General features: G+C 52.2%; 1 protein-coding gene across 4 annotated transcripts; it reads right to left on the minus strand.

Moving 5' to 3' along the window:
• Positions 1–17,481: 17,481 nt before the first annotated feature.
• Positions 17,482–36,244, minus strand: steap4 (STEAP family member 4). 4 transcript variants are annotated; one of them, XM_070881326.1, is made up of 5 exons: positions 36,092–36,238; positions 23,046–23,495; positions 22,330–22,857; positions 20,878–21,042; positions 17,482–20,434 (listed from the first exon to the last, which is right to left on the minus strand). In XM_070881326.1, the coding sequence occupies exons 2-5, from the start codon at positions 23,493–23,495 to the stop codon at positions 20,165–20,167; spliced, it is 1,413 nt and encodes a 470-aa protein (XP_070737427.1). In that variant the 5' UTR covers positions 36,092–36,238; the 3' UTR covers positions 17,482–20,164. The 4 variants fall into 4 exon arrangements, with proteins under 4 accessions (XP_070737427.1, XP_070737426.1, XP_070737428.1 ...); XM_070881325.1 differs by having other exon boundaries at positions 36,062–36,238; XM_070881327.1 differs by lacking the exon at positions 36,092–36,238 and adding an exon at positions 35,289–36,054.
• Positions 36,245–71,027: the final 34,783 nt, after the last annotated feature.

A 71,027-nucleotide genomic window follows, 5' to 3' on the forward strand; every position in this document is an offset into this window, starting at 1 on the left:
CCGACCGACGGTGACCCCCTTTCTGAAATTGCCCTGTCCAACCCGCCCTCAGTTCCGCCCCTCTCCTCACCCAACACCGCTCCGACCGGAAACAGAAACAAAAGAGCTGCAAATCGCCGGAATGTCCACCCCATGCATTGGGACGGACGGAGCACCTAAAAAGTGATAGGTGCGCCTCGTTTCGGGCGGAGGGCAATTTTATCCTGGCGTCCATCACGTGCCAAATTAATTTAAACCCTTCCCCACAGTACTGGCTAACCGATCTGTGAGGATATTGATTCCAGCTATGCTGAGGTGCAAACCTTCAATTTTGAACAGACGCCTCCTGCCCCAGAACTGGTCCCAATGCCACATGCGTTATCCTGTCTTATCCTACTCATCATCATAGGCAGTCCCTCGAAACGAGGATGACCTGCTTCCATGCCAAAAAAGGATAAATTCACAGGTGTTCCAATGAAGGACCTAAAATTCCAGGTCCTGAACTATATCCTGCGTAGTTTTTTTAACATGGGGTGGCCATTGCACACGGGCTTGACAGAGCTAGCTCTTGGTCCAGTGGCAAGGGTTAACCAAGACGACTGGAGACCTGCTCTGCTGCACGGACCCTAGTGCGCACACATATTACAGTGTAGGCTGGCCCGTGCTGCCCCTGGGCACCTGGCCCCGAACTCACGCCGCTCCTGGGCCCTCCACAATCTCTCGCTGCTCCTTCGCCCCGACCTTGCCATTCCTGCTATATCTGCCCATGCTCCAATCACCGACCTGCACCTTGATGAGGTCACTCTTCGCTGCAGTCGCAGCTCGTGCTGCTCCTTGAGGTGGTATGCCTCCACGTTACTCCCAGGCCGCTGCTCCCCGCTCCTTTTATGGCCCTGACCTGCCGCTGGTGTTCTCAATCAGGTCGGGGCCTACTATTCCTATACTCATTATCGCATGGCACTGTGAGTAATCCAGAGATCACTACCTTTGAGAACCTGCTTTTTCACTTCCTCCCTAGCTCTTGAAACTCTAACTGCAGGACCTCAAATTCTTTTTCTTCCTATATCATTGGTTCCCATGTCGACCATGACTTCTGGCTATTCCCCTTGCACCTCGCCCCCCGCCTCCCCACCTACCCCGCCCCCCGACCACCAACACCACAAAATGTTTTTCATCTTTTATGCCATTTTTTGAGGATTTTCATCGATCTTCCACTAATGTTATTATGTCTGTAGTGTGCTTATGAATGACTCCATGAGGCAATGTGTTGTACTCAAACTGTAGTGACCTTGGTCCTTTACTCATAACTCCAGAGTGAGGCAGCTGCATGGTGGCTTTTATACAGCCCCTGCCACCAGAGCAGGAAACCCCGGTCTCCACCAGTTGCACCCTCTAGTGGTGCCAGCATGTATATACACAGTGTAAACCTTCTTGACAGTACATCAAGTAAACAAGCCTCCATCTTATGCAACTATACAGTGACTACACAGAGAGTATATCTATAGTCTGCATATATAACATCACTCTCCCCCAAGTCCTTTGTGCCAATTATCTTTGCACTATGTGCTCTGGCTTAGCTCTCCCCAGACTTAAGTGCCAATAGCCCTTGCACCTTGGCTGTACTTTGGCTTGGCTCTCTCCCTGTTAACCCCCAAGTCCTTTTGCCACAACGTTGGGTAGTGGTTACCAGTTTGGATGGTTCGATAATGCAGTGGAGGTTCCAGTGGGTTCTGGGTGTGATCCATGTATGTGTCCATGGCTATCCATTTCCCATCACTGCAACAGCAAGATCATGCAGCTGGCCCATTACATTAAAATACAGGATCAGACACAGTGCAAGTACAAAGAAAGGAAGAAAAAAAATGTTTTTTTACAGTTTGTATCATGACACCTTGGTTCAGTGACTTACATTTGTTACGTTTTACGGTTGTGCGACAGGATTGGGTAGATTGCATTCATGGTTCAGTCATGGTCAGTACTGAGGTAGCAGTACAGCTATGCGAGGACACAGGTTCCAGAGCAACTGGACGGGGTCCTGGTCGTCTGCTAGCGGCGCTGCGCCCCCTGCTAGTGGGGTGGGCTTGGTTCGCTCACCTAGCCAGGACTCGGGGCCTTTGCCGTTGCCTAGTGGTGGGCAGAGCCACAAATGTGTGTGGCCTCCCTGTCCTCCTTTGAGAGCTTCAGAATCTTCTGCCTGCTCTCTAACGGTGTTGGTAATCTGGCTGTTCCAGGTCCCATTTGGGAAACTCGTTGGTTCTGACCTTTCGCTCCCGGACATAGCCAAGGTAGCGACTGGGTCTGGGGGCTGCACCGTCTCCACCCGGGTGGTGGGCAACGATGGCTGACTGCGCGTATTGGTGCCATTTTCGTTTCTAGGTCCATGGTGAATAGTGCCATCGGGTGCCTGTAGCATGGGATAGACCTGGGGCAGGGTATCAGGATCAGTGTCTTCACCCTCCTGAGGTCACTGGCCTAAAACTTGAGGGGACACCTGGAACAGGGCATCAGGATCAGTGCCTTTACCCTCCTGAATTCGCTCGCTTGCTACTTTTGGGGACACTCTATTCCCGACATGTCGCAACAACATTTTGTTCTTTACATTCTTAATCAGTTCATTACGTTGATTGCCATGCATACAATGTCTCTTTAAGTTCAATTGGTTGCAGGTCTCCTTTAAGAGAACCCTGCTGGCTTTACCTCAATCAAATCCTTTGTTAGACACGATATATTGGTCCCTCAGCGTTGCACCTCGTGCTATTGCCGCGGCCATCTTTTTTCCAGCCACGCTGCACCTCGCTGCAGCAGGGACGCCATCTTGCCTTTGTCTTCGAGGTCGACTACCTTGATCCTTCTCTCCCGCGATTCTTCCACAAACGCTGGAAGTGTGCCTGTGAATTCGATCTTCCTCCCCAAGAGTCCTGCCACTGGAGCCGGGAAGGTACTTTTAGGTTGTTCCAGTCGGATCATTGCCACGCAGTCATGATGGACAGTCTATGCCTCAGGTGCTGCGCTGGTCTGTTCTCTGGTGCCTGGCCCAAGTGAAGGTGAGGTTTTGCTCTGCCACTGAGCACGGGGGACATCGATTCCCATTTCCACTGGATCTCACCCATCCACCTTTTTCCGAGTAGTGTTGGACCATCACCTGCAACAATCCACAGATAACTTGTGCACCACGTCATTATGGATTACACTTACATCCACACTACCAAGGACTGGGATCAGCTCCTTGGTGTAAGTGCGCAACTTTTCCAGTACTGGAACCAGCTCGGGTCATTTTTCGTTCCCTAGCTTCTCAAAGGCATCCTGGCTCATCACTGACTGGCTCGCTCCCGTGTCCACTTCCATGAAGACTGGAACGCCATTTATCTCGACTTCCATCTTCACTGAAGGACAATCGGTGGTGCAGATATACACTCCATACACTTCTTCTTGGAGCTGAGCTGCCTTTCTGGCCAAATCATCATATTCCTTGCTGGATTCAAAGTCATCTACTGACTCCTCTGCTGGATGGTGAGTCGTATTTCTTTTACACATATGCTGGAGGTAGCCCTTCGTGTTACAGGCTTTGCATACACACTCAGCAAACCGACACTGGTGAGCCCTATGGTTTCCTCGCAACGCCAGCATGGTGCTACTTGATTAGCACCCCTCAGCGGACTCTGAGTTCTGGAACCCTGAGGTCTGTGCTCTCTGCCCTGGGCAGAGCCACGTTCTACAGTCTTGCCTGTGAAAGGCACCATTCTGTGTACAGTACTTGCCGGGTTTGAGTCCACAGGATGAATAATTTGCTTGGTGGTTCAGGTCGAGGTCATAAACGCCTGACTGATGCTGATGGCCTTCTGCAGGTTGACTGTGATGTCGGCAGATAATAGCTTGTGAAGGAGGCCCTCATGGTCAATTCCTATAACAAAGATGTCTCGCAATGCTTCGTTGAGGTGCGTGCCGAAATCATATGGTGCCGCAAGTCTCCTGAGGTCGGCAGCATATTTTGCAATCTCCTGGCCCTCAGGTCTGCGGTGAGTGTAGAATCTGTGCCTGGCCGTGAGGATGCTCTCTTTTGGTTTTATTTGGTCGTGAATTAGTTCAGTCAGCTCATCATATGTCTTATCGTTGGCCTTCGTGGGTGCCAGCAAGTCCCTGACGAGGCGGTAGACCTCGGGCCCACAACTGGTCAGCAGTATAGTCTTGCGCTTCTCTGCCGATGCGTCCGTCTCCCCTGCCGGGTCATTTGCCACGAAATATAGTTCGAGCCTTTTCATGAAAGCATCCCAATCATCACCCTCTGAGAAGTCTTTTAGTGTGTCAAAGGTAGTGGTAATCGCGTGAAAGTCCGTATTCTCGTCACCAGTTATTATATCTGTAGTGTACTTATGAATGACTCCACGAGGCAATGTGTTGTACTGAAACTGTAGTGACCTTGGTCCTTTACTCATAACTCCAGAGTGAGGCAGCCGCATGGTGGCTCCCCTTTTATACAGCCCCTGCCACCAAGGCTCGAAACCCTGATCTGCACCAGTTGCACCCTCTAGTGGTGCCAGCATGTATATACACAGTATAAACCTTATTGATCGTACAACAGGTAAATAAGTCTCTATCTTATGCAACTATACAGTGACTACACAGAGAGTATATCTATAGTCTGCATATATAACAGTTATGGTGAGAGATTGGGACAACCCACACAGGAATTCTAAGTATAGTAGTTTAAAAATCTAGACCAGTTGAATAGCTTTCTTATCAGATCGGAAACTATTTAGTTTGAGGTCCACCAATCACATTTGATAACTGAGAGTTAATACATAATAATAGTATATATAATGGTGAATTAGTAAACCATAATCCCTCATGTCGTGGCCCATGCCTTCATTTTCACAAAGTCCTGTCACTCTCAATTGAGCCAAGCTCAACTGCTTCCCAAGCTGGCTTGAAAATACTTATTTTCAGGTTGGGAACAGAATGAAGGGGGAACTTGAAACCTGCATCAATCACCATGCTATAACTTTGAGCATTAACAATCTAATGTGCAGTACTGCTGAAAATAGTTTTCAGTGCCATTCAAATTAAGAGTATTCTGGATGGGGGACTTCAGTGTCCATCACCAAGAGTGGCTCGGTAGCACCACTACTTACTGAGCTGGCCGAGTCCTGAAGGACATAACTGCAAGACTGGGCCTATGGCAGGTGGCAGGTGAGTCAGAGAACTAATACGAGGAAAAAACCTACTTGACCTCGTACCCATCAATCTACCTGTCGCAGATGCATCTGTCCATGACAGCATTGGTAGAAGTGACGATCGCACAGTCCTTGGGAAGCCGAAGTCCTGTCTTCACACTGAGGACACTTTCCATTGTGTTTTGTGGCATTACCACTGTGCTAAATGGGATAGATTCAGAACAGATCTAGCAGTTCAAAACTGGGCATCCAAGAGGCACTGTGGGCCATCAACAGCAGCAGAATTTTATTCCACCACAATCTGTAAACTCACGGCCCAGCATATCCCACATTCTACCATTACCATCAAGCCAGGGGATCAACCCTGGTTCAATGAGGAGTGTAAAAGAGCATGCCAGGAGCAGCACCAGGTGTACCTAAAAATGAGATGCCAACCTGGTGAAGCTATAACACAGGACTACATGCATGCTAAACAGCGGAAGCAGCATGCTATAGATAGAGCTAAGCGATCCCACAATCAACGGATCAGATTAAAGTTCTGCAATCCTACTCCATTCAGTCATGAATGGTGGTGGACAATTAAACAACTAACAGGAGGAGAAGGCTCCATGAATATCCCCATCCTCAATGATGGCGGAGCCCAGGACGTGAGTGCAAAAGACAAGGCTGAAGTGTTTGCAACCATCTTCAGTCAGAAGTGCCGACTGGATGATCCATATCTGCCTCCTCCTGAGGTCCCCACCATCACAGAATCCAGCCTTCAGCCAATTTGATTCACTCCACATGATATCAAGAAATGGCTGAGCACACTGGATACAGCAAAGGCTATGGCACTGTTAACATCCCGGCTGTAATCCTGAAGACTTGGGCTCCAGAACTAGCTGCGCCTCTAGCCAAGCTCTTCCAGTAGAGCTACAAAACTGGCATCTATCCGACAATTTAGAATATTGCCCAGGTATGTCCTGTCCACAACAAGCAAGACAAATCTAATCCAGCCAATTACTGCCCCATCAGTCTACTCTCAATCATCAGCAAAGTGATAGAAGGTGTCATCGGCAGCGTTGTCAAGCGGCACTTACTCACCAATAACCTGCTCACCGATGCCCAGTTTGGATTCCACCAGGACCAGTCAGCACCAGACCTCATTACAACCTTGGTCTAAACATGGACAAAAGAGCTGAATTCCAGAGGTGAAGTGAGAGTGGATGTCCTTGACATCAAGGCAGCATTTGACCAAGTGGGGCACCACGGAGCCCCAATAAAATTGAAGTAAATGGCAATCATGGGGGAAAACTCTCCACTGGCTGGAGTCATACCGAGCACAAAGGAAGATGGTTGTGGTTGTTGGAGGCCAATTATCTCAGCCCCAGGATATCACTGCAGGAATTCCTCAGGGCAGTGTCCTAGGCCCAACCATCTTCAGCTGCTTCATCACTGATCAATGGCCTGACGAAGAGAGTGTTTGAAGACCAGGCCCTCAAATCTGCCACCAAGCTCATGGTCTACAGGGCTGTAGTTATACCCACCCTCCTGTATGGCACAGAAACATGGACCATATACAGTAGACACCTCAAATCGCTGGAGAAATACCACCAACGATGTCTCCGCAAGATCCTGCAAATCCTCTGGGAGGACAGATGCACCAACGTTAGCATCCTTGACCAGGCCAACATCCCCAGCATTGAAGCACTGATCACACTCGACCAGTTCCATTGGGCAGGCCACATTGTTCGCATGCCTGACACAAGACTCCCAAAGCAAGCACTCTACTCGGAACTCCTACACAACAAGCGAGTCCTAGGTGGGCAGAGGAAACATTTCAAGGACACCCTCAAAGCATCCTTGATAAAATGCAACATTCTCACCGACACCTGGCCAAAGACTGCCCTAAGTGGAGGAAGAGCATCCGGGAGGGGCTGAGCACCTAGGTTCTTGTCGCCATGAGCATGCAGAAAACAAGCGCAGGCAGCGGAAGGAGCGTGCGGCAAACCAGTCCCACCCACCCTTTCCCACCCTGTCTGTCCCACCTGTGACAGAGACTGTAATTCCCATATTGGACTGTTCAGTCACCTGAGAACTCACTTTTAGAGTGGAAGCAAGTCTTCCTCGATGATGATGATCCCTCCATCATAAGGTCAGAAGTGGGGATGGTCACTGATGGTTGCACAGTGTTCAGTTCCATTTGCAACTCCTCAGATAATGAAGCAGTCCATGCCCACATGCAGCAAGACCTTCAGGCTTGAATTTATAAGTGTCAAGTGGCAATATTCGTGCCACACAAGTGCCAGGCAATGACTATCGCCAACAAGAGCGAGTCTAACCACCGTCCCTCAAGATTTAATGGCATTACCATCACCGACTCCCCCACAATCAACGTCCTGGGGGTCATCATTGACCAGAAAAGTAACTGGACCAGCCACATAAATACTGTGCCAACATGAGCAGGTCAGAGATTGGGTATTCTGCGGCACGTGTCTAACCTCCTGACTCCCTTCCACCATCTACAAGGCACAAATCAGGAGTGTGATAGAATACTCTCCACTTGTCTGGATAAGTGCAGCGCCAACAACACTCAAGAAGCTCGACACCGTCCAGGACAAAGCAGCCCACTTGATTGGCACCTCATTATGGCTGCAGTGTGTACCATCTACAAGATGCACTGCAGCAACTTGCCGAGACTTTTTTGACAGCATCTCCCAAAGTAACAATCTCAACCACCTAGAAGGACAAGGGCAGCAGTCACATGGGAACACCATCACCTCCAAATTCCCCTCCAAGTCCCACACTATCCTGACTTGGAAATATATTGCTGTTCCTTCATCGTCGCAAGAACTCCCTCCCTAACAGCACTGTGGGAGTACGTTCACCACACGGACTGCAGCGGTTGAAGAAGGTGGCTCACCACCACCTTCTCAAGGGCAATTAGGGATGGGCAATAAATGCTGGACCTGCCAACAATGACCACATCACATTAATGAATTGCGAGAGGGATGGAGTACAAAAGCAGGGAGGTCCTGCTGCAACTGTATTGGTGAGGCCGCACCTGGAGTACTGCGTGCAGTTTTGGTCACCTTACTTAAGGAAGGATATACTAGCTTTGGAGGGGGTACAGAGACGATTCACTAGGCTGATTCCGGAGATGAGAGGGTTACCTTATGATGATAGATTGAGTAGACTGGGTCTTTACTCGTTGGAGTTCAGAAGGATGAGGGGTGATCTTATAGAAACATTTAAAATAATGAAAGGGATAGACAAGATAGAGGCAGAGAGGTTGTTTCCACTGGTCGGGGAGACTAGAACTAGGGGGCACAGCCTCAAAATACGGGGGAGCCAATTTAAAACCGAGTTGAGAAGGAATTTCTTCTCCCAGAGGGTTGTGAATCTGTGAAATTCTCTGCCCAAGGAAGCAGTTGAGGCTAGCTCATTGAATGTATTCAAATCACAGATAGATAGATTTTTAACCAATAAGGGAATTAAGGGTTACGGAGAGCGGGCGGATAAGTGGCCAGATCAGCCATGATCTTGTTGAATGGCGGAGCAGGCTCCTGTTCCTAATTCTTATGTTCTTATGTTCTTAAAAAAAAGTGAACTCCCTATTTTAGGCCCTGCAATCTGGCTGCTATTAAACTGACACTAGTTTTGTCAAATTCACAAATAATATCCTGTGAATTATTTGAACCTTGATATGCTATTTCTTATCATCTTTTTTGACCTCTCTTCTGTCTTTGACACTGCAGACCACTTCTCCAACATCCCTCTTCTGTACTCCACCTCCAGGGCACTATTCTTTCCTCGTCCCCCTCATAACTGTAGTAAAGAATGTATTACACTTCTCCAACAGCTTCTCCTTTGCTGCCTGCATGAGTCAGTCCAATTGTGCCTCAAGCATCCTTCCATGCCCCTGCTCCCTCGTCATCCTTATTTATATATCACCCCTCAGGGAGCCTTTGTGTAATGCTGTGTTGAGTTTCCTTGCTAATACTATGGCATTATCAGGACCAATTTCTTCGAACAGTATAGCATTCTCCATCTCTGCTCTTAACCATTCACCACTGCGGCTGAAACGCTAATTCATGGCTTCATCGCCTTCAGCCTTGACTTATTGAATGCTCTCCAGGTCAGCTTTTCCACCCCCGCACATCACAAATTATAACTCAATCAGAATGCCGTGCCATTTGCCCTCATTTGCACAAAGTCCTGTCACTCTCATTCTTGCTAAGCTCAACTGCTTCCCAAGCCCAAGGAACATGATTGAAAATTTTTATTGCCACTATCAACTTTTTCAATGGCCTAACTCCCTTCCCCCCAACTGATTTCAACAGCTGCCACTCATGGTCCCTCCTCACATGCATCTTCTCTTTCTCTGGCTATTTTTCCCATGCCCCTTGCTCTCTGGCCGGAATTTTTCCCTAAACAAATGGGTGGGGCAGTTAAATTGTTAAAAATGGGATTCCTGACTTGATCCCACCTCCAACCCGCCCGTTTCTGGTTTTGACAAAGGCGGCACGGGGTGACCAACCTGCTCCCAGGGGGCGGTACGTCAATTTAAATATTGTAATGAGGCTGGAAGCCTCTTTGCTCCCCTCCATTTCGAATTTAACTGCCTGTGGACGGATTTCACACAATTTGTGAAACCCGGCAGTTAAAGTGAGGCAGGGACAGCTGCGTCCAGGAGATAAGTGGCTTTATACCAACCTCCTGGATCCAGGGACCCTCCTTAACCCATCCACCATGAACGGAAAACCTCTCACGAGGCCTCCAATACTCACCAGGAGGGTGGGAATATGAAGCCTCACATGTAAATCTGGCTCTGCCGTTAAAGTCAGCAGGGCCTGCGGGAAACCCGGCCTCCCGGGTTTCTCGTCCACCTCGGAGGCCCCCCACCCACAACCCGCCTATCTGGAGAAATTTCCAACTCTCTCCCTAAATTCCTCCATCTTGTTAACTCCCTCTTTGGTTTCAAAAACCATATAAAAACCCTCCTGTCCAAATGAGCTTTAAGGCGTCTCGCTAACTTTTCTGTTTTCATTGCTGATTTAGGTCCACTGTTTCCCTTCGTGCTGTAAAATGTTGTGGGTTATCTTTCTGTGAATGATGTATAATATAGAAATATGGGGTGGTGATTGTTGTTTTGCTTCATCTGCTAGTACACAAATTTGGGTGCACATAAACATTTCCAAACATTTCGCATGAATGTTTTACTGAAACTACTTTTAAATGCATTCATTCATTCATAGGCAGTCCCTCGGAATCGAGGAAGACTTGCTTCCACTCTAAAAGTGAGTTATTTGATGGCTGAACAGTCCGATACGAGAGCCACAGACCCTGTTACAGGTGGGACAGACATTTGTCGGGGGAAGGGGGCAGTAGGGCTAGTTTGCCACACGCTCCTTCCGCTGCCTGCGCCTGGCCTCTTCATGCTCCTTGTGTCAAAACTCAAAGAGCTCAACGCCCTCCCGGATGGACTTTCTCCACCTCGGGCGGTCTGCGGCCAGGGTCTCCCAGGTGTCAGTGGTGATGTCGTACTTTACCAGGGAGGCTTTGAGAGTGTCCTTATAATGTTTCCACTGTCCTCCTTTGGCTCATTTACCATGAAGGAGCTCCGCATAAAGCATTTGCTTTGGGAGTCTCGTATCTGGCATGCATTCTATGTGGCCTGCCCAGCGAAGCTGATTGAGTGTGGTCAGTGCTTCAATACTGGGGATGTTAGCCTGGTCGAGGACACTGATGTTGGTGTACCTGTCTTCCCAGGAGATTTGCAGGATCTTGCGGAGACATCATTGGTGATATATCTCCAGCGTCTTGAGGTACCTTCTGTACATTGTCCATGCCTCAGACCCATATAGGAGGGCGGGTATTACTACAGCCCTGTAGACCATGAGTTTTGTGATAGATTTGAGGGCCTGGTCTTCAAACACTCTCTTCCGCAGGCGACCGAAGGCAGCGCTGGCGCACTGGAGGCGATGCTGAATCTCCGCATCAATGTCTGCCTTTGTTGATAAGAGGCTCCCGAGATATGGGAAATGGTCCACTTTGTCCATGGCCGCACCGTGGATCTTGATGATTGGAGGGCAGTGCTGTGCGGCGATGACAGGCTGGTGAAGCACCTTGATCCTACGGATGTTAAACGTAAGGCCCATGCTTTCATATGCCTCAGTGAATACAGTGAATGCATGACAATATCAATATACAGAACTTACACCAGTACACAGGACATAAATACTTGCTGAAGAACACTGAGAAACTTTATTTGCAAGAGATACAACAATATTCTGCTGTTGTTGGAAGAAATAATGTAGAAAACACTAAACATTAATGTACTCTTTTAATTTCAGATCATTATAAATTAATATTGTAAATGTTAAGTTTTATCACCGTTCTATCATCATGGAATCATAGAGCATAAAAGAAGGCTATTCCGCCTATTGTGCCTATGCCGGCTCGATGGAAGAGCTATCTAATTAGTCCCACTGCCCTGTTTTTCCCCATAGGCCTGTAACTCTTTCTTTTTTGTGTATATATCCAATTCCCCTTTGAAACATAGCATTGAAGTAGCAGTTTAATTTAAAGGGGAAAAGTTAAATAGTTGGGAATCGTTCGGGTTCAGGCAGAGAAAAACAAGGTAACTCTCCAGTAGGAGGCAATCAGCAGCTAGTTAAAACCAGTTCTGTAAACAACTGACCAGTAGTGAGTCATCTGACCGAGATACAGTTTAAAAAGAGGCAGCTCGTGCAGAGCACGGAGTGCAACAGCATAGAGTGGCATTTGTGAGTTTGGTAAGTGGGTGAGTTCGGGGGTGCCAGGTGCTGTTTTGTCTTGTTTTTCCGACCAGTGCTGACACTAGAGCAGCTGATAAGGAGTGTGAGAGTAGGAGACGGAGGCCCAGAGACCAGCCCAACCAGTTGCAAGCAAAGATAGAGGGGTGCGAAATCGAGAGGTGACGTCACAGCCAAGCTGGTAAGTGGTTGGCTGTTCGACTGGTAAGTATAACTCTCTTTTAGACTGACTTTTAGATTGGTTTAATTGGCAACCAACCAATAAGTAGCTGTTTGGTGTTTGAGTAAATTTTAGTAAGTTAATTAATTTAAGGGTTAAGTCATGGCAGGAGAGCTCGGACCCGTGTCATGCTCCTCCTGTGCTATGTGGGAAGTCAGGGACGCTTCCAGTATCTCTGACTACTATGTGTGTGGGAAGTGTGTCTAGCTGCAGCTCCTGACAGACCGCATGACGGCACTGGAACTGCGGATGGACTCACTCTGGAGCATGCGCGATGCTGAGAATGTTGTGGATAGCACACTTAGTGAGTTGGTCACGCCGCACGTAAGGGTTAGGACTGATAGTGAATGGGTGACCAAGAGACAAGGCAAGAGCAGGAAGCTAGTGCAGGAGTCCCCTGCGGTCATCTCCCTCCAAAACAGATATACCGTTTTAGATACTGTTGGGGGAGATGATTTACCAGGGAAACATAGAAACATAGAAACATAGAAAATAGGTGCAGGAGCAGGCCATTCAGCCCTTCTAGCCTGCACCGCCATTCAATGAGTTCATGGCTGAACATGAAACTTCAGTACCCCCTTCCTGCTTTCTCGTCATACCCCTTGATCCCCCGAGTAGTAAGGACTTCATCTAACTCCCTTTTGAATATATTTAGTGAATTGGCCTCAACTACTTTCTGTGGTAGAGAATTCCACAGGTTCACCACTCTCTGGGTGAAGAAGTTTCTCCTCATCTCGGTCCTAAATGGCTTACCCCTTATCCTTAGACTGTGACCCCTGGTTCTGGACTTCCCCAACATTGGGAACATTCTTCCTGCATCTAACCTGTCTAAACCTGTCAGAATTTTAAATGTTTCTATGAGGTCCCCTCTCATTCTTCTGAACTCCAGTGAATACAAGCCCAGTTGATCCAGTCTTTCTTGATAGGTCAGTCCCACCATCCCGGGAATCAGTCTGGTGAATCTTCGCTGCACTCCCTCAATAGCAAGAATGTCCTTCCTCAAGTTAGGAGACCAAAACTGTACACAATACTCCAGGTGTGGCCTCACCAAGGCCCTGTACAACTGTAGCAACACCTCCCTGCCCCTGTACTCAAATCCCCTCGCTATGAAGGCCAACATGCCATTTGCTTTCTTAACCGCCATTCAGGAAGGCACCAGCAGCCAGGTTCATGGCACCGTGGGTGGCTCTGCTGCACAGAAGGGTGGGAAAAAGAGTGGGAGAGCTATATTGATAGGGGACTCTATTGTAAGGGGAATAGATAGGAGTTTCTGCGGCCGCAACCGAGACTCCAGGATGATATGTTGCCTCCCTGGTGCAAGGGTCAAGGATGTCTTGGAGCGGCTGCAGAGCATTCTGGAGAGGGAAGGTGAACAGCCAATTGTCGTGGTACATGTCGGTACCAACGATACAGGTAAGAAGCGGGAAGAGGTCCTACAAGCTGAATTTAGGGAGCTAGGAGTTAAATTTAAAAAGTAGGACCTCAAAGGTAGTAATCTCTGGATTGCTACCAGTGCCATGTGCTAATCAGAGTAGAGGGAGCAGGATAGTTAGAATAAATATGTGGCTTGAGCAGTGGTGCAAGAGGGAGGGATTCAAATTCCTGTGACATTGGAACCAGTTCTGGGGGAAGTGGGACCTGTACAAAAGGTACGGTCTGCACTTGGGCAGGACTGGAACTGATGTCCTAGGGGTAACATTTGCTAATGCAGTTCGAGAGTGTTTAAACTAATATGGCAGGGGGATGGGAACCTATGCAGCGAGATAGGGCGAAGTAATATGGAGTCAGAAACAGATGGTAGAAAGGTAAAAAGCAATTGTGGAAGGCCGAGTAAATAAAGGCAAGAAACAAAAAGGGCCACACTACATCATAATTCTAAAAGGACAAAGGGTGTTAAAAAAACAAGCCTGAAGGCTTTGTGTCTTAATGCAAGGAGTATCTGTAATAAGGTGGATGAATTACCTGTGCAAATAGATGTTAACAGATATGATGTGATTGGGATTACAGAGACGTGGCTCCAGGATGATCAGGGCTGGGAACTCAACATCTATGGGTATTCAACATTCAGGAAGGATAGAATAAAAGGAAAAGGAGGTGAGGTAGCATTGCTGGTTAAAGAGGAGATTAATGCAATAGTTAGGAAGGACATTTGCTTGGATGATGTGGAATCTATATGGGTAGAGCTGCAGAACACCAAAGGGCAAAAAACGTTTGTGGGAGTTTTGTACAGACCTCCAAACAGTAGTAGTGATGTTGGAGTGGGCATCAAACAGGAAATTAGGGGTGCATGCAATAAAGGTGCAGCAGTTATCATGGGTGACTTTAATATGCATATTGATTGGGCTAACTAAACTGGAAGCAATACGGTGGAGGAGGATTTCCTGGAGTGCATAAGGGATGATTTTCTACACCAATATGTCGAGGAACCAACTAGCGGGGAGGCCATCTTAGACTGGGTGTTGTGTAATGAGAGAGGATTAATTAGCAATCTCGTTGTGCGAGGCCCCTTGGGTAAGAGTGACCATAATATGGTGGAATTCTACATTAGGATGGAGAATGAAACAGTTAATTCAGAGACCATGGTCCAGAACTTAAAGAAGGGTAACTTTGAAGGTATGAGACGTGAATTGGCTAGTATAGATTGGTGAATGATACGTAAGGGGTTGACTGTGGATGGGCAATGGCAGACATTTAGAGACCGCATGGATGAACTACAACAATTGTACATCCCTGCCTGGCGTAAAAATAAAAAAGGGAAGGTGGCTCAACCGTGGCTATCAAGAGAAATCAGGGATAGTATTAAAGCCAAGGAAGTGGCATACAAATTGGCCGGGGACTGGGAGAAATTTAGAACTCAGCAGAGGAGGACAAAGGGTTTGATTACGGCAGGGAAAATAGAGTACGAGAGGAAGCTTGCAGGGAACATTAAGACGGACTGAAAAAGTTTCTATAGATATGTAAAGAGAAAAAGGTTAGTAAAGACAAACGTAGGTCCCCTGTAGTCATAATGGGGAACAAAGAAATGGCAGACCAATTGAACAGTACTTTGGTTCGATATTCACTGAGGAGGACACAAACAACCTTCCAGATATAAAAGGGGTCAGAGGGTCTAGTAAGAAGGAGGAACTGAGGGAAATCCTTATTAGTCGGGAAATTGTGTTGGGGAAATTGATGGGATTGAAGGCCGATAAATCCCCAGGGCCTGATGGACTGCATCCCAGAGTACTTAAGGAGGTGGCCTTGGAAATAGCGGATGCATTTACAGTCATTTTCCAACATTCCATAGACTCTGGATCAGTTCCTATGGAGTGGAGGGTAGCCAATGTAATCCCACTTTTTAAAAAAGGAGGGAGAGAGAAAGCAGGGAATTATAGATCAGTCAACCTGACATCAGTAGTGGGTAAAATGATGGAATCAATTATTAAGGATGTCATAGCAGCGCATTTGGAAAGAGGTGACATGATAGGTCCAAGTCAGCATGGATTTGTGAAAGGGAAATCATGCTTGACAAATCTTCTGGAATTTTTTGAGGATGCTTCCAGTCGAGTAGACAAGGGAGAACCAGTTGATGTGGTGTATTTGGACTTTCAGAAGGCTTTCGACAAGGTCCACACAAGAGATTAATGTGCACAGTTAAAGCACATGGGATTGGGGGTAGTGTGCTGATGTGGATTGAGAACTGGTTGGCAGACAGGAAGCAAAGAGTAGGAGTAAATGGGTACTTTTCAGAATGGCAGACAGTGACTAGTGGTGTACTGCAAGGTTCTGTGCTGGGGCCCCAGTTGTTTACACTGTACATTAATGATTTAGACAAGGGGATTAAATGTAATATCTCCAAATTTGCAGATTACACTAAGTTGGGTGGCAGTGTGAGCTGCGAGGAGGATGCTATGAGGCTGCAGAGTGACTTGGATAGGTTAGGTGAGTGGGCAAATGCATGGCCGATGAAGTATAATGTGGATAAATGTGAGGTTATCCACTTTGGTGGTAAAAACAGAGAGACAGACTATTATCTGAATGGTGACAGATTAGGAAAAGGGGAGGTGCAACGAGACCTGGGTGTCATGGTACATCAGTCATTGAAGGTTGGCATGCAGGTACAGCAGGCGGTTAAGAAAGCAAATGTCATGTTGGCCTTCATAGCGAGGGGATTTGAATACAGGGGCAGGGAGGTGTTACTACAGTTGTACAGGGCCTTGGTGAGGCCACACCTGGAGTATTGTGTACAGTTTTGGTCTCCTAACTTGAGGAAGGACATTCTTGCTATTGAGGGAGTGCAGCGAAGATTCACCAGACTGATTCCCGGGATGGTGGGACTGACATATCAAGAAAGACTGGATCAACTGGGCTTGTATTCACTGGAGTTCAGAAGAATGAGAGGGGATTTCATAGAAATGTTTAAAATTCTGATGGGTTTAGACAGGTTAGATGCAGGAAGAATGTTCCCAATGTTGGGGAAGTCCAGAACCAGGGGTCACAGTCTAAGGATAAGGGGTAAGCCATTTAGGACCGAGATGAGGAGAAACTTCTTCACCCAGAGTGATGAACCTGTGGAATTCTCTACCACAGAAAATTGTTGAGGCCAATTCACTAAATATATTCAAAAAGGAGTTGGATGTAGTCCTTACTACTAGGGGGATCAAGGGGTATGGCGAGAAAGCAGGAATGGGGTACTGAAGTTGCATGTTCAGCCATGAACTCATTGAATGGCGGTGCAGGCTCGAAGGGCCGAATGGCCTACTCCTGCACCTATTTTCTATGTTTCTATGTTTCTATGAATGTGCCTCCACCACCCTTTCAGGCAGTGCATTCCAGATCATAACAACACGCTGCGTAAAAAAAATTCTCATCGCCCCTCTGGTTCTTTTGCCAGTTATCTTAAATCTGTGTCCTCTGCTTACCGACCCTTCTGCCAGTGGAAAGGGTTTCTCCCTATCTACTCTAAATTTTCAACACCACTATTAAATCTCCCCTTAACCTTCTCTGCTCCAAGGAGAACAATCTTAGCTTCTCTAGTCTTTCTTCATAACTGAAGTTCCCCGTCACTGGTACCATTCTGGTAAATCTCCTCTGCACCCTCTCTAAGACCTAAAGTTGGTGCCTGGTACTGGACACAATTGTTCAGCTGAGGCCTAACCAGTGTTTAAATAATAACTCTCTTACTTTTGAACTCTATGCCTCCATTTATAAAGCCCAGAATCCTGTAGGCTTTTTAACTTGTCCTGTCACCTTGAAAGATTTGTGTATGTGTACCCCCAGGTCTCTGTTCCTGCAATGCATTTATATGTACAGAAGATTTGCTCATTGTTGCATACAATTATATATTATGTACAGATTATTGAAGAACACAGCTTTATTTTCATTTTTGCTATCATGACATTACAAATTATATACAGATCATTAAAAATACAGCATTTCTTTCATTTTTGTTGCCAATACATTGTCAAAGATCTAAAATTCAAAAAAAGATAAAGGGGTAAAGATACACTTCTAGCATGTGAAGTGTGTATTGGAAATTCGGGATCACCCCACCCAAATTTCCTATCCACTAATTTTAATTAATAGAAAATTGTGAGGATGTGTGCCTGAATTCCTCAAATACGCATCCAGTGTGCAAAGTTTTGTGCTGAAAGCACTAATGATATAGATAGATCCCAGATACTGTGAGTGAACAGTACAGAATAGACCAGACTTCTTTACATAAGAACATAAGAAATAGGAGCAGGAGTAGGCCATTTGGCCCCTCGAGCCTGCTCCGCCATTTAATAAGATCATGGCTGATCTAATCATGGACTCAGTTCCACTTCCCCGCCTGCTCCCCATAACCCTTTATTCCCCTATCGCTCAAAAATCTGTCTATCTGTTTAAGGATTAGTTACTAGATTAAAGGCTGTATGATTTCTATTCTGTTTCTGCCCATCAAGAGGAGTATTATAATTATTTTGATTTGAAATAAGCCAAGTCTTACATGTAGAAATAAAGGGGGCGAAATTACCCTACGCCCTGATTGGGAGTGATAACCAGCTGGGGCCAGGACTTCCTATGCCCGGCGCAGATGTCCCGCCCCCACTGCTAAATTGGGCTTAACCCCCCCTTCATAGGAAGTGGAGCGCAATCTCGCGTGCTCTACTTCCTTTAGGGATGGGTCCCGAGGCGCTACTGGGGCGAGGACTGCAGCGCTACGTGGATGCTTCACCTAGCACTGATGTGCTTCAACACCCTTCCACTTCACTTAAAGGGGAGGGCCACTGCGTACGCTGCAAGACCTCTGATGGCCTCCACTAGGCCACCAGGGCAGCGTGAGACCAGGCCTGCAGCCTAGCACCCAAAATGGAGTGCAGAGAAGAACAGGGAATGCAGCCAACCGGAGAGTCGGCTAAACATCTAAGATGGCGGCGCAGGGCGTTGGAGCTCTCCCTTTTAACTTCCGCCCTGCGAGCAGATGTCGGCCAGCTTCGCAACCTGGGCCTGTTTCCTCTGCGGGGTGGAAAGGGTGAGGGGTCGCCGCGCATGGCGATGACATCATACAATTCTTTCTTTTTCTCTTTCTTTCGCTCTTTCTTTCTTTCGCTCTTTCTGTCTCTCTTTCTTTCTCTCTTTCATTCATTCTTTCTTTCCATTTTCCACCAGGAACCTAGGGGGTGAAATTGGTCTTTGGGAGGCGTTGTAGAATGATCAGTAGGGAATCAGGAGCCTGTTTTACACCCTGAACGATTTTCTTTTTCATTGTTGTCAAACGGAATGCCAATTCATTATCTCCTGCTTTACGCTTCTGTCCAAGACCAATTTAACACACTCTCCCCTCCACCTCACAAACATTATCAGCAAGAATGTCCTGGTGATTTACAGCCCAGTGAGATGCAGAATAAATCATAATCTACTCTGGCCGAAATACTTGCCCCACCCCATCCTCAGAAGAGCATTTCCGACTCTACCACTGCAACATCTTCCCATTTCCAACACTCGTCGTCATTCAAGTGCCAGTTTAGTGCCACTGTTATTCTTTCGACTCCTGCCCACCAAAGAAAGGAATACTTGCATTTTTGTAGTGTATTATCATGTCTAAACTTTTGAGGGCACCTCCCACAATAAATTACTTTTTGGAGTACAGTAACTGTTAAATGTCGGAAAAAGAAACTGTTTTGAGACTGTCTAAATTCATTTCATGTGGGATCTTCACAGCCAGCTATGGAAGAATCTTTTAGTCCATCAGATGGGATGCATTTGAACCCAGGTCCCAGAGTCATAGACCAGTCCTTCGCCTGTTGCAAAAAAGCACTGTGCGGGAGAAAACTGCTAGAAATAAAAACAAAAGGGAACAATTTCCCCCTCGCCCAGCCAATGCGTTAACTCTTTTAGAGTCTACCTGCAAAACATAAAACATGTATCCGTGCCACCCGACCTGGAAGACATACCAGACATTTACAAGGCCCTTTTTTTTTTGTTTTTGTGTTTTTCTTTTTTTTTTTGGTTTTTTTTTGGGCACTAAAATCAAATTTTTCCTTTTTCCAGTGTCCCCTATAAAAGGAGAGGGGGACACTAAAAGCACCGGCAATTAAAACAAATTAAACTTTAAAACGTAAAATCAAATTAAAATTTGGTTGCCGGGCGTGATGATGCACTCCAGTCCCTCCGGTGCCGCCAATGCGTTAATCGGGTGGCGAAGCCTCTCAGGTGATTTATATTGTCAGAATTCTGGGTTCAGGCCATTTAAATTGGCCAGACATTCCCCTGGCACAAACCCACCTCAGCAAGGCCTAGCACCGGTAAGTGGGTAGGAAGGTCAGCTGCTACTGCAGGCCTGGAGTTGACTGGGTGCTGTCCAATAACAACAGAAGTCCTCTGGCCCTCGCTCTCTTCGTGGTGGTACTGGACAAGGAGCAATGTTTTTTTCTATTTATTTGAAGTGTACATGAAACTTGGCATCATGGAGCTCTGCCCGTTTGTCCTCTGCTTTGTGTTCAAGATCGGAGAGTTTCCTGGGCACAAAACAGAGGACAACTGGCCCCAAATATGCTTCATATAAGCGATGCATTGTTAATGCACACTGGTGCTGCTTTATATTTTGATTTGCTCTCCCAACCCTGCCGGATTCTGGTGATCATTCTGTCCACACACGGAGTTATAAGAATCAGCTTTAGAACCAGCACAATGCAGGGAATCACCATGCCCAGCATGTATGCTTGTGGAAGTCCCCATTTGTACCTTCTTGATTGCAGAAATCTGTCCCAACCAAATAATGCAGCATGCGCAGTGCACAGCAGGAGGGTTACATGGCCCAGCTTGGACTGTAAGACAATGGAGAAATCATTTAGTCAGTTCTCATGTACAACAGTAAAATCCAGTAATTTACAAACTTTTATTTGATATTGCTATAAGCAAAGACAATTCCAATCACACATGTAACTTCAGTTATCTCAACTACCTTGATGAATGCATTTCCAAATAAAAAACTAAATTAAGTGCATTTTGATACAAAATCAAACTGCATAATTCTGTTATCAGTGGTCTTTTTTCTTTATTAATTGAAAGGACCAACATAAACTTTTAAGCTGTATTGATTTCAAGAGAATCTGCTGTAGAGGATAACTTGTAAAGTATGTCTGTATCAGAGGGGTGGGCATACTCTGCCCGAACATAATAGTGTGATGTCTGTATTAATAATGTGATATCTTTATCTAATTTAGTGTTCTGAGTTACTGGTTCAACACACATACACAGTAAGTGATACCTGCACAAATCGGAATTCTCTCCAATTTACAGCATTGCTGACTGATGGAAGAGAAGTAATGCCCAGCAAAACATAAAGACCAAACCCCAGCATTCCTAATGCGAAATATACATCGCCGCGCCAGGACTTCACTTTGTTTAACTCCGTCGTTTCATTCTTCTTTGACTGCAAGAAAGAAGGGAAACTTCAAAATAATGGAGTAAATGCAGCATAATGTGCATTATGACCCTTGGATTTAGGAACAGGAATTGGCCATTCAGCTCCTTGAGCCTGCATTCAATTAGATCATGACTGATCTGCACTCCATTTACCTGGCTTCGCTCCATATTCCTTGATATCTTTACCTAACAAAAAGCTATCGAGCTCAGTTTTGAAAGTTTCAAGTGTCCCAGCATCTGGGAAGGAAATTCCAGTTTTCTGCTGCGTGTGAAAAAGTGCTCCCTGATTTCCCTCCAAATATTGTTTAGCTGCTGAGATCATTGAATATTGATGGAAATTTTTAACTTTAAATGGGAATGAGTTTGACTTGCGGTTTACAGAATAGTTGCAGTGATGTCATTTTGAGACATTTTTTAACACTATGGGCTTGAATTTGCGGTCGGAGGCTTCCCAACGGGTAAATGCCTCCGATCCGCAAATAAAATGTTGTGTACCTGGTGGTCCACGAGGTACGGAGACTCGCGGTCCTGGGCATCTCTGGGTACCCCCGGGTAGAGGCCCACGTAGCCTGGGGGAGCACGCAGTTCACAAGCACTTCTGGGATCATGTGGGCCGGCCAATAAAAGGGAATCGTACGGAAACCACATAAAGCATGAATGCAAATACCTCCAAGAATACATATACACTTCAAATAAATAGAAACAAACATTACATATTTAAATTTAATTAAAATGGCATTTAATTCAATATTTAAAATTAAATTTAATTTTGGAAAAATAAATTGACATGATTTAATGGGGCTAAAAATAAACCTACCTTATTACACAGGGTTTTTAATGTATAAGTGATTGATAACATTTTATTTTTATGTTTTTTTAAACTCTTACACGAGTAAAAGCAGGCCATACGCATTTACCAGGCGTAAGAATTTCACGTGCAAATAGCCCAACTCTCCGCCCATGGATGTCCTTTTCCTGGGAATGCGTTGGATCTGTCGAGAAAATTCTTGACAGATTGCAAGTTCCAGGTTTTCGCACAGGCGCTTCACACACAAAATCCTAGAATTTACGTGGCCCTTACGGGTGCCTGTGCATCTCGTATGCACCCATAGGGGCTGCAAATTACAACCCATTGTTTGTTCTCAATTGTAAGGACCTCTCTGTGAGATTCAAAAAATTTGATCATCCTGGCAGTTCATCCCAACTCTCTATTTGCTTCTGCAATAGCCTTGTGGCATTGGTTAAAAAAAAAAATGCCCTAAAATAACAATACACGCAATGATAATGTTATTACCGCTTCAATGATATTTTGCATCCAGCGCTGTCTAACCGGGTATCTAGTCGGTATGATCAATGTGTAGAGAACATGAAGGAAGGCATAGGCAAGTGCCACAAGCCCAAGCTGCTTTCGACACAACATCCACCTGTTGAGCCAGTCAGGGAATCTTTTGTACTTTGTCCCTCTGTAGAGCTGAATGAATGCAGCAATCGCACCAGGCAGATAAGTCAAGCTAAGTAGAATAAGCGAGACATTCGGGAAGATACGATTAGGAACTGAAATCGCAAGCCGATAGGAACTATCCTTCTTTTCTTTTACATAAGGATAGATTACATCAATCACCGTACAGTACAAGAAGAAGAATACTGTGAGACCCGCCGTTATAATAAAGGGTAGTCTCCACATTGGAAAGAGCTGGAGAGGGTAGTTCTCCAGTTCTTGGGCTGCTAGAAGGGATCCCTGGTCTAACGGAGTGAGGCCTATACTCCTGGCAACATCCATCACCAGTTGTTTGGATTTATTGTCATCGCCGCAGACAAAGACCTGAAACATGGAACAATAATTTTTATTACTGGTGAAAATATTGATGCTGCAATCCAATATATTCAGCACAATCTAATTTATATTGTTTCTAAAATACAGTAAGTTGATCGGTGTAGACAATAGTTTTAGATGATCCTTGCTAACATAATTTTTCTCCACATAATCAGTAGACATGTATGTGATCTTACCTGACTGCTAGCATCCAGACTGCCTGACTGCAGGGCCCAGGCTGAAACGGTGTTAAATCCCTTCACCACATTGGCTTTGGGAACCAGCTGAGCCAGATACTGTGCATTGGACTCTGGGTATTGGTTCATTCTGATGTTGTTGCTCACATCCACCAGCACTTTTTCATCGAGCAAATCGGACAGAGCTGGGAGAAAATCATAGTTTTCTCTGTGAACTGCCAAGAAAATGATCTTGGATATTTTCAGGGCATCTGCGTGGCTAAACACTTGCGCTCCACTTGGCAGCAGGATCGAGTGCTTTGGGTCTCGGCTACCAAATACCACCGGGTAACCTGACTTGAGCAGCCTCATACCAAAGGATCTGCCAAAGTCCCCAGTGCCAAAAATGCAAATCGTGTCCCGTTTATGGGCAGTTTCACCACCTCCAGCCATGACGAAAGAATTCTCCATCTGTAAAAAAAAACGTAAAAGCAGATGTTATTTTTTATTGAATAATCTGAAAATATAGGCTGACATATATTTAATTATTTTGAAGTGGTAACACAGAGGATATTGGGTTCCAATATCAGGGTGGGGAATGGTTTGGGCAGGATTAGAGTGGGGCGGGGGGAGCGGGTAGTGAGGCCGTCGTAGGATCAGATGTAGGGCGTGTATTTGTTTTACACTATACCCTGATTCTTAGACCTTGGAACTTATAGGGGAAAAGGGCAACACGTGGCACAAAATTTAGGCTTAACCCAGTGTCAGTTTTATTACGCAGAAAAACTAATTAAAACTACAGAACTAGACTTGAAAGAAATCAACTGAAAACATACAATCACCCTTCCTGGTTGTCGTTATTGTAAGTTCGTAGTCATTGATTCCGTGACTGGTTGGTTAATCTTCTGGTTGTTCTCTGCAGTGCTGTTCCTTCCGTGTATGTTCCGTACCTCGCTTCGGTACCACGCTTCCGTTTCCCTGCCGAACGTTGATGGACAACTGGTAGTGGGTATACGTTACCTGTATGGGTACCATTCTTCTACGCCCATCTGCTTCTGTTCTTCTGTGTGTACACGTCTCCTTATACTTCTTTTGTCTCCTGAGCTGCTTCTAGCTCGCATATTTATATCCATGTTTTGACTGATCTCCCGCCACTGCGGTTTCTCAGAATGTGTTTACATCGATAGGTTGTTTTCTGGTGCTCCTGGTTAATTGACTGCAATAATGGACTCTACTGTTCCTAGTTTGTACATGGAGTCTGCGAGACTCAAAATGATTCCTGTTAGATCTCTTAATTCCCAATGAAATACGAACTCTGGTTGTAGTTTTAATGTAACTTTATTCTGGCAGCAGCAACAAGCTTCTGGCTTTAAGCCAGGCCTTTGTCCTTCTGAGACCACATGGCAAAAATGGCTGTGCTTATACCTGGTTCAATTTAGGTAATTCTCGCAAATGGCTTTGTAAAGCCACGTGGAATACCGTAGGGCTGTTGTGGAAACCCTGCGGTAACCGGGTCCAAGTATACTGTTGTCCTTGGACAGTGAAAGCAAACCACTGCACCGACCAAAATCCGTTGGCCATATCTATAACCGAGAAATATTTATGTTCCAGTTTGAGGGCATTAAAAATGGTGGAGGGATCTGCGACCAAAGGAGCTTTTTGATCAATACACTGGTTAGCTTTCCTATAATCGACAGTCAAACGCCAAGTCTCATTAGATTTTTGTACCGGCCACATGGGGCTATTGGAGGAGCTATACGTTTTAATAAGCACCCCTTGTTTCTCCAATTGCTGAATAACCGGTAAGATTCCCGCGATGGCAGTTGGACTGATGGGATACTGTTTAGTGCATGGAGGCTTGGTCCCTGTAAATGACGCAGGCTCCATCTGGAGTAGGCCACAATCGTTCTTATCTTTAGCCCATATCGGGTGTTCCTTCAATTCTTCTTTCTTCAAAGTTCTAATTGACCATGTCACCCGACCATTCTCAAAATGCAACGATGAATCTATTTGGATTAGAACGTCCATTCCCAAAAGGGGTTGATCTACTGGGCCTATCCAGACCAGCGTGGTTAGTTCATGTGGACCCAGCCCTATAAGTACCGGTGTTGTCCTTTTAATTTCCATTTTATGGCCCCCAACTCCACAGGCTGTATGTGCCCTACCATCCAACGGCAAAAAGTCTCCATATTGTAGGGGTAAGCATGTTAATTCCGCCCGTGTCTAAAAGACAGTCCACATCCTTATCGCCCACCCTCACAGTTATATATAGCCCATCTCCCCTTTGTTGTATTAGTGCGAAGAGGTGGACCAGGGTGGGCTCTAATCGTTTTTTGCTATCCCAAGTAACTCCTTCTGTTGTTGTATTGTCAGTCGCTTAAATGCTTCTATGAGGTCGTTATCTTGTGACAAGCCTGGCTTGTTGGCTGAATTGTATCCCTGGCTGCATCTCTTCCCCGGCCATGACCTTGCTGTTTTGCCCTGCACGTCTTGGCCCAGTGACCTTCTTTCCCACAATAATGACATTTTCCGGGTAATTTTCCGAATAACTGTTTATCGGAATCCTGGGATTTCCATCCCACAGCCTTCAGGGCTCGGACTTTAGCTCCCATATCCCGATCTAATTGGTTACATCGATCCACCAATGCTGCAAAGGTAGTTCCTCTACCTTCCCAGTCCGGTAACACTACCTTAAGCATTTTGGACAGTTCTGGCTTTAGACCTGCCATGAAAGCTGCTTTCAGGGGTCCAAACACTTGTTCATCCATTTCCTCATCCGTATTATTCATACCCGAATGTTCTAGCCATGTGCATCTAACCGCTCGTCATACTCTAGGACCTCCTCTGTTCCTTTGGCAGGCTGCAATTTTTCCCCAGTCTGTCTTAGCTGGACTGAAGGCTTGCAGCCAGTGTTTAATCGCCTCCCATCCTGCTCTTATCTCCTGCTGCCCCAAATTTAGCCCCAAAGCTTCTTCTACCTTGTCGTGCAATTTTCTTCCTTGTGTTTTTGGCACCATTATGGTCAAAATTTGCACTCCGTCCCAGGGATGAAGTTAATATATATTTCTTAAGCGGTCCAATTGGTCCCATGTTTTTACTCCCCCTTTCTTTGGATTGGGCAATTCCTTGGACCATTTATCAATTTTCTCTGGGTCTGCCGGATCATGAACTAAGTATTCTGCATACACCCTTTTCTTCGTTTTTTTGGTTCCGTCCTCATCCGCAGTCTCTTCTGATTTGATTACAACTCGTCTTTTTTTAAACGGGGCAAAGCGCACCCCTAATTCTTCATCCTCCGACCCTGTATCGTCGGAGGATTCAGAATCAGTATCTATTCCTCGGTCGTGTCTTCGGGTTTGCGCTTTTAATTTATCTAAACATGGGTACCCTGGGAATTGATCGATGCATTTTCCTTTTCCTATTACTGTCTCTTGACCTAATGATTTTTTCCATTCTTTAATTTCACCTTTAAGATCTTTAACTTCCGCTTCCGACTTTTCAAGTTCAAGTCTTTTCTGTCGCAGCTGTGCACAAACAGCTTGCAATTGGTCCTTTGTACTGGTCAGTTCTCGATCATGTTGGGAACACATTATAATTTCATTCCGCTTTTGGATCTGTCCCGTAACGGCTAGAGACCATCTAGTTCGCTCTTTATTTTTCATAAGGGTCGTTTTTCCCCAGACCCTTTTAATGGTGAGAGGGGAGCGACCGATAAAAGGCGCAGCGGGAGATCGAGAGCCAGCGTACCGGTGCAGCTACAGCGGGAGAGAAAGCAAAATAGAAGTAGAAAGTAATCAAAAAGTGACGTCACAGCCAATGTGGTAAGTGATTGGCTGGTGATTGGTGAGTAGCTTTTCTTTTCTTTTTTATATCAGTAAGTGAACTGCAACACTGTTATTACCAATTTAAGGGTATCTAAGGTTAAGACATGGCAGGAGAGCTCGGCCATGTGATATGCTCCTCCTGTACCATGTGGGAACTCGGGGACACTTCCGGTGTCCCTGGGCGCTACGTGTGTGGGAAGTGTATCCGCCTCGAGCTCTTGACGGTCCGCGTTGCGGAATTGGAGCTGAGGGTGGATTCACTCTGGAGCATCCACGATGCTGAGAATGACGTGAGTATCACGTGTAGTGAGTTGGTCTTACCACAGGAGAAGGGTCCACAGCCAGATAGGGAATGGAAGACCAGCAGGAAGAGCAGTGCAAGAAAGATAGTGCAGGGGTCCCCTGTGATCATCTCCCTGCAAAACAGATACACTGCTTTAAGTACTGTTGGGGAGGATGACTCATCAGGGGAGGGCAGCAGCAGCCAAGTTCATGGCACCGTAGGTGGCTCTGCTGCAAAGGAGGGCAGGAAAAAGAGTGGGAGCGCGATAGTGATAGGGGATTCGATGGTGAGGGGAATAGATAGGCGTTTCTGCGGACGCAACCGAGACTCCAGGATGGTGTGTTGCCTCCCTGGTGCAAGGGTCAAGGATGTCTCGGAGCGGGTGCAGGACATTCTGAAATGGGAGGGAGAACAGCCAGTTGTCGTGGTGCACATTGGTACCAACGACATAGGTTAAAAAAAGGGATGAGGTCCTACGAAAAGAATTTAAGGAGCTAGGAGCTAAATTAAAAAGTAGGACCTCAAAAGTAGTAATCTCGGGATTGCTACCAGTGCCACGTGCTAGTCAGAGTAGGAATCGCAGGATAGAGCAGATGAATACATGGCTTGAGCAGTGGTGCAGCAGGGAGGGATTCAAATTCTTGGGGCATTGGAACCGGTTCTGGGGGAGGTGGGACCAGTACAAACCGGACGGTCTGCACCTGGGCAGGTCTGGAACCAATGTCCTAGGGGGAGTGTTTGCTAGTGCTGTTGGGGAGGAGTTAAACTAATATTGCAGGGGGATGGGAACCTATACAGGGAGACAGAGGGAGACAAAAATGAGGCAAAAGCAAAAGACAGAAAGGAGATGAGGAAAAGTGGAGGGCAGAGAAACCCAAGGCAAAGAACAAAAAGGGCCACTGTACAGCAAAATTCTAGAAGGACAAAGGGTGTTAAAAAAGCAAGCCTGAAGGCTTTGTGTCTTAATGCAAGGAATATCCGCAATAAGGTGGATGAATTAACTGTGCAAATAGATGTTAACAAATATGATGTGATTGGGATTACGGAGACGTGGCTCCAGGATGATCAGGGCTGGGAACTCAACATGCAGGGGTATTCAACATTCAGGAAGGATAGAATAAAAGGAAAAGGAGGTGGGGTAGCATTGCTGGTTAAAGAGGAGATTAATGCAATAGTTAGGAAGGACATTAGCTTGGATGATGTGGAATCTATATGGGTAGAGCTGCAGAACACTAAAGGGCAAAAATCGTTAGTGGGAGTTGTGTACAGACCTCCAAACAGTAGTAGTGATGTTGGGGAGGGCATCAAACAGGAAATTAGGAGTGCATGCAATAAAGGTGCAGCAGTTATAATGGGTGACTTTAATATGCACATAGATTGGGCTAGCCAAACTGGAAGCAATACGGTGGAGGAGGATTTCCTGGAATGCATAAGGGATGGTTTTCTAGACCAATATGTCGAGGAACCAACTAGGGGGGAGGCCATCTTAGACTGGGTGTTGTGTAATGAGAGAGGATTAATTAGCAATCTCATTGTGCGAGGCCCCTTGGGGAAGAGTGACCATAATATGGTGGAATTCTGCATTAGGATGGAGAATGAAACAGTTAATTCAGAGACCATGGTCCAGAACTTAAAGAAGGGTAACTTTGAAGGTATGAGGCATGAATTGGCTAAGATAGATTGGCTAATGATACTTAAGGGGTGGACTGTGGATGGGCAATGGCAGACATTTAGAGACCGCATGGATGAATTACAACAATTGTACATTCCTGTCTGGCGTAAAAATAAAAAAGGGAAGGTGGCTCAACCATGGCTATCTAGGGAAATCAGGGATAGTATTAAAGCCAAGGAAATGGCATACAAATTGGCCAGAATAAGCAGCGAACCTGGGGACTGGGAGAAATTTAGAACTCAGCAGAGGAGGACAAAGGGTTTGATTAGGGCAGGGAAAATGGAGTACGAGAAGAAGCTTGCAGGGAACATTAAGGCGGATTGCAAAAGTTTCTATAGGTATGTAAAGAGAAAAAGGTTAGTAAAGACAAACGTAGGTCCCCTGCAGTCAGAATCAGGGGAAGTCATAACGGGGAACAAAGAAATGGCAGACCAATTGAACAAGTACTTTGGTTCAGTATTCACTAAGGAGGACACAAACAACCTTCCGGATATAAAAGTGGTCAGAGGGTCTATTAAGGAGGAGGAACTGAGGGAAATCTTTATTAGTCGGGAAATTGTGTTGGGGAAATTGATGGGATTGAAGGCCGATAAATCCCCAGGGCCTGATGGACTGCATCCCAGAGTACTTAAGGAGGTGGCCTTGGAAATAGCGGATGCATTGACAGTCATTTTCCAACATTCCATTGACTCTGGATCAGTTCCTATCGAGTGGAGGGTAGCCAATGTAACCCCACTTTTTAAAAAAGGAGGGTGAGAGAAAGCAGGGAATTATAGCCTGACCTCAGTAGTGGGTAAAATGATGGAATCAATTATTAAGGATGTCATAGCAGCGCATTTGGAAAATGGTGACATGATAGGTCCAAGTCAGCATGGATTTGTGAAAGGGAGATCATGCTTGACAAATCTTCTGGAATTTTTTGAGGATGTTTCCAATAAAGTGGACAAAGGAGTACCAGTTGATGTGGTATATTTGGACTTTCAGAAGACTTTCGACAAGGTCCCACAGAGGAGATTAATGTGCAAAGTTAAAGCACATGGGATTGGGGGTAGTGTGCTGACGTGGATTGAGAACTGGTTGTCAGACAGGAAGCAAAGAGTAGGAGTAAATGGGTACTTTTCGGAATGGCAGGCAGTGACTAGTGGGGTACCGCAGGGTTCTGTGCTGGGGCCCCAGCTGTTTACATTGTACATTAATGATTTAGACGAGGGGATTAAATGTAGTATCTCCAAATTTGCGGATGACACTAAGTTGGGTGGCAGTGTGAGCTGCGAGGAGGATGCTATGAGGCTACAGAGTGACTTGGATAGGTTAGGTGAGTGGGCAAATGCATGGCAGATGAAGTATAATGTGGATAAATGTGAGGTTATCCACTTTGGTGGTAAAGACAGAGAGACAGACTATTATCTGAATGGTGACAGATTAGGAAAAGGGAAGGTGCAACGAGACCTGGGTGTCATGGTACATCAGTCATTGAAGGTTGGCATGCAGGTACAGCAGGCGGTTAAGAAAGCAAATGGCATGTTGGCCTTCATAGCGAGGGGATTTGAGTACAGGGGCAGGGAGGTGTTGCTACAGTTGTACAGGGCCTTGGTGAGGCCACACCTGGAGTATTGTGTACAGTTTTGGTCTCCTAACTTGAGGAAGGACATTCTTGCTATTGAGAGAGTGCAGCGAAGATTCACCAGACTGATTCCCGGGATGGTGGGACTGACCTATCAAGAAAGACTGGATCAACTGGGCTTGTATTCACTGGAGTTCAGAAGAGTGAGAGGGGACCTCATAGAAACGTTTAAAATTCTGACGGGTTTGGACAGGTTGGATGCAGGAAGAATGTTCCCAATGTTGGGGAAGTCCAGAACCAGGGGTCACAGTCTAAGGATAAGGGGTAAGCCATTTAGGACCGAGATAAGGAGAAACTTCTTCACCCAGAGAGTGGTGAACCTGTGGAATTCTCTGCCACAGGAAGTAGTTGAGGCCAATTCACTAAATATATTCAAAAGGGAGTTAGATGAAGTCCTTACTACTCGGGGGGATCAAGGGGTATGGCGTGAAAGCAGGAAGTGGGTACTGAAGTTTCATGTTCAGCCATGAACTCATTGAATGGCGGTGCAGGCTAGAAGGGCTGAATGGCCTGCTCCTGCACCTATTTTCTATGTTTCTATGTTTCTAATCTCGTCCAAGGACCATTGTCCTTTTGGAGGTTCCGTATTTTTGTTCGATCTTAATACAGGTTTTAGATAAGTTGAATTGTTGCTCTATGTATTCTTTCAACTGTTAGAGGATTTCATCTATCGAAACCTCAGGTGGTGCCCGCCCGCCTTTAACAGTTGTAGGCAATTCTTTGCTCTTATCTCCTGCTGCCATAATACTGATTTCTTCACTGGGGTCGCGAGTCGTAGGCTTTCCAGCCGATCAGTGGGTCGGTGATTAATTAACTAACACACCGCCGAAGTTAGATGTCTATGGGACCTCGAGCTGATTACCAACTGGAGGGTTCGCAAACCGGAGGCCTTTGGAATAGCGAGGAAGGAGAGGCGAATTTAGACTTTTGACCGCGGACTTTTATAAAGAGGAGTCCTTACCTCAGTATGTAGGTCCGATGTCCAAAATTCAGTTTCTTCCCTCAGCGATCGTGTTTGTGACGCCAAAATTGTTAGATCTCTTAATTCCCAATGAAATACGAACTCCGGTTGTAGTTTTAATGGAACTTTATTCTGGCAGCAGCAACAAGCTTCTGGTTTTAAGCCAGGCCTTTGAACTTCTGAGACCACATGGCCAAAATGGCTGTACTTATACCTGGTTCAATTTACAGAAAAGAACTCGCCTTCTTTGACCTTATTGGCTCAATTGATAGTGTGTTAACCTTTAATTGGCTCGCTACCCAAGGTCCTAAAATGTCAAGTTGATTGATGACTTAATGCAATGTGGTCTGTGTTTTCTCACAACTGCAGCCAGGCTGCAGAGCTTGAATTCTCTATCAATTCCCCATCTCAACACCTCATTCCACAAAAATGTGCAGCGGGGTGATTCCTTTGTTGTCCAGTCTTCTTGCAGACTTGGCGTCTCCAGTGAGCATGTTTCCCTCTCCGCGCACCCCCCCCCCCCCCTCTCAACCTTGACCAATCAAGTTCAGGGCCTCATGTAACAACTCCATTGTTGTTATGCATAACGTCAGCTTTGGTTCCTGACCACAGAGTGTCCTTAATTGGGGTGAGTCACCACCTGCCCTAAGACTAGTGCCTTTTTGCTCCCATTATCCAGTTTAATTCCAAAAGCTTATATTAAATTCCAAACACTTGTCTTAATCAATTATTAGTTCATGGTCTCCTTCTGTGCTTTTTCTGAAGATTTGTAACCTTACACAGGGGAGGGGGAGGGGGAGGGAGTTCTGGCCAGGATTAGGGTGGGAGTCATGGCCAGGATCGGGGTGGGGGGAGGGGAGGTCGTGACCAGAATCGGGGGAAGAGATCGGCGAGGACCTGGAGGTCGGAGTCGGTAGTGAGGTCAGAGATGAAAAGGATTACCTTTTTTTCATTCGCCACCGTTTAATGTTTGTTTTCCTGGGAGTAAACATTACTGGTGCTAGATTTTTAAAAATTAATTCATGGGATGTGGGCATCACCGGCAACACCAACATTTATTGCCCATTCCTAATTGCCCTCGAGAAGGTGGTGGTGAGCCGCCTTCTTGAATACAACTGATTGACTTGCTAGGCTATTCCAGAAGACAGTTACGAGTCAACCACATTGCCTGTGCTGACTGCCTCAGAATGAAGCCAGACTTGCAAGGAGGAACAGAAGCAGGCATCAAGTCCATTATTTGAATCCGTTAATGGCCTAACACCTGCTTCAGATGAAGCTAAACAATGCCTCTTTTTTTGCCCTCACTAATATGGCATCCAGCACAGCCCATGCTGGAAGTGGATGGAAGCGAGATGGACACCACTTTATCCACAGAACCAGTCTTAACAGCTGGCGCTAAACCCCCAAATTTTGAGGCCAATGTACATTCCATGTTATGTTTCAGCATTTGTTGCCTTCCTTCCTCTACGGTTTTACTGTTTCCTTCCCTTTCTTTACCACAATTATGAACAGGAGTTCATCAAAAGTAGTGAAAAAAACTATGCCACATGAAACAAATATGCAAATTCATTGAAAATAGCTGTTTTCTTAACTAAACGCCATTGATATCAAATAATCTGCCATTAAATTCTCTCGATGCATCGTGCATCTTTTGAGGTACAAATTGTAAGGGCCGCTTTTAACCCCATCCCCCTCGGCGGAAACAGGGCATGCAGGTGGGCAGTTAAAATCGCCGAAGGGACTTTCCTGCTAAAGGCCCGCTCCATTGCTGCCGGTTGCGATTTTAACCCACTCCTCTAAGCGTGAGTGATTCTTCGGGCCCCACAAGGAAAATGTAGGTCTTCCCTGCCCCCATCTTCGACCCTCCTCCGATGGTGAGAACCACCCGAAGCCCCTCCCGAATAATTACCGTTCCTTCAATTCCCAACGGCAGTCTCCTGCCTTCCAACATCCCGCTCCCACCTGCTGGCCAGTGGCTTCCTAACGATTTTGGGCAGGAAGATGATTGGGCCTAAGCAGATGAGGCCCAGATGTTACATTTTCCCGAGCCCTACGATGCCGAGGTCAAGACGGTTTGCCAGCCACCCTGGCCCCCGAGGAAGGGGGGCGCTCGAGGGGAATGTGAGGAGGGGTGAAGGGAGCAACATCATCATTGAGAGGGCTTTCAGCACCTAAAGCCTCCAGAATTTCAGAAGCTACAGTGAAGGTCTGACAATGTGTTTACTTGAAAGGTCACATATCATTGCTCAGTCACAGCTTAGCGTGTACCCTCACAATAGCTTGCATTTATATAGCGCCTTTCACAATCTCAGGATATCTCAAAGCATTTCAGAGCCAATGAACTACTTTCAAAACAGTCGCTGTTGCACTGTAGGGAAATGCAGTCGTCAATAAGTGCATAGTAAGATCCCACAAACAGCAGCGTGATAAATGACCAAATAATCTGTTTTTTTGATGGTTGACAGCAGCAAAGTGGAGGTACTTGTTGAGCAGCTGAGGGCACGGAGGCAAATTCTCGTCCCTTTGGATGGCAGGAATTCAATCCCCAAGACGCCAGCAAAAAAACAAGGAAACCATTTAATACGAATAGAATTTGATTTATTCAATCACTTGGGCTCAGACGCCTTGATGTTATCTCCTACATGGAACAGTTTACCCTCTGACCCTGTGTGAGCAAGAGCACGGGAAATCTGAGACATATAAAAAGCATGGGATATGCCCTGGCAGACTCCGGAAGGAGTTGGCTGAAAATATCAATGACGGGACCATCACCCCAAGGGCATGGGTCAGTGCTGCAAGCACTTCAATGTCATTACCTGGACAGCCAAGGTAAACATGATGTCTTGCTATCTCTATCTCTCTGCTTAACACCTCGCCACAGCTCTCCCTGCTTCCCACCCACAGTATCCAAACATTTGACTCCCTCGCAGTTCCATGTGCTTCTCTTTCAATCACATGGGGACACATCACCAGTACCCCCCCGCTCCCGCCATTTCCAATCACACACTCACCTGTTGCTGCTGCCCTCACAACAGGCACAAGCAGCATTCTGCTTTTCCTGGGTAGCAACTGCAAAGCATTTCACTGCTCTGCTGACTGCTCTGCCATTTCTCATTGGAACCACTTTCTTGCTCATGGCCACTTCCCTTTCCTGCGCAGAATCTGCTGCTGCTCCTCCTCAGCATGCAGACTATAGGAAGCTGCTCCAACCTGGACATCCTAGGGCATTAAACCTTACCAACATACCCAACTTGTCCAACATACAACTCTCCAGGATGTCCAACACCCCACACTTCTGCACAATCCTACATACTAACTCACTGAACGAGGGAGCGGACCAGAACCTGAGGGGAGGTGGGGCAGTAGGGTGGGCAGCAGAAGGAGGGAATGGAAGGGGGGCCCAGTCTCCATCCAGGCCCTCGCTCAGAGGGCAAGGAAGACATCGACATAATTGGAGCAAACAGCTTCAGGAGCTCCGGAAATGACAAGGTCGGAGGCTAAGTTCAGGAGGGTATCTGCGACTTACTGGTAGGTTTTCTCCTTCCTCAAGAAATTATATATTCAGCACCCTTTCTGTGCCATGGTGACCCTTGTCCCCCTCCATTTTCCTTGGTCCATCCCATGACTCAGACCCTGCAGAACAAGACTTGGAGGGGAGTTGGACAATCCTCCAGAACAAGCACTGACACACACTTCAATCCTCCCAAACACCAGCACAGAAATTGTCACTGTTTGCAACAAGGGCGACTCCCATGTTGAGCACTATGCAGCCCCTCGCTGAGTCTCTTGAATACTTTGAAGCAGAATAAAGCACAAATACAGCAACTTCTAAAGCAGAAATTTCTGAAAAAAATCCAGCCACATGAATTGCAAACAGATTCCAATGATCTGAGTACTTACAAGTAATGCCTCTTTAAATAACACTTCCAAAGTGTTGTTTCACGCCTGTACCACCCAGTATAATAGAATCATAGAAATTTACAGTACGGAAGGAGGTCATTTCGGCCCATCGTGTCCGTTCCGGCCGACCAAGAGCTATTCAGCCTAATCCCACTTTCCAGTTCTTGGTCCTGGATAGTACTGGGTGAGTCTGGCACTGCGTGTTACTTTCCTGTTTGCCAGTGGAAAGAGCATTGGGGTCATATTGACATCATAGGACTCTGATTTCACTACATTAATGAGGCTCCTGTCTGCTTCAGGTGGGCACCTGGGCCACCCCCATCAAAATGGTGACAGGCAGCTCAAAGACGAGGCAGGAAGTACAGCGCTGTGATTTCTGCAACGTTACTGCCCTGTTCCTGCCCAGTGGAGGCATTAAATATTGGCCCCACTGTCTCTGCTTACACGTGAAGAATATCTGCTTGAACAAAATACCGAAAGGCTGCTAAAAATATTTAATATTATACCTCAGAAAATAGGTGCAGGAGCAGGCCATTCGGCCCTTTGAGCCTGCACCACCATTCAATATGATCATGGCTGATCATTCAACTTCAATCAGAAACTTAGGAAAGCAGAGGAAAGAGGAAAATTGGTTTAAAAAAATGAAACAAACCGACAATTTGCACTTCATACCTCCACTATTTCATGACTCTATGGCGAATATGCATAAAATATCTTTATAAAATTATTGAAATAAATACATTTATGAAATATCTTTCATTTTCCTTTCCTACCTGCAGTGTTTCAGAAATGATCCAACTCACCACACTATGAAGTTTCAGAAATTGCCATAAAATTAGCTAGATGCTTGCATTTGCTGACTTGTCTTGTCTTATGTGCAACTTATCAGTCTGGCAGGTTTTCCATTTCTTTCCGTCTTTAAATAGTTGGTTGCACAATTCTGGATTTTCTATTGCTTTCCCTTTTTATCCCCGTCTGTCAGCATGTCAGTGCTAATTACACTCAAACTTCTCGAAGACTGTGGGGAAATTCCCAATGGTTGGTAAACTGATGTTAACTGATCTTTCCCAGAAATGTACACCACAGAATTATGTAACTGCATTTCATGAGTATTCTGACCTACTTTCTGAAACCACACAGTGGTCACAGCAATGTACTGCCAATTCACAGCGGGATGTGTAATGTACTTTCGAAGATTGTACAATACCACTCGGTGAAGGATGTTACTAACCATATGAACATTAACACATATAATTTAATTGAGAATAATTTCATTTTTCTACTGCTTTATAATAAATGATCTGTTATCATCTCATAAGAAACAGTAAACAAAGTTGCACAATGTCTCAAAATTTGACTTAATTTCATCTTTGGGCTTATGAGTTTGAATTTGCTTTACTTGCTGGTGAACTACTGTATATCCCATGCTTTTTATATGTCTCAGATTTCTCGTGCTCTTGCTCACACAGGGGTCAGAGAGTAAACTGTGCCATATAGGAGATAACATCAAGGCTGCTGAGCTACAGTGATTGAATAAATCAAATTCCATCTCATTAAATGGTTTCCCTGGGTTTTTGCTGGTGTCTTGGGGACTGAATTCCGCAACTCTGCCCACCATTCTGTGGAAACTGTAACTATTCTTTATTTGTGGCCTATTTTTTTAAAGCTTAAAATTGTACAAGCGGTGTTATCAATGGTTGCACCCACTAGAGTTTATGAGATTAGTGTGACAGCGCAGGTGGGTGCAGACACCACAAAGGGCGCATCTTTGGCAACTGCCTGTGTCTATACTGGTGGAAATTCAGCATCTGTCCTCCACCACTTGAGCATAGCTCTGCTATGGCAGAACTGCTTTTGGCAGAACTGGGGTGGAGGTCCTGGCATTAGGCATACACTGGCCGGGCTGCTGGTAATAGGCAAGCTCCTCCTCTGCCGCTGTATTTGGTTTTATTTATGCTGCCAGTGGCCTGCTCTCACTGAGATCCTTTAGGCTTCCCCCACCATTGCCGCCACTGCCAGTCCTTACTCATGCCCAGCTTTTTCCAGCTGCCAGTTCTGTTCTGATGTAAATATTGGTGTAAAGAACCTACACACACACACAAATGTAATCACCTATGTCAATGTACTAGCTATTTGCTGAAATGGTCTTTTTCAAAAGATTATAAATGAATGAAAGAAGTGGCTACTAAATGGAACAAGAGGTATTAATTAAGTAAAAGCAGTACCCATTTGATGACAATATGGCTGACAATTAAATTGAACAGGTTTGTGCAAATTTATACACTGAATAAAAGGAGCAGACATTTATTAGAATGGGTTTGCCCCAAAATGCATTAATGAAAGAATGAAATAGAATATGGTATGGGAAAAATTCATTAAACAGGTGAAGAAAATAAAACAGGTGCAAAATACTGTGGATGCTACCGACCTGCTGAGTTTTTCCAGCATTTCCCCTAAGCAGGGTTGTGCTAAAATGTATTTATTAAATTAAAGTAGGAAAACAAATGAGGTTTTTCTCAACTGTTTTTATTAAATAACGGTAGCAATGGCTTAAAATGTATTATTTAAATATAAGCGGTAAATTGAAAAAGCTTTGTGAAAAATATATGTATATATATATGAATTGCACTGCACATTTATTGGGGAGTCAGCTGTAAACAAGCAATGTATGTGCATATTGATTAAAATAGAAATACATTAATTTGAAAAACAATAAAAAAACAATCTTGCCTTCATGTCAAATGAAAAACAAAACAGTGGGTGAGGTTGGCAGAGATTTGTGAGACTTGCCCCATAATGCCACCCACTGCTGACACCTGTAACTGCACTCTGTCAGGCTACATCAGAAAACTCTCGTTATCAAAGGCAGCTTGAATTGGATTGGTGGTGCCAGAAATTATGACAACATAATAAAGATTTGTGGACAAGACATACCAACCTTATTATAATTGTAATAATATGCACATAAATGTTCTAAATAAATACAATGTACTGAATTTACCCCCCTAGGTTTCTGAATAAAATGTACTAACACAAGTTTATCGTGAGGTCAATCTCTGTGGGTTCCATTTGCTCGCTGCTGTTCTCTCTCTCTCCCTATCGCTTACTACAAGAAAAGCATCAATGTAGAAGTTATAGATCAGATTTCCAAAACATTTGAAATCATGGACGAATCTTCTCCGGGAGACTGTTGTACAAACCAACTATCCTGTGAGAAAAACTTTTTTTCCTCTAATCTCTAACTTTGTTCAAGGTTTGTGAATTCTGTTCTTCTTTCCTGTAATTCTACGCTCATTGCCCAAGTGATTTTAGATTTCCAGCATCTGCATATTTTGCTTGTGTGTAAGAAAAACCTTAAATAACTTGTTTACTTCAATCTTCTCATGTCTCCCAATAGTTTTTATTCCAGAGAAAATAGGCTTGAGTCTTTTTTCACAACTTACATAGGATTACATAGGATATACAGCACAGAAACAGGCCATTCGGCCCAACCAGTCCATGCGGGCGTTTATGCTCCACTCCTCCTGTCTTTCCTCATCTAACTCTATCCTCGTATGCTTATCTAGCCTCCCCTTAAATGCATCTATACTATTTGCCTCAACCACTCCCTGTAGTAGCAAGTTCCACATTCTCACCACTCTTTGGGTAAAGACGTTTCTTCTGAATTCCCTATTTGGTTTCTTGGTGACTATCTTATATTGATGACTTAGTCCCTGAAGGTCTGGAATCAACCTGATTACTCTTCTCTGGACCCTTTCATAAGAACATATGAACATAATATATAGGAGCAAGAGTAAAACATAGAAACATAGAAAATAGGTGCCGGAGTAGGCCATTCGGCCCTTCGAGCCTGCACCACCATTCAATAAGATCATGGCTGATCTTTCACCTCAGTACCCCTCTCCTGCTTTCTCTCCATACCCCTTGATTCCTTTAGCCATAAGGGGCACGTCTAACTCCCTCTTGAATATATCCAACGCACTGGCACCAACAACTCTCTGCGGTAGGGAATTCCACAGGTTAACAACTCTCTGAGTGAAGAAGTTTCTCCTCATCTCAGTCCTAAATGGCTCACCCCTTATCCTTAGACTGTGTCCACTGGTTCTGGACTTCCCCAGCACCATAAGGCCCCTTGAGCCTGCTCTGCCATTCAATAAAATCATGGCTGATCATCTAACTCAACTCCACGTTCCCGCCCGATCTCCATATCCCTTGATTCCCCTAGACTCCAAAAACCTATCTATCTCAGCATTGAATATATTCAGAGACCCAACATCCACAGACCTCTGGGGCAGAGAATTCCAAAATTTCACAACCCTCTGAGTGAAGAAATTCCTCCTCATCTCTGTCTTAAATAGCCTACCCCTTATCCTGAGACTATGTCCACTAGTTTTAGACAATCCAGCCAGGGGAAACAATCCTGTCAATCCCCTTCAGAATCTTGTATGTTTCAATGAGATCACCTCTCATTCTTCTAAACTCCAGAGAATATAGGCCCATTCTACACAATCTCATCCCAGGAATCAATCTAGTGAACTTCTGTTGCACCACCTCCAAGGCAAGTATACCCTTCCTTAGATAAGGAGACCAAAACTGTGCACAGTACTCCAGGTGTGGTCTTACCAAGACCCTGTACAATTGTTGCAAGACTTCCTTACTCTTATACTTCAACCCCCTTGCAATAAAGGACAACATGCCATTTGCCTTCCTTATTGCTTGCTGTACCTGCATGCTAGCTTTCTGTGTTTCTTGAACAAGAACACCAACATTTAAAAGTTTCTCACCATTTAAAAAAGATTATGTTTTTCTATTCTTCCTACCAAAGTTAATAACCTCACATTTCCCCACATTATACACCATCTGCTACCTAACTGCCCAATCACTTAGTCTATCTATAGCCCTTTGCAAACACTTCATGTCCTCCTCACAGCTTACTGTCTCACCTAGCTTTGTACCATCAGCAAACTTGGATGCATTACACTCGGTCCCTTCATCTCGGTCATCAATATCGATTGTAAATAGCTGAAGTCCCAGCACTGATCCTTGCAGCACCCCACTAGTTACAGCCTGCCAACCTGAAAAAGACCTGTTTATCCCTACTCTTTGTTTTCTGTCCATTAACCAATCCTCTATCCATGCTAATACATTATGTCCAATCCCATACATAAGAACATAAGAATTAGGAACAGGAGTAGGCCATCTAGCCCCTCGAGCCTGCTCCACCATTCAACAAGATCATGGCTGATCTGGCCGTGGACTCAGCTCCACTTACCCACCCGCTCCCCATAACCCTTAATTCCCTTATTGGTTAAAAATCTATCTATCTGTGTTTTGAATACATTCAATGAGCTAGCCTCAACTGCTTCCTTGGGCAGAGAATTCCACAGATTCACAACCCTCTAGGAGAAGAAATTCCTTCTCAACTCGGTTTTAAATTGGCTCCCCCATATTTTGAGGCTGTGCCCCCTAGTTCGAGTCTCCCCGACAAGTGGAAACAACCTCTCTGCCTCTATCTTGTCTATCCCTTTCATTATTTTAAATGTTTCTAGAAGATCACCCCTCATCCTTCTGAACTCCCAATGAGTAAAGACCCAGTCTATTCAATCTATCATCATAAGGTAACCTCCTCATCTCCGGAATCAGCCTAGTGAATCGTCTCTGTACCCCCTCCAAAGCTAGTATATCCTTCCTTAAGTAAGGTGACCAAAACTGCACGCAGTACTCCAGGTGCAGACTCACCAATACCCTACACAGTTGCAGCAGGACCTCCCTGCTTTTGTACTCAATCCCTCTCGCAATGAAGACCAACATTCCATTCGCCTTCCTGATTGCCTGCTTCACCTGCAAACTATCCTTCTGTCATTCACAAGGACCAATCCCCTTCCCTTTTATAGGGGGCACTGGGGAAAAAATTGTGATTTTAGTGCCCCAAAAAAAAACCAAAAAAAGAAAAACACAAAAAAAAACAAAAAAAGGGGGGAAAAAAAGGGCCTTGTAAATGTCTGGAGTGTCACCCAGGTCGGGTGGCACTCTTTAATGTTTTATGTTTTCGCAGGTAAATTCAAAAGAGTTTCACAAGGACCAATCGTGGAGCAGTGGAGGCGTGTCCTGCTCAGTTGGAGCTGTGAGCAGTGAGGAGAGCTGCTATCAACTTGTGCTCCTGCCTGGAGAGCCCTGAGACCAGCCCAGGAGGAGAAGGAAGGAAGGGGCTTCACCTTCAACTTCTATCCAGAGGGAGAGGAGGAGAAAAGGAAACTTTGTACATCTTTATCATTCTGCAAAGAGTTGGAGAGAGGGGGAAAAGACAAACAACATCCAGTGTGGAAGGAGGGAGACTCTACATTCTACAGGTGGGTGTGGGTGCATTTCCCCAAACAGACTTTGTTGTTTCGGTGGGGGGAGGAAAGAAGACCACTGAGGGCCGGAACATCGCGGGGGGTGTGTGTGTGTGTGGTAGTGTGTGTGGGGGCCTTGCTTACAACTAGGCCCCCCCCACAATTGGAACCCCCCCCACCCCCCACATTTGCCTAGCCTGGGATAGCTGGAGCTACCAGGCTGAAGATTGTCATCAATCATCCTATTAAAGATCGTTTAGGATTGTGTGCCTGGTGGCTCCAGCTACCCCAGGTGAAGACGTCTTCTCCCCCCACCTGAAGACCAACCCAAAGACTGTGTTTTTTGTGTGTTTTGCCATCTGGGGAGTGCACCCACCCACAGCTGCGAGGGGAGACCAGCCCTCGCAGCCCCCCCCCCCCTTCCCACCCCCCCTCTCTCTTTCTCCGTTACTCTCTGTTTCTCCCCTCTCTCTCTGAGAGCCCTTTTCTTCCGAATTTTTAAAAAAAAAACCCAATTAAGACAACTGAGCAGAGGGAGCAAGGCCTCTCCCCAATTGTCAACGAGGGGAGAGGTGCCTCGTTAAGGGCTCCTCTGCTCAGTTAACATACGAGGCCATTAAAGACCATTAAGGCCTGTGACTTTGGGGTGGGTGTAGCCCTTAAAGGGACCCCGTGATGGCGACCCCATCCACGCCGGTGGCAGGGCCAGCAAGGACGTATGCGCAGGCGGTGTCCACATCCACGGCACCTCCTGCGCCACCCGCTGCCCTGCCACCGTTCAGACTTATAACCAGGAAACACGGGGTCAAGAGCTACACTCACCCCACAATGAGCATTGAGGAGTGCGTGCGGGCGATGGCTGGGGTAGTCGGCCCCTCGGCCATTGTCGCAGCCTCCAAGATGTCTGGGAAGGCCGTGTTCTTCCTGGGGTCGGAGCGGGCGGTGTCCCTGGCCCTTGAAAAGGGGCTCACGGTGGGCGGGACGTTCCTGCCGGTGGACCCTCTCGAGGCCACCGCGCAGAGGGTCATCATTTCAAACGTCCCGCCCTTTGTTTCCGCTGAGCTCCTCCTCCCTCACCTACAACAACTGGGGGAGGTAAGGTCAGGGATCAACCCCATACCGCTCGGCCTCAGGGAGAACAGCCTGCGCCACGTGTTCTCCTTCCGCCGCCAGCTCTTTGTCCGGCTGGCGCGGGAGGAGACGACGGAGGGATCTTTTAATGTGGTGCACGAGGGGACTGCCTACCGCGTCTTCTGGACGTCGGACGGCGTGCGGTGCCATGCCTGCAGGGAGGTGGGGCACGTTCGCAAGAACTGCCCCGCCTCCAAGGCCGCCAAACCATCGAAGGCGGCCAAGGCTGGCGCCGCCGCCACCCCTCCCCCTAGTTGCGTCCGCGTGCCGGGAGCCATGGGTGCGCGGGCATCGTCGGAGGCCTTTGTTTTCAGGGCCTCCGGCGGGGGGGAGGGAGAGCGTCCGACCGGAAAGAAGGCGCGGAAGAAGACAAAACATCAAGAGGCGGGTCCCCTCAGTGCGCCGGATAATTTGACCACCGCGCTCAGCCCAACCCCGTCACCGGCGAGCGCGGGGTGCCCCGAGCCCGTGCCCGAGCCCTTGAACAACACCACAGAGGGGCCCGGGCGCGGGCAAGAAAAGGAAAAGGGGGGGGCGGAGCGGGAGGCCTCGGCAGACATGGAGGTCTCCCTGACTCCGCGCGCCCCCAGGAACAAAAAGAGGCACCGCCCCAATGACGCGGAGGGGGAACAACATCCCTCCGCGGAGGAGTCGGTGCCCGCCGCGTGTCCCGCGTCCCCCACCAGCGCCCCCAAATTGCGCTGCAGGCGCGAGGAGTCTTTCCCCGGGGAGGGTGAGACAGTTGAGGCTGCCCAGCCTCTGCCTCCCGGGGATGGAGTGGAAGATCTGCCTGTCGTGGGGGGCGTGGGGACCGCGGAGGAATGCGTAGCCGCCGGGCCGGGCGTCCCGGGGACTGAGGCGGGCGGGGCCGAAAAGGCCGAACCTGAGCCCGCCCAGCTATTACCCAACTTCCCCCGGGAGTTGCTCGACCCGGCAGAAACACAATATATTGATTTTAATGAAACTGTAGATGCTGGGCCGGGGGGTGGCAGCGGGGAGGGGGAGGAACACCCACCCTCGCCCCTTACTTTGGAGCTGGTGCACTTGGAGGGCCTGGGGATTTCCTATGGCCGGGTCTCTCCTTGTTCCCCGGTTCCTGGGGCGGAGGGGGAACCCCTTCCGCTGTCATTTCCCGACCCAGCACCAATTTTAAAAGAGCCCAGTGGGGACTCCTCTGCCGACGATCCTGGGGGTGGGATCGGGGCAGAGCCAGGGCCGGTTGGAGCGGCCGGTTCATTTGCCGTACCTTGTGCGGTCGATGGGCCGGCTGCTGGCGGCCACCTCCCGGAGGAGGACGGGGACTCGGTGGGGGACGCGGGAGAAGAACTAGAGACCACCGCCAGGGAGGCGGTGGATCTGCTCGCGGCCGCCGCTGAGGCCCTCCTCATTCCTGCAAAGGAACTCCGGGACTTTTTGGCCCAGAGCCGGGGTCGCCGCGACCAAGCCCGACTGGCCCTGGAAAAATGGTCCGAGCCGGAGCTGATCAAGGGGTCCGTCCGCGCCGCCGTTAAAACCTTGGCCGCGGGCGGGCCCTTGACAAAGGAGCAGCACCCTGAGCTGCGCGAGCTCGAGGGACTCCTCGCTGGGCTGCGGAGGGAGCGGAGTTCAACAAAAGACTCCGCTCCCTCCCCCACAATAGGTTAAGGTAGAGGTTGCACTATGCTTTTGCCATGAAGATAACCATAGCCAGCCTCAACATCAACGGCGGCAGAGGGGCACGCCGTAGATTTGACAATTTTTCGCTCCTGCGGGAGGGGAAATATGCGGTGTGCTTCCTGCAAGAAACCCACACCGTTCCGGGAGACGAAGCCACGTGGCTCCTGGAATGGCAAGGAGAGGTCCGCATGAGCCACCTCACCGCCATTTCTAGTGGGGTGGCCATCTTGCTGGGCCCGCATTTTCAGCCGGAGATCTTGGGGGTCGAGGAGCCCGTGCCAGGCCGCTTGCTGCACGTAACGGTTCGCCTGGGGGACGTGCCGCTCCATCTCGTGAACGTGTACGCCCCTCATCCCGGCCCGCAGCAAACGCGCTTCTTTGAAGAGGTGTCCGCTCTTCTTGGCTCCGTCGACGTCGGCGACTGCATTGTCCTCGGGGGGGATTTTAACTGCACCCTCGAGGCGAGGGACCGCTCCGGTGCCCCGCAGTGCATGACGGCGATGGAGAAGTTGAGGGACCTGGTCGGGTCCTTCGACTTGGTGGACGTCTGGCGAAATCTCCACCCCGACTCCAGCGCCTTTACTTGGGTGAGGCCTGGAGTTGGATGGTCTAGAGTCGACCGCCTTTACGTGTCTCGGGCGTACGTTTCCTGCGTCCCGGCGGCCTCCATGCGGCCGGTGCCGTGTTCGGACCACCACCTGGTGTGGGCGGAGCTCGCTTCGCTCCGCGCGAGGACGGGGTCCGCGTACTGGCACTTTAACAACCGGCTGCTGGAGGACGTGCGGTTCCAGGACTCGTTCCGTCGATTCTGGTCCGACTGGAGAAGGAAGCAGGGGGGCTTCCCCTCCTTGAGGCTATGGTGGGACGTGGGCAAGGCTCACGTCCGCGTCTTCTGTCAAGAGTACGCGAGGGGGTCGACCAAGAGGCGGGCGGCCAGAGTCGGGCGCCTAGAAAAAGAGGTGCTCGACCTGGAAGCCCGTCTCGGTCAAGTCGTCCAGGACCCGGCCCTGCGGACGGTGTACGAAGCGAAGAAGGCCGCGCTGAAGGACCTGCAGCTCGTCGGGTCCCGAGGCGCGTTCGTGAGGTCGCGGATCCGGTTCCTGCGGGATCTGGACCGCGGCTCCCCCTTCTTCTACTCGCTGGAAAAAAGGCAGAGTGTCCGTAAGCAGCTCTTGACGCTGCTGGCCGACGACGGCTCTCTCGTCTCGGATCCGGAGGGCGTCAACAACAGGGTCCGTGAATATTACGGGGCTCTGTTCTCTCCGGATCCGTCCAGCGAGGAAGCGCGTAGAGTTTTGTGGGAGGACCTGCCGAAGGTCGGCCCGGAGGGCGCCGAAAATCTGGAAGCTCCGCTAAGCCTGGCGGAGCTGACCGGTGCCCTCGCCCGGCTCTCGAGGGGAAAATCCCCGGGGCTGGACGGGCTGACCGTGGAGTTCCACAGGGCGTTCTGGGACGTCCTGGGGAGCGACTACGCGCGGGTCCTGGGGGAAAGTCTGGCGACCGGGGAGATGCCCCTCTCTTGGCACAGGGCAGTCATCGTCCTGCTGCCTAAGAAGGGCGATCTCCGCCTCCTTAAGAACTGGCGCCCGGTCTCCCTCCTCAGCACGGACTACAAAATCTTCGCCAGGGCGATGTCTGCTCGCCTTGGTGCCGTGCTGGACCACATGATCCACCCCGACCAGTCATACACGGTCCCGGGCCGGACAATCCACGATAACATCCATCTGGTCCGGGACCTCATCCATTGTTCCCAGGAGGCTGGTCTGTCGGTCGCCTTCCTATCCCTCGACCAAGAGAAGGCGTTCGACAGGGTGGATCACGACTATCTGCTCGGAACTCTGCGCGCTTTCGGGTTCGGGACGCATTTCGTCGCCCGGATCCGACTTTTGTACGCCGCCGCGGAGTGTCTGATTAAGGTTAACGGGTCCTTGACGGCGCCCCTTCGCTTTAGGAGAGGGGTGCGCCAGGGATGCCCCATGTCCGGCCAGTTATACGCCGTTTGCGTGGAGCCTTTCCTGCGCCTCTTGCGGACGAGGTTGACGGGACTGGCTCTGCAAGGGCCGGGCGTGGAGGTCGTCCTCTCGGCTTACGCCGATGACGTGCTCCTCGCGATAGAGGATCCCGCTGACCTGCGGAGGATGCGTGAGTGCCAGGAGATTTACTCGGCCGCGTCCTCCGCCAGGATCAACTGGGAGAAATGTTCCGGACTCCTGGTGGGTCAGTGGCGGGTGGACTCCCTGCCGGAGGAGCTCAGGCCTTTTGCCTGGAGCACGACCCATCTCCTCTATCTGGGAGTCTACCTTAGCCCCGACGAGGGAGCCTGGCCGGCGAACTGGCAGGAGCTGGAGGCCAAGGTCGCCGCTCGCCTAGGGCGCTGGACAGGACTGCTCCGAGTGCTGTCCTACAGGGGTCGAGCGCTAGTCATAAACCAGCTGGTGGCCGCAATGCTGTGGTACCGGCTGGTCACTTTGACCCCTCCCCCTGCGTTTGTCGCCAAGATACAGAAGAAGCTGGTGGACTTCTTCTGGAACAACAGGAAGCACTGGGTCTCTGCCGCGGTCTTCAGTCTCCCGCTTGAGGAGGGCGGTCAGTCGTTGGTGTGCGTCAGCGCCCAGCTCGCGACTTTCCGTCTTCAGACCCTGCAGAGATACCTTTACGTCGAGCCCCCTCCTAGGTATTTCTTCCGCCAGCAGCTCGACCTCAATTATGAGACGCAGCTCCTGTTTGTGAACTTGGGGGGTGCCAGGACCGCCCTCCGGGAGCTGCCTGTCTTTTACAGGGAACTCATCAGGGTCTGGAACAAAGTCTCCACCAAGCGCAGCTCTCCACCGGCTGGAGTGGCGGCCGTCCTGCAGGAGCCGCTGCTCGGGAATCCGTACCTCCACGGCCGAGGTTTTATGTGGCGGTCGGAAGAGAGGGCTGTGGCTGGTGAGGTGACCAGGGTCAGGGACCTGCTCGATGGCGGAGGAGCGGGCTGGATGGCGCCAGTCACGCTGGCGCGGCGCCTAAATTCTGCCAACGTCCGCCGCGCGGCCGATGCCATCGAGTCGCTAAAAACAGCTCTGGGCCCTGACTCCGTTAGGTGTATCGAGGAGGCTCAAGCACGTGGGGAGATCCCGTCCGAACTGACCCCCGTCCGGACGGAATTCCTCATCGGCGCCAAACCCCGGAACCTCCCTCGGGGGCCGGCGCCTCACAACTTGAGCCGCCTCGGGGAAATCCCCTCCGTGCCTTTCAGTTCCGCGCGGAGGGGTTTCCTGTACGGGCTGCTCCTGCACACCCTCAACTTTGCCATCCTCGCCGGCCGTCCGGACACGCCATGGCGTACCATCTTGCCGTCCGGAGGAGGCGGGGGTCCCCGATGGAGGGCACTCTACGCAGGGGTCCTCCCACTATTCATCGGGGACTTGGCCTGGAGGGTGGTGCACGGAGCAGTGCCGTGCAACAAATTTTTAAGCCGGTTCACGGACTCCCAGGCCGCCTGCAATTTCTGCGGTCTGGAGGAGTCCGTGTTCCATGTTTTTATTGAATGCACGAGGTTGCAGCCCCTGTTCCACTATTTGAAGGGGCTGCTCCTGAAATTCTGGCTGCACTTCAGTCCCACTCTCCTGATCTTTGGGCACCCTGTGCGGAGGGGAGCGGGTAGGTCCGAAGGCCTCCTCGTAGGACTGCTCCTGGGCACGGCCAAGGGTGCCATCAGCCGGTCCAGGCAGCGGGCGGTCGAGGGGGTCGTTCAACCTGACTGCCTGCCTCTCTTCCGCTCTTACATCCGGTCCAGGGTGTCCTTGGAGATGGAGCACGCGGTGTCCACCGGTACGCTCGCGGCCTTCCGCGAGAGGTGGGCACCGGAGGGACTGGAGTGCATCATCACGCCCGGCAACCAAATTTTAATTTGATTTTACGTTTTAAAGTTAATTTGTTTTAATTGCCGGTGCTTTTAGTGTCCCCTTCCCTTTTATAGGGGGCACTGGGGAAAAATTGTGATTTTAGTGCCCAAAAAAAAACCCAAAAAAAAAAGAAAAAACACAAAAAAAAACAAAAAAGGGGGGAAAAAAAGGGCCTTGTAAAAGTCTGGAGTGTCACCCAGGTCGGGTGGCACCGTTTAATGTTTTATGTTTTGCAGGTGAACTCCAAAAAGAGTTTCACAAGGACCAATCGTGGAGCAGTGGAGGCGTGTCCTGCTCAGTTGGAGCTGTGAGCAGTGAGGAGAGCTGCTATCAACTTGTGCTCCTGCCTGGAGAGCCCTGAGACCAGCCCAGGAGGAGAAGGAAGGAAGGGGCTTCACCTTCAACTTCTATCCAGAGGGAGAGGAGGAGAAAAGGAAACTTTGTACATCTTTATCATTCTGCAAAGAGTTGGAGAGAGGGGGAAAAGACAAACAACATCCAGTGTGGAAGGAGGGAGACTCTACATTCTACAGGTGGGTGTGGGTGCATTTCCCCAAACAGACTTTGTTGTTTCGGTGGGGGGAGGAAAGAAGACCACTGAGGGCCGGAACATCGCGGGGGGTGTGTGTGTGTGTGGTAGTGTGTGTGGGGGCCTTGCTTACAACTAGGCCCCCCCCACAATTGGAACCCCCCCGACCCCCCACATTTGCCTAGCCTGGGATAGCTGGAGCTACCAGGCTGAAGATTGTCATCAATCATCCTATTAAAGATCGTTTAGGATTGTGTGCCTGGTGGCTCCAGCTACCCCAGGTGAAGACGTCTTCTCCCCCCACCTGAAGACCAACCCAAAGACTGTGTTTTTTGTGTGTTTTGCCATCTGGGGAGTGCACCCACCCACAGCTGCGAGGGGAGACCTGCCCTCGCAGCCCCCCCCCCCTTCCCACCCCACCTCTCTCTTTCTCCGTTACTCTCTGTTTCTCCCCTCTCTCTCTGAGAGCCCTTTTCTTCCGAATTTTTAAAAAAAAAACCCAATTAAGACAACTGAGCAGAGGGAGCAAGGCCTCTCCCCAATTGTCAACGAGGGGAGAGGTGCCTCGTTAAGGGCTCCTCTGCTCAGTTAACATACGAGGCCATTAAAGACCATTAAGGCCTGTGACTTTGGGGTGGGTGTAGCCCTTAAAGGGACCCCGTGATGGCGACCCCATCCACGCCGGTGGCAGGGCCAGCGAAGACGTATGCGCAGGTGGCAACCGCTTCCACAGCACCTCCTGCGCCACCCGCTGCCCTGCCACCATTTACACTTATAACAAAAAAACACGGGGTCAAGAGCTACACTCACCCCACAATGAGCATTGAGGAGTGCGTGCGGGCGATGGCTGGGGTAGTCGGCCCCTCGGCCATTGTCGCAGCCTCCAAGATGTCTGGGAAGGCCGTGTTCTTCCTGGGGTCGGAGCGGGCGGTGTCCCTGGCCCTTGAAAAGGGGCTCACGGTGGGCGGGACGTTCCTGCCGGTGGACCCTCTCGAGGCCACCGCGCAGAGGGTCATCATTTCAAACGTCCCGCCCTTTGTTTCCGCGGAGCTCCTCCTCCCTCACCTACACCAACTGGGGGAGGTAAGGTCGGGGATCAACCCCATACCGCTCGGCCTCAGGGAGAACAGCCTGCGCCACGTGTTCTCCTTCCGCCGCCAGCTCTTTGTCCGGCTGGCGCGGGAGGAGACGACGGAGGGATCTTTTAATGTGGTGCACGAGGGGACTGCCTACCGCGTCTTCTGGACGTCGGACGGCGTGCGGTGCCATGCCTGCAGGGAGGTGGGGCACGTTCGCAAGAACTGCCCCGCCTCCAAGGCCGCCAAACCACCGAAGGCGGCCAAGGCTGGCGCCGCCGCCACCCCTCCCCCTAGTTGCGTCCGCGTGCCGGGAGCCATGGGTGCGCGGGCATCGTCGGAGGCCTTTGTTTTCAGGGCCTCCGGCGGGGGGGAGGGAGAGCGTCCGACCGGAAAGAAGGCGCGGAAGAAGACAAAACATCAAGAGGCGGGTCCCCTCAGTGCGCCGGATAATTTGACCACCGCGCTCAGCCCAACCCCGTCACCGGCGAGCGCGGGGTGCCCCGAGCCCGTGCCCGAGCCCTTGAACAACACCACAGAGGGGCCCGGGCGCGGGCAAGAAAAGGAAAAGGGGGGGGCGGAGCGGGAGGCCTCGGCAGACATGGAGGTCTCCCTGACTCCGCGCGCCCCCAGGAACAAAAAGAGGCACCGCCCCAATGACGCGGAGGGGGAACAACATCCCTCCGCGGAGGAGTCGGTGCCCGCCGCGTGTCCCGCGTCCCCCACCAGCGCCCCCAAATTGCGCTGCAGGCGCGAGGAGTCTTTCCCCGGGGAGGGTGAGACAGTTGAGGCTGCCCAGCCTCTGCCTCCCGGGGATGGAGTGGAAGATCTGCCTGTCGTGGGGGGCGTGGGGACCGCGGAGGAATGCGTAGCCGCCGGGCCGGGCGTCCCGGGGACTGAGGCGGGCGAGGCCGAAAAGGCCGAACCTGAGCCCGCCCAGCTATTACCCAACTTCCCCCGGGAGTTGCTCGACCCGGCAGAAACACAATATATTGATTTTAATGAAACTGTAGATGCTGGGCCGGGGGGTGGCAGCGGGGAGGGGGAGGAACACCCACCCTCGCCCCTTACTTTGGAGCTGGTGCACTTGGGGGGCCTGGGGATTTCCTATGGCCGGGTCTCTCCTTGTTCCCCGGTTCCTGGGGCGGAGGGGGAACCCCTTCCGCTGTCATTTCCCGACCCAGCACCAATTTTAAAAGAGCCCAGTGGGGACTCCTCTGCCGACGATCCTGGGGGTGGGATCGGGGCAGAGCCAGGGCCGGTTGGAGCGGCCGGTTCATTTGCCGTACCTTGTGCGGTCGATGGGCCGGCTGCTGGCGGCCACCTCCCGGAGGAGGACGGGGACTCGGTGGGGGACGCGGGAGAAGAACTAGAGACCACCGCCAGGGAGGCGGTGGATCTGCTCGCGGCCGCCGCTGAGGCCCTCCTCATTCCTGCAAAGGAACTCCGGGACTTTTTGGCCCAGAGCCGGGGTCGCCGCAACCAAGCCCGACTGGCCCTGGAAAAATGGTCCGAGCCGGAGCTGATCATGGGGTCCGTCCGCGCCGCCGTTAAAACCTTGGCCGCGGGCGGGCCCTTGACAAAGGAGCAGCACCTTGAGCTGCGCGAGCTCGAGGGACTCCTCGCTGGGCTGCGGAGGGAGCGGAGTTCAACAAAAGACTCCGCTCCCTCCCCCACAATAGGTTAAGGTAGAGGTTGCACTATGCTTTTGCCATGAAGATAACCATAGCCAGCCTCAACATCAACGGCGGCAGAGGGGCACGCCGTAGATTTGACAATTTTTCGCTCCTGCGGGAGGGGAAATATGCGGTGTGCTTCCTGCAAGAAACCCACACCGTTCCGGGAGACGAAGCCACGTGGCTCCTGGAATGGCAAGGAGAGGTCCGCATGAGCCACCTCACCGCCATTTCTAGTGGGGTGGCCATCTTGCTGGGCCCGCATTTTCAGCCGGAGATCTTGGGGGTCGAGGAGCCCGTGCCAGGCCGCTTGCTGCACGTAACGGTTCGCCTGGGGGACGTGCCGCTCCATCTCGTGAACGTGTACGCCCCTCATCCCGGCCCGCAGCAAACGCGCTTCTTTGAAGAGGTGTCCGCTCTTCTTGGCTCCGTCGACGTCGGCGACTGCATTGTCCTCGGGGGGGATTTTAACTGCACCCTCGAGGCGAGGGACCGCTCCGGTGCCCCGCAGTGCATGACGGCGATGGAGAAGTTGAGGGACCTGGTCGGGTCCTTCGACTTGGTGGACGTCTGGCGAAATCTCCACCCCGACTCCAGCGCCTTTACTTGGGTGAGGCCTGGAGTTGGATGGTCTAGAGTCGACCGCCTTTACGTGTCTCGGGCGTACGTTTCCTGCGTCCCGGCGGCCTCCATGCGGCCGGTGCCGTGTTCGGACCACCACCTGGTGTGGGCGGAGCTTGCTTCGCTTCGCGCGAGGACGGGGTCCGCGTACTGGCACTTTAACAACCGGCTGCTGGAGGACGTGCGGTTCCAGGACTCGTTCCGTCGATTCTGGTCCGACTGGAGAAGGAAGCAGGGGGGCTTCCCCTCCTTGAGGCTATGGTGGGACGTGGGCAAGGCTCACGTCCGCGTCTTCTGTCAAGAGTACGCGAGGGGGTCGACCAAGAGGCGGGCGGCCAGAGTCGGGCGCCTAGAAAAAGAGGTGCTCGACCTGGAAGCCCGTCTCGGTCAAGTCGTCCAGGACCCGGCCCTGCGGACGGTGTACGAAGCGAAGAAGGCCGCGCTGAAGGACCTGCAGCTCGTCGGGTCCCGAGGCGCGTTCGTGAGGTCGCGGATCCGGTTCCTGCGGGATCTGGACCGCGGCTCCCCCTTCTTCTACTCGCTGGAAAAAAGGCAGAGTGTCCGTAAGCAGCTCTTGACGCTGCTGGCCGACGACGGCTCTCTCGTCTCGGATCCGGAGGGCGTCAACAACAGGGTCCGTGAATATTACGGGGCTCTGTTCTCTCCGGATCCGTCCAGCGAGGAAGCGCGTAGAGTTTTGTGGGAGGACCTGCCGAAGGTCGGCCCGGAGGGCGCCGAAAATCTGGAAGCTCCGCTAAGCCTGGCGGAGCTGACCGGTGCCCTCGCCCGGCTCTCGAGGGGAAAATCCCCGGGGCTGGACGGGCTGACCGTGGAGTTCCACAGGGCGTTCTGGGACGTCCTGGGGAGCGACTACGCGCGGGTCCTGGGGGAAAGTCTGGCGACCGGGGAGATGCCCCTCTCTTGGCGCAGGGCAGTCATCGTCCTGCTGCCTAAGAAGGGCGATCTCCGCCTCCTTAAGAACTGGCGCCCGGTCTCCCTCCTCAGCACGGACTACAAAATTTTCGCCAGGGCGATGTCTGCTCGCCTTGGTGCCGTGCTGGACCACATGATCCACCCCGACCAGTCATACACGGTCCCGGGCCGGACGATCCACGACAACATCCATCTGGTCCGGGACCTCATCCATTGCTCCCAGGAGGCTGGTCTGTCGGTCGCCTTCCTATCCCTCGACCAAGAGAAGGCGTTCGACAGGGTGGATCACGACTATCTGCTCGGAACTCTGCGCGCTTTCGGGTTCGGGACGCATTTCGTCGCCCGGATCCGACTTTTGTACGCCGCCGCGGAGTGTCTGATTAAGGTTAACGGGTCCTTGACGGCGCCCCTTCGCTTTAGGAGAGGGGTGCGCCAGGGATGCCCCATGTCCGGCCAGTTATACGCCGTTTGCGTGGAGCCTTTCCTGCGCCTCTTGCGGACGAGGTTGACGGGACTGGCTCTGCAAGGGCCGGGCGTGGAGGTCGTCCTCTCGGCTTACGCCGATGACGTGCTCCTCGCGGTAGAGGATCCCGCTGACCTGCGGAGGATGCGTGAGTGCCAGGAGATTTACTCGGCCGCGTCCTCCGCCAGGATCAACTGGGAGAAATGTTCCGGACTCCTGGTGGGTCAGTGGCGGGTGGACTCCCTGCCGGAGGAGCTCAGGCCTTTTGCCTGGAGCACGACCCATCTCCTCTATCTGGGAGTCTACCTTAGCCCCGACGAGGGAACCTGGCCGGCGAACTGGCAGGAGCTGGAGGCCAAGGTCGCCGCTCGCCTAGGGCGCTGGACAGGACTGCTCCGAGTGCTGTCCTACAGGGGTCGAGCGCTAGTCATAAACCAGCTGGTGGCCGCAATGCTGTGGTACCGGCTGGTCACTTTGACCCCTCCCCCTGCGTTTGTCGCCAAGATACAGAAGAAGCTGGTGGACTTCTTCTGGAACAACAGGAAGCACTGGGTCTCTGCCGCGGTTTTGAGTCTCCCGCTTGAGGAGGGCGGTCAGTCGTTGGTGTGCGTCAGCGCCCAGCTCGCGACTTTCCGTCTTCAGACCCTGCAGAGATACCTTTACGTCGAGCCCCCTCCTAGGTGGTGTGCTCTGGCGAGGTATTTCTTCCGCCAGCAGCTCGACCTCAATTATGAGACGCAGCTCCTGTTTGTGAACTTGGGGGGTGCCAGGACCGCCCTCCGGGAGCTGCCTGTCTTTTACAGGGAACTCATCAGGGTCTGGAACAAAGTCTCCACCAAGCGCAGCTCTCCACCGGCTGGAGTGGCGGCCGTCCTGCAGGAGCCGCTGCTCGGGAATCCGTACCTCCACGGCCGAGGCTTCATGTGGCGGTCGGAAGAGAGGGCTGTGGCTGGTGAGGTGACCAGGGTCAGGGACCTGCTCGATGGCGGAGGAGCGGGCTGGATGGCGCCAGTCACGCTGGCGCGGCGCCTAAATTCTGCCAACGTCCGCCGCGCGGCCGATGCCATCGAGTCGCTAAAAACAGCTCTGGGCCCTGACTCCGTTAGGTGTATCGAGGAGGCTCAAGCACGTGGGGAGATCCCGTCCGAACTGACCCCCGTCCGGACGGAATTCCTCATCGGCGCCAAACCCCGGAACCTCCCTCGGGGGCCGGCGCCTCACAACTTGAGCCGCCTCGGGGAAATCCCCTCCGTGCCTTTCAGTTCCGCGCGGAGGGGTTTCCTGTACGGGCTGCTCCTGCACACCCTCAACTTTGCCATCCTCGCCGGCCGTCCGGACACGCCATGGCGTACCATCTTGCCGTCCGGAGGAGGCGGGGGTCCCCGATGGAGGGCACTCTACGCAGGGGTCCTCCCACTATTCATCGGGGACTTGGCCTGGAGGGTGGTGCACGGAGCAGTGCCGTGCAATAAATTTTTAAGCCGGTTCACGGACTCCCAGGCCGCCTGCAATTTCTGCGGTCTGGAGGAGTCCGTGTTCCATGTTTTTATTGAGTGTACGAGGTTGCAGCCCCTGTTCCATTATTTGAAGGGGCTGCTCCTGAAATTCTGGCTGCACTTCAGTCCCACTCTCCTGATCTTTGGGCACCCTGAGCGGAGGGGAGCGGGTAGGTCCGAGGGCCTCCTCGTAGGACTGCTCCTGGGCACGGCCAAGGGTGCCATCAGCCGGTCCAGGCAGCGGGCGGTCGAGGGGGTCGTTCAACCTGACTGCCTGCCTCTCTTCCGCTCTTACATCCAGTCCAGGGTGTCCTTGGAGATGGAGCACGCGGTGTCCACCGGTACGCTCGCGGCCTTCCGCGAGAGGTGGGCACCGGAGGGACTGGAGTGCATCATCACGCCCGGCAACCAAATTTTAATTTGATTTTACGTTTTAAAGTTTAATTTGTTTTAATTGCCGGTGCTTTTAGTGTCCCCCTCTCCTTTTATAGGGGGCACTGGAAAAAGGAAAAATTTGATTTTAGTGCCCCAAAAAAAAAAAACCACAAAAAAAAATAAATAAAAAAGGGGCCTTGTAAATGTCTTGTGTGTGTCATCCAGGTCGGGTGGCACGGATACATGTTTTATGTTTTTGCAGTTTAACTCAAAAGAGTTTCACAAGGACCAATCGTGGAGCAGTGGAGGCGTGTCCTGCTCAGTTGGAGCTGTGAGCAGTGAGGAGAGCTGCTATCAACTTGTGCTCCTGCCTGGAGAGCCCTGAGACCAGCCCAGGAGGAGAAGGAAGGAAGGGGCTTCACCTTCAACTTCTATCCAGAGGGAGAGGAGGAGAAAAGGAAACTTTGTACATCTTTATCATTCTGCAAAGAGTTGGAGAGAGGGGGAAAAGACAAACAACATCCAGTGTGGAAGGAGGGAGACTCTACATTCTACAGGTGGGTGTGGGTGCATTTCCCCAAACAGACTTTGTTGTTTCGGTGGGGGGAGGAAAGAAGACCACTGAGGGCCGGAACATCGCGGGGGGTGTGTGTGTGTGTGGTAGTGTGTGTGGGGGCCTTGCTTACAACTAGGCCCCCCCCACAATTGGAACCCCCCCCACCCCCCACATTTGCCTAGCCTGGGATAGCTGGAGCTACCAGGCTGAAGATTGTCATCAATCATCCTATTAAAGATCGTTTAGGATTGTGTGCCTGGTGGCTCCAGCTACCCCAGGTGAAGACGTCTTCTCCCCCCACCTGAAGACCAACCCAAAGACTGTGTTTTTTGTGTGTTTTGCCATCTGGGGAGTGCACCCACCCACAGCTGCGAGGGGAGACCTGCCCTCGCAGCCCCCCCCCCCTTCCCACCCCCCCTCTCTCTTTCTCCGTTACTCTCTGTTTCTCCCCTCTCTCTCTGAGAGCCCTTTTCTTCCGAATTTTTAAAAAAAAAACCCAATTAAGACAACTGAGCAGAGGGAGCAAGGCCTCTCCCCAATTGTCAACGAGGGGAGAGGTGCCTCGTTAAGGGCTCCTCTGCTCAGTTAACATACGAGGCCATTAAAGACCATTAAGGCCTGTGACTTTGGGGTGGGTGTAGCCCTTAAAGGGACCCCGTGATGGCGACCCCATCCACGCCGGTGGCAGGGCCAGCAAGGACGTATGCGCAGGCGGTGTCCACATCCACGGCACCTCCTGCGCCACCCGCTGCCCTGCCACCGTTCAGACTTATAACCAGGAAACACGGGGTCAAGAGCTACACTCACCCCACAATGAGCATTGAGGAGTGCGTGCGGGCGATGGCTGGGGTAGTCGGCCCCTCGGCCATTGTCGCAGCCTCCAAGATGTCTGGGAAGGCCGTGTTCTTCCTGGGGTCGGAGCGGGCGGTGTCCCTGGCCCTTGAAAAGGGGCTCACGGTGGGCGGGACGTTCCTGCCGGTGGACCCTCTCGAGGCCACCGCGCAGAGGGTCATCATTTCAAACGTCCCGCCCTTTGTTTCCGCGGAGCTCCTCATCCCTCACCTACAACAACTGGGGGAGGTAAGGTCAGGGATCAACCCCATACCGCTCGGCCTCAGGGAGAACAGCCTGCGCCACGTGTTCTCCTTCCGCCGCCAGCTCTTTGTCCGGCTGGCGCGGGAGGAGACGACGGAGGGATCTTTTAATGTGGTGCACGAGGGGACTGCCTACCGCGTCTTCTGGACGTCGGACGGCGTGCGGTGCCATGCCTGCAGGGAGGTGGGGCACGTTCGCAAGAACTGCCCCGCCTCCAAGGCCGCCAAACCACCGAAGGCGGCCAAGGCTGGCGCCGCCGCCACCCCTCCCCCTAGTTGCGTCCGCGTGCCGGGAGCCATGGGTGCGCGGGCATCGTCGGAGGCCTTTGTTTTCAGGGCCTCCGGCGGGGGGGAGGGAGAGCGTCCGACCGGAAAGAAGGCGCGGAAGAAGACAAAACATCAAGAGGCGGGTCCCCTCAGTGCGCCGGATAATTTGACCACCGCGCTCAGCCCAACCCCGTCACCGGCGAGCGCGGGGTGCCCCGAGCCCGTGCCCGAGCCCTTGAACAACACCACAGAGGGGCCCGGGCGCGGGCAAGAAAAGGAAAAGGGGGGGGCGGAGCGGGAGGCCTCGGCAGACATGGAGGTCTCCCTGACTCCGCGCGCCCCCAGGAACAAAAAGAGGCACCGCCCCAATGACGCGGAGGGGGAACAACATCCCTCCGCGGAGGAGTCGGTGCCCGCCGCGTGTCCCGCGTCCCCCACCAGCGCCCCCAAATTGCGCTGCAGGCGCGAGGAGTCTTTCCCCGGGGAGGGTGAGACAGTTGAGGCTGCCCAGCCTCTGCCTCCCGGGGATGGAGTGGAAGATCTGCCTGTCGTGGGGGGCGTGGGGACCGCGGAGGAATGCGTAGCCGCCGGGCCGGGCGTCCCGGGGACTGAGGCGGGCGAGGCCGAAAAGGCCGAACCTGAGCCCGCCCAGCTATTACCCAACTTCCCCCGGGAGTTGCTCGACCCGGCAGAAACACAATATATTGATTTTAATGAAACTGTAGATGCTGGGCCGGGGGGTGGCAGCGGGGAGGGGGAGGAACACCCACCCTCGCCCCTTACTTTGGAGCTGGTGCACTTGGGGGGCCTGGGGATTTCCTATGGCCGGGTCTCTCCTTGTTCCCCGGTTCCTGGGGCGGAGGGGGAACCCCTTCCGCTGTCATTTCCCGACCCAGCACCAATTTTAAAAGAGCCCAGTGGGGACTCCTCTGCCGACGATCCTGGGGGTGGGATCGGGGCAGAGCCAGGGCCGGTTGGAGCGGCCGGTTCATTTGCCGTACCTTGTGCGGTCGATGGGCCGGCTGCTGGCGGCCACCTCCCGGAGGAGGACGGGGACGCGGGAGAAGAACTAGAGACCACCGCCAGGGAGGCGGTGGATCTGCTCGCGGCCGCCGCTGAGGCCCTCCTCATTCCTGCAAAGGAACTCCGGGACTTTTTGGCCCAGAGCCGGGGTCGCCGCAACCAAGCCCGACTGGCCCTGGAAAAATGGTCCGAGCCGGAGCTGATCATGGGGTCCGTCCGCGCCGCCGTTAAAACCTTGGCCGCGGGCGGGCCCTTGACAAAGGAGCAGCACCTTGAGCTGCGCGAGCTCGAGGGACTCCTCGCTGGGCTGCGGAGGGAGCGGAGTTCAACAAAAGACTCCGCTCCCTCCCCCACAATAGGTTAAGGTAGAGGTTGCACTATGCTTTTGCCATGAAGATAACCATAGCCAGCCTCAACATCAACGGCGGCAGAGGGGCACGCCGTAGATTTGACAATTTTTCGCTCCTGCGGGAGGGGAAATATGCGGTGTGCTTCCTGCAAGAAACCCACACCGTTCCGGGAGACGAAGCCACGTGGCTCCTGGAATGGCAAGGAGAGGTCCGCATGAGCCACCTCACCGCCATTTCTAGTGGGGTGGCCATCTTGCTGGGCCCGCATTTTCAGCCGGAGATCTTGGGGGTCGAGGAGCCCGTGCCAGGCCGCTTGCTGCACGTAACGGTTCGCCTGGGGGACGTGCCGCTCCATCTCGTGAACGTGTACGCCCCTCATCCCGGCCCGCAGCAAACGCGCTTCTTTGAAGAGGTGTCCGCTCTTCTTGGCTCCGTCGACGTCGGCGACTGCATTGTCCTCGGGGGGGATTTTAACTGCACCCTCGAGGCGAGGGACCGCTCCGGTGCCCCGCAGTGCATGACGGCGATGGAGAAGTTGAGGGACCTGGTCGGGTCCTTCGACTTGGTGGACGTCTGGCGAAATCTCCACCCCGACTCCAGCGCCTTTACTTGGGTGAGGCCTGGAGTTGGATGGTCTAGAGTCGACCGCCTTTACGTGTCTCGGGCGTACGTTTCCTGCGTCCCGGCGGCCTCCATGCGGCCGGTGCCGTGTTCGGACCACCACCTGGTGTGGGCGGAGCTCGCTTCGCTTCGCGCGAGGACGGGGTCCGCGTACTGGCACTTTAACAACCGGCTGCTGGAGGACGTGCGGTTCCAGGACTCGTTCCGTCGATTCTGGTCCGACTGGAGAAGGAAGCAGGGGGGCTTCCCCTCCTTGAGGCTATGGTGGGACGTGGGCAAGGCTCACGTCCGCGTCTTCTGTCAAGAGTACGCGAGGGGGTCGACCAAGAGGCGGGCGGCCAGAGTCGGGCGCCTAGAAAAAGAGGTGCTCGACCTGGAAGCCCGTCTCGGTCAAGTCGTCCAGGACCCGGCCCTGCGGACGGTGTACGAAGCGAAGAAGGCCGCGCTGAAGGACCTGCAGCTCGTCGGGTCCCGAGGCGCGTTCGTGAGGTCGCGGATCCGGTTCCTGCGGGATCTGGACCGCGGCTCCCCCTTCTTCTACTCGCTGGAAAAAAGGCAGAGTGTCCGTAAGCAGCTCTTGACGCTGCTGGCCGACGACGGCTCTCTCGTCTCGGATCCGGAGGGCGTCAACAACAGGGTCCGTGAATATTACGGGGCTCTGTTCTCTCCGGATCCGTCCAGCGAGGAAGCGCGTAGAGTTTTGTGGGAGGACCTGCCGAAGGTCGGCCCGGAGGGCGCCGAAAATCTGGAAGCTCCGCTAAGCCTGGCGGAGCTGACCGGTGCCCTCGCCCGGCTCTCGAGGGGAAAATCCCCGGGGCTGGACGGGCTGACCGTGGAGTTCCACAGGGCGTTCTGGGACGTCCTGGGGAGCGACTACGCGCGGGTCCTGGGGGAAAGTCTGGCGACCGGGGAGATGCCCCTCTCTTGGCGCAGGGCAGTCATCGTCCTGCTGCCTAAGAAGGGCGATCTCCGCCTCCTTAAGAACTGGCGCCCGGTCTCCCTCCTCAGCACGGACTACAAAATTTTCGCCAGGGCGATGTCTGCTCGCCTTGGTGCCGTGCTGGACCACATGATCCACCCCGACCAGTCATACACGGTCCCGGGCCGGACGATCCACGACAACATCCATCTGGTCCGGGACCTCATCCATTGCTCCCAGGAGGCTGGTCTGTCGGTCGCCTTCCTATCCCTCGACCAAGAGAAGGCGTTCGACAGGGTGGATCACGACTATCTGCTCGGAACTCTGCGCGCTTTCGGGTTCGGGACGCATTTCGTCGCCCGGATCCGACTTTTGTACGCCGCCGCGGAGTGTCTGATTAAGGTTAACGGGTCCTTGACGGCGCCCCTTCGCTTTAGGAGAGGGGTGCGCCAGGGATGCCCCATGTCCGGCCAGTTATACGCCGTTTGCGTGGAGCCTTTCCTGCGCCTCTTGCGGACGAGGTTGACGGGACTGGCTCTGCAAGGGCCGGGCGTGGAGGTCGTCCTCTCGGCTTACGCCGATGACGTGCTCCTCGCGGTAGAGGATCCCGCTGACCTGCGGAGGATGCGTGAGTGCCAGGAGATTTACTCGGCCGCGTCCTCCGCCAGGATCAACTGGGAGAAATGTTCCGGACTCCTGGTGGGTCAGTGGCGGGTGGACTCCCTGCCGGAGGAGCTCAGGCCTTTTGCCTGGAGCACGACCCATCTCCTCTATCTGGGAGTCTACCTTAGCCCCGACGAGGGAACCTGGCCGGCGAACTGGCAGGAGCTGGAGGCCAAGGTCGCCGCTCGCCTAGGGCGCTGGACAGGACTGCTCCGAGTGCTGTCCTACAGGGGTCGAGCGCTAGTCATAAACCAGCTGGTGGCCGCAATGCTGTGGTACCGGCTGGTCACTTTGACCCCTCCCCCTGCGTTTGTCGCCAAGATACAGAAGAAGCTGGTGGACTTCTTCTGGAACAACAGGAAGCACTGGGTCTCTGCCGCGGTTTTGAGTCTCCCGCTTGAGGAGGGCGGTCAGTCGTTGGTGTGCGTCAGCGCCCAGCTCGCGACTTTCCGTCTTCAGACCCTGCAGAGATACCTTTACGTCGAGCCCCCTCCTAGGTGGTGTGCTCTGGCGAGGTATTTCTTCCGCCAGCAGCTCGACCTCAATTATGACACGCAGCTCCTGTTTGTGAACTTGGGGGGTGCCAGGACCGCCCTCCGGGAGCTGCCTGTCTTTTACAGGGAACTCATCAGGGTCTGGAACAAAGTCTCCACCAAGCGCAGCTCTCCACCGGCTGGAGTGGCGGCCGTCCTGCAGGAGCCGCTGCTCGGGAATCCGTACCTCCACGGCCGAGGCTTCATGTGGCGGTCGGAAGAGAGGGCTGTGGCTGGTGAGGTGACCAGGGTCAGGGACCTGCTCGATGGCGGAGGAGCGGGCTGGATGGCGCCAGTCACGCTGGCGCGGCGCCTAAATTCTGCCAACGTCCGCCGCGCGGCCGATGCCATCGAGTCGCTAAAAACAGCTCTGGGCCCTGACTCGGTTAGGTGTATCGAGGAGGCTCAAGCACGTGGGGAGATCCCGTCCGAACTGACCCCCGTCCGGACGGAATTCCTCATCGGCGCCAAACCCCGGAACCTCCCTCGGGGGCCGGCGCCTCACAACTTGAGCCGCCTCGGGGAAATCCCCTCCGTGCCTTTCAGTTCCGCGCGGAGGGGTTTCCTGTACGGGCTGCTCCTGCACACCCTCAACTTTGCCATCCTCGCCGGCCGTCCGGACACGCCATGGCGTACCATCTTGCCGTCCGGAGGAGGCGGGGGTCCCCGATGGAGGGCACTCTACGCAGGGGTCCTCCCACTATTCATCGGGGACTTGGCCTGGAGGGTGGTGCACGGAGCAGTGCCGTGCAATAAATTTTTAAGCCGGTTCACGGACTCCCAGGCCGCCTGCAATTTCTGCGGTCTGGAGGAGTCCGTGTTCCATGTTTTTATTGAGTGTACGAGGTTGCAGCCCCTGTTCCATTATTTGAAGGGGCTGCTCCTGAAATTCTGGCTGCACTTCAGTCCCACTCTCCTGATCTTTGGGCACCCTGAGCGGAGGGGAGCGGGTAGGTCCGAGGGCCTCCTCGTAGGACTGCTCCTGGGCACGGCCAAGGGTGCCATCAGCCGGTCCAGGCAGCGGGCGGTCGAGGGGGTCGTTCAACCTGACTGCCTGCCTCTCTTCCGCTCTTACATCCAGTCCAGGGTGTCCTTGGAGATGGAGCACGCGGTGTCCACCGGTACGCTCGCGGCCTTCCGCGAGAGGTGGGCACCGGAGGGACTGGAGTGCATCATCACGCCCGGCAACCAAATTTTAATTTGATTTTACGTTTTAAAGTTTAATTTGTTTTAATTGCCGGTGCTTTTAGTGTCCCCCTCTCCTTTTATAGGGGGCACTGGAAAAAGGAAAAATTTGATTTTAGTGCCCCAAAAAAAAAAAACCACAAAAAAAAATAAATAAAAAAGGGGCCTTGTAAATGTCTTGTGTGTGTCATCCAGGTCGGGTGGCACGGATACATGTTTTATGTTTTTGCAGTTTAACTCAAAAGAGTTTCACAAGGACCAATCGTGGAGCAGTGGAGGCGTGTCCTGCTCAGTTGGAGCTGTGAGCAGTGAGGAGAGCTGCTATCAACTTGTGCTCCTGCCTGGAGAGCCCTGAGACCAGCCCAGGAGGAGAAGGAAGGAAGGGGCTTCACCTTCAACTTCTATCCAGAGGGAGAGGAGGAGAAAAGGAAACTTTGTACATCTTTATCATTCTGCAAAGAGTTGGAGAGAGGGGGAAAAGACAAACAACATCCAGTGTGGAAGGAGGGAGACTCTACATTCTACAGGTGGGTGTGGGTGCATTTCCCCAAACAGACTTTGTTGTTTCGGTGGGGGGAGGAAAGAAGACCACTGAGGGCCGGAACATCGCGGGGGGTGTGTGTGTGTGTGGTAGTGTGTGTGGGGGCCTTGCTTACAACTAGGCCCCCCCCACAATTGGAACCCCCCCCACCCCCCACATTTGCCTAGCCTGGGATAGCTGGAGCTACCAGGCTGAAGATTGTCATCAATCATCCTATTAAAGATCGTTTAGGATTGTGTGCCTGGTGGCTCCAGCTACCCCAGGTGAAGACGTCTTCTCCCCCCACCTGAAGACCAACCCAAAGACTGTGTTTTTTGTGTGTTTTGCCATCTGGGGAGTGCACCCACCCACAGCTGCGAGGGGAGACCTGCCCTCGCAGCCCCCCCCCCCTTCCCACCCCCCCTCTCTCTTTCTCCGTTACTCTCTGTTTCTCCCCTCTCTCTCTGAGAGCCCTTTTCTTCCGAATTTTTTAAAAAAAAACCCAATTAAGACAACTGAGCAGAGGGAGCAAGGCCTCTCCCCAATTGTCAACGAGGGGAGAGGTGCCTCGTTAAGGGCTCCTCTGCTCAGTTAACATACGAGGCCATTAAAGACCATTAAGGCCTGTGACTTTGGGGTGGGTGTAGCCCTTAAAGGGACCCCGTGATGGCGACCCCATCCACGCCGGTGGCAGGGCCAGCAAGGACGTATGCGCAGGCGGTGTCCACATCCACGGCACCTCCTGCGCCACCCGCTGCCCTGCCACCGTTCAGACTTATAACCAGGAAACACGGGGTCAAGAGCTACACTCACCCCACAATGAGCATTGAGGAGTGCGTGCGGGCGATGGCTGGGGTAGTCGGCCCCTCGGCCATTGTCGCAGCCTCCAAGATGTCTGGGAAGGCCGTGTTCTTCCTGGGGTCGGAGCGGGCGGTGTCCCTGGCCCTTGAAAAGGGGCTCACGGTGGGCGGGACGTTCCTGCCGGTGGACCCTCTCGAGGCCACCGCGCAGAGGGTCATCATTTCAAACGTCCCGCCCTTTGTTTCCGCGGAGCTCCTCATCCCTCACCTACAACAACTGGGGGAGGTAAGGTCAGGGATCAACCCCATACCGCTCGGCCTCAGGGAGAACAGCCTGCGCCACGTGTTCTCCTTCCGCCGCCAGCTCTTTGTCCGGCTGGCGCGGGAGGAGACGACGGAGGGATCTTTTAATGTGGTGCACGAGGGGACTGCCTACCGCGTCTTCTGGACGTCGGACGGCGTGCGGTGCCATGCCTGCAGGGAGGTGGGGCACGTTCGCAAGAACTGCCCCGCCTCCAAGGCCGCCAAACCACCGAAGGCGGCCAAGGCTGGCGCCGCCGCCACCCCTCCCCCTAGTTGCGTCCGCGTGCCGGGAGCCATGGGTGCGCGGGCATCGTCGGAGGCCTTTGTTTTCAGGGCCTCCGGCGGGGGGGAGGGAGAGCGTCCGACCGGAAAGAAGGCGCGGAAGAAGACAAAACATCAAGAGGCGGGTCCCCTCAGTGCGCCGGATAATTTGACCACCGCGCTCAGCCCAACCCCGTCACCGGCGAGCGCGGGGTGCCCCGAGCCCGTGCCCGAGCCCTTGAACAACACCACAGAGGGGCCCGGGCGCGGGCAAGAAAAGGAAAAGGGGGGGGCGGAGCGGGAGGCCTCGGCAGACATGGAGGTCTCCCTGACTCCGCGCGCCCCCAGGAACAAAAAGAGGCACCGCCCCAATGACGCGGAGGGGGAACAACATCCCTCCGCGGAGGAGTCGGTGCCCGCCGCGTGTCCCGCGTCCCCCACCAGCGCCCCCAAATTGCGCTGCAGGCGCGAGGAGTCTTTCCCCGGGGAGGGTGAGACAGTTGAGGCTGCCCAGCCTCTGCCTCCCGGGGATGGAGTGGAAGATCTGCCTGTCGTGGGGGGCGTGGGGACCGCGGAGGAATGCGTAGCCGCCGGGCCGGGCGTCCCGGGGACTGAGGCGGGCGGGGCCGAAAATGCCGAACCTGAGCCCGCCCAGCTATTACCCAACTTCCCCCGGGAGTTGCTCGACCCGGCAGAAACACAATATATTGATTTTAATGAAACTGTAGATGCTGGGCCGGGGGGTGGCAGCGGGGAGGGGGAGGAACACCCACCCTCGCCCCTTACTTTGGAGCTGGTGCACTTGGAGGGCCTGGGGATTTCCTATGGCCGGGTCTCTCCTTGTTCCCCGGTTCCTGGGGCGGAGGGGGAACCCCTTCCGCTGTCATTTCCCGACCCAGCACCAATTTTAAAAGAGCCCAGTGGGGACTCCTCTGCCGACGATCCTGGGGGTGGGATCGGGGCAGAGCCAGGGCCGGTTGGAGCGGCCGGTTCATTTGCCGTACCTTGTGCGGTCGATGGGCCGGCTGCTGGCGGCCACCTCCCGGAGGAGGACGGGGACTCGGTGGGGGACGCGGGAGAAGAACTAGAGACCACCGCCAGGGAGGCGGTGGATCTGCTCGCGGCCGCCGCTGAGGCCCTCCTCATTCCTGCAAAGGAACTCCGGGACTTTTTGGCCCAGAGCCGGGGTCGCCGCGACCAAGCCCGACTGGCCCTGGAAAAATGGTCCGAGCCGGAGCTGATCAAGGGGTCCGTCCGCGCCGCCGTTAAAACCTTGGCCGCGGGCGGGCCCTTGACAAAGGAGCAGCACCTTGAGCTGCGCGAGCTCGAGGGACTCCTCGCTGGGCTGCGGAGGGAGCGGAGTTCAACAAAAGACTCCGCTCCCTCCCCCACAATAGGTTAAGGTAGAGGTTGCACTATGCTTTTGCCATGAAGATAACCATAGCCAGCCTCAACATCAACGGCGGCAGAGGGGCACGCCGTAGATTTGACAATTTTTCGCTCCTGCGGGAGGGGAAATATGCGGTGTGCTTCCTGCAAGAAACCCACACCGTTCCGGGAGACGAAGCCACGTGGCTCCTGGAATGGCAAGGAGAGGTCCGCATGAGCCACCTCACCGCCATTTCTAGTGGGGTGGCCATCTTGCTGGGCCCGCATTTTCAGCCGGAGATCTTGGGGGTCGAGGAGCCCGTGCCAGGCCGCTTGCTGCACGTAACGGTTCGCCTGGGGGACGTGCCGCTCCATCTCGTGAACGTGTACGCCCCTCATCCCGGCCCGCAGCAAACGCGCTTCTTTGAAGAGGTGTCCGCTCTTCTTGGCTCCGTCGACGTCGGCGACTGCATTGTCCTCGGGGGGGATTTTAACTGCACCCTCGAGGCGAGGGACCGCTCCGGTGCCCCGCAGTGCATGACGGCGATGGAGAAGTTGAGGGACCTGGTCGGGTCCTTCGACTTGGTGGACGTCTGGCGAAATCTCCACCCCGACTCCAGCGCCTTTACTTGGGTGAGGCCTGGAGTTGGATGGTCTAGAGTCGACCGCCTTTACGTGTCTCGGGCGTACGTTTCCTGCGTCCCGGCGGCCTCCATGCGGCCGGTGCCGTGTTCGGACCACCACCTGGTGTGGGCGGAGCTCGCTTCGCTTCGCGCGAGGACGGGGTCCGCGTACTGGCACTTTAACAACCGTCTGCTGGAGGACGTGCGGTTCCAGGACTCGTTCCGTCGATTCTGGTCCGACTGGAGAAGGAAGCAGGGGGGCTTCCCCTCCTTGAGGCTATGGTGGGACGTGGGCAAGGCTCACGTCCGCGTCTTCTGTCAAGAGTACGCGAGGGGGTCGACCAAGAGGCGGGCGGCCAGAGTCGGGCGCCTAGAAAAAGAGGTGCTCGACCTGGAAGCCCGTCTCGGTCAAGTCGTCCAGGACCCGGCCCTGCGGACGGTGTACGAAGCGAAGAAGGCCGCGCTGAAGGACCTGCAGCTCGTCGGGTCCCGAGGCGCGTTCGTGAGGTCGCGGATCCGGTTCCTGCGGGATCTGGACCGCGGCTCCCCCTTCTTCTACTCGCTGGAAAAAAGGCAGAGTGTCCGTAAGCAGCTCTTGACGCTGCTGGCCGACGACGGCTCTCTCGTCTCGGATCCGGAGGGCGTCAACAACAGGGTCCGTGAATATTACGGGGCTCTGTTCTCTCCGGATCCGTCCAGCGAGGAAGCGCGTAGAGTTTTGTGGGAGGACCTGCCGAAGGTCGGCCCGGAGGGCGCCGAAAATCTGGAAGCTCCGCTAAGCCTGGCGGAGCTGACCGGTGCCCTCGCCCGGCTCTCGAGGGGAAAATCCCCGGGGCTGGACGGGCTGACCGTGGAGTTCCACAGGGCGTTCTGGGACGTCCTGGGGAGCGACTACGCGCGGGTCCTGGGGGAAAGTCTGGCGACCGGGGAGATGCCCCTCTCTTGGCGCAGGGCAGTCATCGTCCTGCTGCCTAAGAAGGGCGATCTCCGCCTCCTTAAGAACTGGCGCCCGGTCTCCCTCCTCAGCACGGACTACAAAATTTTCGCCAGGGCGATGTCTGCTCGCCTTGGTGCCGTGCTGGACCACATGATCCACCCCGACCAGTCATACACGGTCCCGGGCCGGACGATCCACGACAACATCCATCTGGTCCGGGACCTCATCCATTGCTCCCAGGAGGCTGGTCTGTCGGTCGCCTTCCTATCCCTCGACCAAGAGAAGGCGTTCGACAGGGTGGATCACGACTATCTGCTCGGAACTCTGCGCGCTTTCGGGTTCGGGACGCATTTCGTCGCCCGGATCCGACTTTTGTACGCCGCCGCGGAGTGTCTGATTAAGGTTAACGGGTCCTTGACGGCGCCCCTTCGCTTTAGGAGAGGGGTGCGCCAGGGATGCCCCATGTCCGGCCAGTTATACGCCGTTTGCGTGGAGCCTTTCCTGCGCCTCTTGCGGACGAGGTTGACGGGACTGGCTCTGCAAGGGCCGGGCGTGGAGGTCGTCCTCTCGGCTTACGCCGATGACGTGCTCCTCGCGGTAGAGGATCCCGCTGACCTGCGGAGGATGCGTGAGTGCCAGGAGATTTACTCGGCCGCGTCCTCCGCCAGGATCAACTGGGAGAAATGTTCCGGACTCCTGGTGGGTCAGTGGCGGGTGGACTCCCTGCCGGAGGAGCTCAGGCCTTTTGCCTGGAGCACGACCCATCTCCTCTATCTGGGAGTCTACCTTAGCCCCGACGAGGGAACCTGGCCGGCGAACTGGCAGGAGCTGGAGGCCAAGGTCGCCGCTCGCCTAGGGCGCTGGACAGGACTGCTCCGAGTGCTGTCCTACAGGGGTCGAGCGCTAGTCATAAACCAGCTGGTGGCCGCAATGCTGTGGTACCGGCTGGTCACTTTGACCCCTCCCCCTGCGTTTGTCGCCAAGATACAGAAGAAGCTGGTGGACTTCTTCTGGAACAACAGGAAGCACTGGGTCTCTGCCGCGGTTTTGAGTCTCCCGCTTGAGGAGGGCGGTCAGTCGTTGGTGTGCGTCAGCGCCCAGCTCGCGACTTTCCGTCTTCAGACCCTGCAGAGATACCTTTACGTCGAGCCCCCTCCTAGGTGGTGTGCTCTGGCGAGGTATTTCTTCCGCCAGCAGCTCGACCTCAATTATGACACGCAGCTCCTGTTTGTGAACTTGGGGGGTGCCAGGACCGCCCTCCGGGAGCTGCCTGTCTTTTACAGGGAACTCATCAGGGTCTGGAACAAAGTCTCCACCAAGCGCAGCTCTCCACCGGCTGGAGTGGCGGCCGTCCTGCAGGAGCCGCTGCTCGGGAATCCGTACCTCCACGGCCGAGGCTTCATGTGGCGGTCGGAAGAGAGGGCTGTGGCTGGTGAGGTGACCAGGGTCAGGGACCTGCTCGATGGCGGAGGAGCGGGCTGGATGGCGCCAGTCACGCTGGCGCGGCGCCTAAATTCTGCCAACGTCCGCCGCGCGGCCGATGCCATCGAGTCGCTAAAAACAGCTCTGGGCCCTGACTCGGTTAGGTGTATCGAGGAGGCTCAAGCACGTGGGGAGATCCCGTCCGAACTGACCCCCGTCCGGACGGAATTCCTCATCGGCGCCAAACCCCGGAACCTCCCTCGGGGGCCGGCGCCTCACAACTTGAGCCGCCTCGGGGAAATCCCCTCCGTGCCTTTCAGTTCCGCGCGGAGGGGTTTCCTGTACGGGCTGCTCCTGCACACCCTCAACTTTGCCATCCTCGCCGGCCGTCCGGACACGCCATGGCGTACCATCTTGCCGTCCGGAGGAGGCGGGGGTCCCCGATGGAGGGCACTCTACGCAGGGGTCCTCCCACTATTCATCGGGGACTTGGCCTGGAGGGTGGTGCACGGAGCAGTGCCGTGCAATAAATTTTTAAGCCGGTTCACGGACTCCCAGGCCGCCTGCAATTTCTGCGGTCTGGAGGAGTCCGTGTTCCATGTTTTTATTGAGTGTACGAGGTTGCAGCCCCTGTTCCATTATTTGAAGGGGCTGCTCCTGAAATTCTGGCTGCACTTCAGTCCCACTCTCCTGATCTTTGGGCACCCTGAGCGGAGGGGAGCGGGTAGGTCCGAGGGCCTCCTCGTAGGACTGCTCCTGGGCACGGCCAAGGGTGCCATCAGCCGGTCCAGGCAGCGGGCGGTCGAGGGGGTCGTTCAACCTGACTGCCTGCCTCTCTTCCGCTCTTACATCCAGTCCAGGGTGTCCTTGGAGATGGAGCACGCGGTGTCCACCGGTACGCTCGCGGCCTTCCGCGAGAGGTGGGCACCGGAGGGACTGGAGTGCATCATCACGCCCGGCAACCAAATTTTAATTTGATTTTACGTTTTAAAGTTTAATTTGTTTTAATTGCCGGTGCTTTTAGTGTCCCCCTCTCCTTTTATAGGGGGCACTGGAAAAAGGAAAAATTTGATTTTAGTGCCCCAAAAAAAAACCACAAAAAAAAATAAATAAAAAAGGGGCCTTGTAAATGTCTTGTGTGTGTCATCCAGGTCGGGTGGCACGGATACATGTTTTATGTTTTTGCAGTTTAACTCAAAAGAGTTTCACAAGGACCAATCGTGGAGCAGTGGAGGCGTGTCCTGCTCAGTTGGAGCTGTGAGCAGTGAGGAGAGCTGCTATCAACTTGTGCTCCTGCCTGGAGAGCCCTGAGACCAGCCCAGGAGGAGAAGGAAGGAAGGGGCTTCACCTTCAACTTCTATCCAGAGGGAGAGGAGGAGAAAAGGAAACTTTGTACATCTTTATCATTCTGCAAAGAGTTGGAGAGAGGGGGAAAAGACAAACAACATCCAGTGTGGAAGGAGGGAGACTCTACATTCTACAGGTGGGTGTGGGTGCATTTCCCCAAACAGACTTTGTTGTTTCGGTGGGGGGAGGAAAGAAGACCACTGAGGGCCGGAACATCGCGGGGGGTGTGTGTGTGTGTGGTAGTGTGTGTGGGGGCCTTGCTTACAACTAGGCCCCCCCCACAATTGGAACCCCCCCCACCCCCCACATTTGCCTAGCCTGGGATAGCTGGAGCTACCAGGCTGAAGATTGTCATCAATCATCCTATTAAAGATCGTTTAGGATTGTGTGCCTGGTGGCTCCAGCTACCCCAGGTGAAGACGTCTTCTCCCCCCACCTGAAGACCAACCCAAAGACTGTGTTTTTTGTGTGTTTTGCCATCTGGGGAGTGCACCCACCCACAGCTGCGAGGGGAGACCTGCCCTCGCAGCCCCCCCCCCCTTCCCACCCCCCCTCTCTCTTTCTCCGTTACTCTCTGTTTCTCCCCTCTCTCTCTGAGAGCCCTTTTCTTCCGAATTTTTAAAAAAAAAACCCAATTAAGACAACTGAGCAGAGGGAGCAAGGCCTCTCCCCAATTGTCAACGAGGGGAGAGGTGCCTCGTTAAGGGCTCCTCTGCTCAGTTAACATACGAGGCCATTAAAGACCATTAAGGCCTGTGACTTTGGGGTG

The sequence above is a fragment of the Pristiophorus japonicus genome, chromosome 5 (assembly GCF_044704955.1).
Source record: "Pristiophorus japonicus isolate sPriJap1 chromosome 5, sPriJap1.hap1, whole genome shotgun sequence".
Classification (NCBI taxonomy): Eukaryota; Metazoa; Chordata; class Chondrichthyes; family Pristiophoridae; genus Pristiophorus; species Pristiophorus japonicus.

Bases quoted from the DNA above. Each gene is read 5' to 3' on its own strand.
- steap4 (XM_070881326.1), bottom strand. From the start codon at position 23,495: ATGGAGAATTCTTTCGTCATGGCTGGAGGTGGTGAAACTGCCCATAAA. The intron at 22,858-23,045 runs GTAAGATCACAT...TCCATGTTTCAG, and splicing joins GTCTGGATGCTAGCAGTCAG to GTCTTTGTCTGCGGCGATGA. The intron at 21,043-22,329 runs GTAATAACATTA...TCTTTCTTGCAG, and splicing joins TGCAAAATATCATTGAAGCG to TCAAAGAAGAATGAAACGAC.